A 72,089-nucleotide genomic window follows, 5' to 3' on the forward strand; every position below is an offset into this window, starting at 1 on the left:
TATGAAAGCAACCATGAGAACTGTCAGGTACATCAAGAGAGAACATGGATTAGGAGTGCTAATGTCATGCAAACCAGCAAAATAAATCAAGGCATACTGTGATACAGATTGGGCCTCATGCCCAAATACTAGGAGATCAGTAACAAGGTATTTAGTGAAGTATGGGGAATCCTTAATATCATGAAAGTCCAAGAAGCAAACTACAGTGTCCAAAAGCTCAATTGAAGCTGATTACAGGAGCATGGCTTTAGTGATGTCAGAAATAATATGGTTGATCAGATTATATGGAGAACTAGGGATAAAATTGAAGCTACCAGTTGAGTTACTATATGATAACAAGGCATCAATTCAGATTGCTGAGAATCCAGTCTATCATGAACGGACAAAATACATTGAAATAGACTACCATTTCATAAGAGAAAAAGTGCAAAAGGGAGATGTGGTGCCACAGTACATATAATCTGGGGAGCAACAAGCAGACATTTTGACCAAAGAACTTGGAAGGCATCAACATGAATATCTAGTCTCCAAGCTGGGATTGCTGAATGCGTTCGCATCCTCCAGCTTGAGGGGGGTATTAAGAGTAGTAAGAATGAAGTAGGGTAGTAGTAAAAAGTTAACTTAAAGTGATGGGTGTATTTGTAATATCTAGAAGTTAGTAACTACCTAGTGGTTAGTCGGTTAGATGGGTATATAACAATAGTGTAGGAGTTATTACATGTATTGAAATTCATTTTCTTTCAGTAAAGAAGAAGAAGCTCTTTAGCTCAAAACCTCCGTTACTGTTTCTCTGTGCTAAATTCGACACATGAATAAGTAAAGTCAGTTATAAATTGTTAAGTACTATCTTTAATTACAGCTTTAATATTTTTCTTCTCCCTCTTTTGTTATAATCCAAAAGTGAAAATGATAAAAATTATACACCTCATCTCTTTTTTAACGGATGTCCCTGAAGGGACTACTTGTTTATAACTTAATTAATCCTCTGTACACATGCAATCTTCTGTAATCTTACAGTAAACAAATAATTACTCTGACCAAAGTATTATATTGTCTTAAATCAGGACATTGAGTAGTTTCCGCATTTGGAGACAAACTCGTGACCAACCTAATCATTTTTCAGTTAAAGAACCGAAATGGAAAAATAGAGCTAGTTTTCCTTTTCCTTTTTTTTTTTATTGCCGACTTATTTCTAATCTCTTGGTATATGACAAAGAATAATTTGAGTTCATAAATAGTTGGTAATTTTGACCTAACCAATAAAACAGTAACTCTTATTTCATTATATCAAGTTCCACCAACATGTCATACAATACATCTTACAATAAAAATTCATACTAATTAAACATACACGTAATAATTAAAGCTTATTTTCTCAAACTATGAAGATTTTATTGTGAATTACACAAAATTGTGTAATTCCTTATAATAATAGCCTCGGTTGCTTGCTATTTTTGGGCACTTTCATCCCAGGTTTGCATCAATTTTGCCATCTGCGTAAGAATACCACGAAACAATCCTAAAGTTAAATTTCAATTTAAGCTGCAAGGTAAAATATGTGGAGACATGGTTACTCAGGGCAACAAATAAATGAAGACTGTACGGATAAGAATCTGAAAATTCCTAGGAAATTAATCTTTACTTGTGTAATGATAAGTCTCCAAAAATCAACACATCAATAGTGTATGAAAAAGAAGGGAAAATTACATAGTATAACCGCTCTAAAAAATATATATTTTTTTTTGTGCATATATATATATATATAATTTTTGTATATTAGCTAACAGATACAATTATTTTTGGAGGTTTTAGGCCTTCTTGGCCTTTTACAATGTTGAATTTAAGAAAATATCTTTTTTAGATCTATTATGTGTAAAAGTAAATTTCTCATGTCTAAAAAAAGAGGTCGGGTCATAAAACTACAAACAAGTTTGTAAAAGGTCAAAAAATCAATTGAACCTTTTTTGGGCGATAGGCCAAATATGTAACTTGTCCTGAAAAGAATAATACTGAAGTTGAAGATGAACTGTATAACCACAACACATTGGGGTATTTGGGTATTATAGCTTGATTGGGGCCAAAACGCGTGGTCCAATCAAAGCTACAGCCGTTGTGGACAGATATGTGCCCATAGCTATGAAGGCCCAAAAGTTAGATTGATCCAGCACATCTCTTCTTCTATTTTTTTCTCATTTTAATTTTAAAATGAAATATTTTGGGTCATTATTAATTTGCTAAAACTAAGCGTACCTCTAATTAACTGAAAAAGATATGGGACCTTCCTTCTAATTCAATATGTTATTTCAGATCTCCACTACCATCAATTCCATGAGGGAATTTTTCTTTTTACATAAACAAAATATATAGGAATATACAGGAGTAGGGAGTATCAATGTAGAGTAAAAAACAATTATTGACATATAAATTAAAAAGGATGAATAGCAGAAAATCTAATTACCTAAATAGAAAATCAAGAGCAATGAGTGAATGTTTGGTAGATTATACTTAACTATCAAATTTCAAGTGGGTTGTTATTGAGTACAATTTTTTCCTACCTTTCTAAACAAGGTCAAGGTGTTTGGTTCATCTCACCTTTGTTTAAGGGAGCTTCATCCAGAAAAATCAAAATTTCCAATAAAAAGCTGAGAAACGAAAAAGAAAAGAGAAGAAGAAGCAGAATTACATACCTGGTCCGCACCTAATCTGGCACTTCCGATCGCAACGCAGGTAGTCTCTCGCTGAAAAAAGATAACAAAACCATACTGTAAACAATGGAGTATTTTTCTTTTATTTTTGTGTTGGTTGGTGTAAAAATTTCATGATAAGCCAAAGCAGATATGTGTGGCCTAATAATTAGTAAAGTAGATAAATCATATTCCAATGAAAACAAAAAACTGGAGTAAAAAAATATTACTACTAAGTGATTTCATTCTATTTATGTAGAGTTTGGGGAACAGAATTACTCAATTCTTATATTGGTAGGAAAGTAAGTAAGTATTTAAAAAGGCAGAAGAAGGAGAAATGAGGGGCATACGTGGAAGACCAACACATGCAGTATTGCAAGAGTCATAGCAATTGACGCCTTGAGCAGCGACAATCTCAATGTTAACAGATAAGAGAATGAAGAGCACCATAGCCATAGCTACCACTCCTATTATTTTCTTCTTCTCCATCTTAATTACTTTTCTGCACTCCTTCTCTCTTAATTTCTCTATATCTATCCTTTTAGTTTTATGTAGACTGTCGGTAGATATCCATTTTCCTTTAATGACAACCTTATTATTTATATATATCCGCCCCGTTGCTTTTATTAGTGCTCTAGTGGATAACTCGAAGTGAGATATTAATAATTTTGGACCATTTATATTAACTTTGACGGGAATTGAGTACAAAACTCAACCCCAAATATTATTAGTCCAAACTTTGACTTAGATTGGATCTTCCGTTCCTTTTTCTTTTTCTTTTTAATGAGCAAACCTAATTTCTAAAATGCTTCGTACTGTCGTACCAGTCTTCCTATATAACAACACTTCACTATAAAAGTCAAGCTTTTTCGAAACCAATTTTCATGTTATGTTATAATATATGTTCTCTATAACAACACTTCGTTATAACATCCAAAAATATTCAGAACAAACGAGCCTATTATAAAGAACACTTATTATTTTTGTTCGTTACTAGCTCTTTTATATGTCGCTAAATAAGTCGCTATCTAATTGCAAAGCGTTTTTCTTTGTTAGTAAGATAAAAATTGAGTTAGCAATGACACGATTACTTTTAGATTTAAACTCATCGCTTTATAATTAAAAGAATTCCACCGAACTTTTTCGCAAGAACTATATGCGTTATGATGGGAAGTGAAACATTAAATGCGCAACAGGTCATTTTGTATGTTTTTTTTCCTTGTTTCAGTTCTTTACGTTTTCTTTTTCTATTTTATTTTTCGTTACTATTTATTTATGTATGAATCTCCCTTGCGAAAAAGCCGTGGCAAACTTTGCTTCAAAATCAAGTGATCTGTCTAACTTTCATAGTCAAACTTATTGAGCTGTATTTTGACCATGTCAAAGTTCTCCCTTTTTCGCCAATTCAAAGTCCTTTGACTTTAATAGGTCTGATCTTCACCAAAGTTGATTATTTGCTTTTTACAAGTATATATATGCAATTGGACAATTTTGAACCACAAACCTTGATTAAAAGAGATGGATAATAGTGTTTACCCTAAAAATTGAGTAACAATTAAACTTGTATTGTAATTTTAAGAATATGTGATTTAGACCAGCACCAATTGATAAACAACGAATTAAATAGATAACTTGGACAATAAAATAAATCAAACCAGTTTGCAAACGATGCCTTGACCTTGATTCGAGATAGTCTCGAGATTAGTTACTACGAACAATATAGAATAGAACAAGCAGTGATGAACAGTAAGTAAGACAAAGAAAGCAGCGTATATGTGTATTCTTATCAGTGAATAATGATGCCTTACAAATGATTGGAACTCCTCTTTATATAGTAGAGAAAATCTAATTATGGTACAGCTCTAATAACGGAAATAGACCCCACGATTGGCACTAATAACCGCTTAGATTTGATCCGTTTCGGGATTTTCGCTGTGATCTTCGACCGATTGCTGACATCTCGCAATTCTGTTATTACGCCTTACTCGAAGTCAGTCATGCTTGATCTCGACTGTTACTGGCCTCGATCTCAATGAACACTTCGATCTCCAGGCTCGACGTTCTATCTTCGAGCTCGAGCCCGATCTATTATGAGGTTACCCTCGAGGCACTCCCCTGCCGCCGAAATCGGGTATGCCAAATTTCGACCGTATACAGATAGTCTCCTCATTTTTTAGAGTGTAACGAGATAATTCGAGACTTCGATTTAATACCTCAATCAATTATGACGTCAACATCGTGACGTAAGCGATAGAAGCGACTGAAGCGTCGCGTCTGCACAATTCCCAAAATCATTAATTAACGCCAGTTGATGGTCGGCCACCAGTGCTTTCAAACCGTCAAAGTGACTATTATAAATAGACCACCTTCATAATCTTCTCAAACTTTACTTTCAAACTTCTTCTAATCTTCAAAAGTTCTTCTATCTTCTTCAAGTTCATCAATTTTGCCGGTTTCCGTTTACCAATCTCTTATTAAAACACAAATTCTGCCTTCTTCTTTAAACCTCACATAGCAATGGCAAAAATGTCAAATACCATTCCTCAAGAGTAAAAGGCTTCCTCATTGCGGCCGGCCGATGACAAAACACCGGTGGAGCCACGTATCGAAGAGTGCATCCCCGGGCCATGTGAACTTACTTCCGACTTTAAAGTCGAAAAACCCTCTTCGGCTCCTGGCCGATGCAAGCCCATGTCTAGATACATTTATTCGATATCGAAGGCGATCTCGAGCTGGTGAAAAATGACTGCCACTAGGAGAATAAAGAGGTGGTGATTCCTACCCCCGAAGAGGACATCACCACTCATGTGAAAGGGTTCTTAAGTGTGTATACTTACCCCTTCACACTGGGTTCCGTTGATCCTGTCATAATCGACTTCTGCCGCCAATACCGGGTAACCCTAGGACAGATCTACCCCTATTTTTGGTACATTGTCATTTTGCTCAGATTCTTCTCGAGCAAGATCGAGGGGATATCTTTCACACTCGATCATCTCATTAGGCTATACAACCCCCATCTTTATCGGGGTGGACTGATAAGGCTTCGGCGTCGGCCCATGAAGGTACTATTCTCGAGCATAGATGAGGACAAGGACCGATGATGGATGTGCCGATTTGTCCGAGTCGGGACCTCTGATTTAAACCCCGCCGAGAAGATGCCATTCCCCGAAGAATAGAGCATGAAGCGTAAGTAGATCTTCACCGATATCGTTTGGTCACTTGTTATGTTTCCTTTACCTCTTCTCATCTATATTCTTCTTTATGGTGCAGCTTCCCCCTGGTTTCCTGGTGCAGTCCCGGTCATTGTAGGTTGGGTTCGACAATTGGTTTCAACTTCTTCGTATGCTGAGCGGTCGTGGCGTGATTTGGCCAAGGGTCGATGGGAGGCCAAAAATCATGGTAAGTTTCCTTGTCCGAGTTTGATGCTTTCTTGTGAAATACTTCCCTTTAACTTGATTTTTTCTCACACAGGTCTTGGAGATAGCGTCGTTATGAGGCCGTCTTCCCTCGAGGGAGAGGAGGTCTCGAAGCCGACCAAAGATAAGAAAAGGAGAAGGGCCTTGCCACCAGATACCCCAAGGCCTAAGAAAAGCAGGGCTCGAAAGTTGAAGACTGACCTCGTCGTTCTGCCTGTCGATATAGTCCAAAAGCTACGAGATGAAGAGGAGGAGGGAGAAGATACCGACTGCCTGCTGGTGGCTCGAAAGATGGGAAGCATCGAAGCTTCGAAAGCTGCTGAGCCGGTGACGGTTTAGGGGGTTCAGCCGCAGACCGAGGTGATCTCGGGGGAAGGTCCGAGCAGAGTCCCCGATTCATCGGGTATTGATGATGCCCCCTGCTGTGATGAGCAACCGGCGGGTGTGCCTAAAGGGTCTAGTTCTGAGGCCCTTCAAAGAGAAGAGAATTCCACAAGTGACTTGCTCGGGGTAATTAATAACGATGATTCACCGACCGGCCCCATGTTCTCTGAGGGGCAATTTCGGGATGCCCGATCCATGGGGACCGCTCGATGTGGGGGCGGCCCCCGTAGGAGATGGCATATTTCGTGGCTACTTCGCTGGGGTCGATGATGTTTTCAACCTTGATGCATCACTCATTTTTTATGAGGCTTAGCGACTTCTGAACCAAGTGAGTTTTAGCCCATGCTTTCATGCTTGCGTTTGTTCTTATTTCTCTAAGTCTGATTTCCTTTATTTCTGTACAGGCTATAGTGCTCCATCAAGAAGAGTCTTCCAAGTACCGAGCTGAGCTGGCCCGATGCGGGGCCGATCTAAAAGGCTTACGGAGGAGATAAATGCTCTCAAACTCCTCTATGTGCACAAAGAAGAGGAGATCATGAGTATTCGAGCCGAGCTGATAAGAGCTCATCGAGATCAGACCGAACTCATTGAATATGTAATGTAAATTTTTGGGAGCATGTTATATATTAACTCGATATTGGTGACTAACACTTTGATCCTACAGGTTCAGCAGAGGGCCGAATTGGTTGAGCAGCTTTATGAGGAGGCCAAGATGAAAGAGGCAGAGACTTTGGGGTGGAAGCAGACGATGGACCGTCTCGCCTCGGAGAAAGATGCAGTTCGGGCCCAACTGTCTTTGATTGATCATCAACTCCAAAGTGTGAAGGTAGAGAACTTGTCCCAAGCCCAGAAGGTCGAAGAGCTCGAGACTTGGTTGGCTGCTGAACTTGCAAGGGCCACATCCGAGACAAAGGCGCTCGTGGCCTCCTACCGAGCCGACACTGAAGCCGCTAACACTCAAGCAAAGGAAATTTCTGACGCTGCTGATGTTAGATTGTTCTGTGTTGTCGAGCATGCTAGGCGCTAGTCTCGAAGAGAGACTCTTGAAGAGGTACATGCTCGAGGCTTCGACCTCTCGGCTGATATCGAGAATGCGAAGATTTTGGAGGACGAGGCCGGGGCTTTTCTTTCCAATGATGAAGACTCTGCGACTGGATCCGAGAGTGGAGGAGATAAAAATGATGCTCCCGAAGATGCGGATCTCGAGGCGGACTAAACACCTAGGATTTTTTCTTCTTTTGTTTTTTGTGTAAGACCCTGTGTGGTCTTTGTAAATACTTTGCATATATGAAAGATTCCTTTTCTTTCCAATTTTTGATTTATGATAAATTCTGTTTTGCCTTTGCCTTGTGAAGACTTTATTGCAATTGGTTGTTGTAGCCTCTATAATCAAGTGAGCGATAACTCGAACTCAGAGTAGAACAAACCCTTGGGTTTTTTAGTTAAGCAAGGGCGAGTCTCCGAGCTCAACAATATGTTTGAGGTTTTGATTTCGGACGGCTTGATCAGAGCCGTAATTGTACTGTTTTTATAGCCGAGTTCGAGTAAGTTTCGAACTCACAGTAACAGACCCCTTAAGGTTTTAGCCGAGTTCGAGTAAGTTTCGAACTCACAGTAACAGACCCCTTAAGGTTTTATATCAAATACTGATGAATCTTCGAGCTATGTTCAAGTCAATTTTATTTGAGCTCGGAATAGTGGAACCCTTATGTCTAAATTGAGTGAGAACAAAATCTCGAACTCTAAGTGTATTGGCCCATAGACACTTTAGATTGGGCCGATATGGCCTCTAAAAGATGGCTATTTTCCCCCTTTTTTGGCTTAGAAGACTTACTAAAAAATTTCTTTATGCCTTAACACGTATTCTTCACCCATTGGATTTTTTGAGGGTTCGATGTCGATGGAAACCCCTTTGCTTTTTGTGCCTTAGCACGTTTGTGTTAAGATAATTTGATACCTCTTAAGGTTTTTCGAGGCTTGATTTTATCGAAACCCTTTTGATTACTTGCCGAGGGTAGCCCTTTTTTAACCGATTTTTTAAAGAATTCGAAGACCTATTTTTATTGCGGGATTCAGACTTCTCCGAGCCACCTTAATTTGGTCGTAGCCTTTGGGTATGCCTCCTTAGATTATTTCCCAATAACACTTCGAACTTGTTTGAAGTGTTAGCCCCCGAGAATGATGGCCTTGGCCTATAGATCGAGGGGTGCCTCTTTAAGGTATTATGAATTCGAGTTTAGATTACTCGAATTTGTCGATCGTCTAAGGTAGTCCCCGAGTGTACGAGGTATATTTGCACTTGGCCCTTGAGCCATTTCTCACAAAATCATAAGTATGGAGCTTGTATAGTAGAAAATTTTCTCCGAGACACAAGATGTTTAATATAAAAAGAATGTTTCTTTGTATAATTTATACATGCGTACATGTTTCGCCATCGGGGCTTGACTAATCTATACTGACACAGTTCATTCGACCGTTTGGCCCATTATAAAGTTTCTCTATCGAGACCCTTTGACACGAAGTATTTTCCTCGAAAGTGTAACATCCAAGGGTGATGCCCACCACTATTCGAGGTTGATTGTAAAGAAGCCTTGGATACTGTTTAATTTTCCTCAGGCAGCACATAATTGTTGCATCGTTAAAAACCTCGCTGGAAAAACCCACTTGGGACAAAAACCGATCTAAGGGAAAAAGAGTGCAACGCGTGCTTTAAAACATGAGGTCTCGATATCTTCGATCGATCATCTGCTGTGAGTTAGTGTCGAATATATAAATGAAAAAAGGGAATAAAGTCATACCTTAGCAATAATACCGTTTGAGAAGCGATATGTTCCAATTATTTGGTAGTTGTTCGTCGTCCATTGTGCCGAGATTATAAGATCCCTTTTCGACGATGTCCAGGACTTGGTAGGGTCCTTCCCAGTTTTGGCCGAGCTTCTCTTAATTAGGATCTCAAGTATTGATGGTGACTTTCCTCAGGACTAAGTCCCCGACTCTGAAGTGGAGAGTTGGTTCTCCTATTGTAATATCTTTCGATTCGTTGCTTTTGTGCAACCATTTGAATGAGTGCAGCTTCTCATTTTTCATCTAATAATTTGAGGCTAGTATCATAACCTCGTGATTTGACTCTTCTGTTGTATGTCGAAACCTGGCGCTGTGTTCCCCGACTTCGACCGGAATCAAGGACTTTGATGTTGTTCGATATGCCCAGAGAACTTCGGGTAGAATTTCTCTCCATTCCCCCTTAGCGTCGTTCAACCTTTTCTTTAGGTTTAGAATGATAGTCTTGTTCGTCGATTCGGCCTGTCCGTTCCTACTAGGGTGATATAGTGTTGATAACATCCTTTTTAATTTGTGGTCTTCGAGGAATTTCGTCACTTTGCTGCCAATAAATTGTTTTCCATTGTCACACACTATTTCGGCGGGTATCCAAAATCGACATATGATATGATCCCAGATGAAGTCTATGACCTCTTTCTCTCTCACTTTCTCGAACGCCTGTGCTTTAACCCATTTAGAGAAATAGCCAGTCATAAATAAAATAAACTTAGCTTTACCTGGGGCCGATGGCAGAGGGCCGACGATATCCATTCCCCATTTCATGAACAACCATGGGGATAGGACTGAATGAAGTTGTTCTTCGGGCTGATAGATCATTGGTGCAAACCTTTGACATTCATCACATTTTCCATCAAACTCCTTAGTGTCTTTTTCCATGCTATCCCAGTAGTATCCTACTTTAATAATTTTGTGAATCAGTGATTCGGCGCTGGAGTGATTCCCACAGGTGCCTTCATGGACTTCTCGTAGAACATAATCGGTGTCCCCTGGTCCTAAGCACACTACCAATGGTCCATCGAATGTCCTTCTGTATAATGTTCCATCTTCAGCCAATGTGAATCGAGCAACTTTGGTTCGCAGGGCTCTCGACTCTTTAGGGTCCGATGAGAGCTTTCCGTTCTTCAAGTATTCAATATATTTATTCCTCCAATCCCAGGTTAAGCTTGTAGAGTTTATCTTGGCATGACCTTCCTCGATCACGGATCTCGAGAGTTAAATGACAGTCCCCGAGCTGGTCTCATCTTCCTCGACTGACGACCCTAGATTTGCAAGTGCATCGGCCTCACTGTTTTGTTCTCGAGGTATATGATATAAAGTCCATTCTTTGAAACGGTGCAAGGTTACCTACAACTTGTCCAAATACCTTTGCATTCTATCCTCTTGAACTTCGAAGGTTTTGTTTACTTGGTTCACTACTAGTAAAGAGTCACACTTGGCTTCAATGACATCTGCTCCCAAGCTTTTAGCTAGCTTGAGACCTGCAATCATGTCCTCGTACTCAGCCTCATTGTTAGTCAACTTAGAAGTTTTGATAGATTGCCTAATAGTGCTACCGGTTGGCGGCTTCAAAATGATGCCTAGCCTGGACCCCTTCACATTCGAAGCACCGTCTGTAAAAAGGGTCCATACCCCCGATGGTGTATCCGATTTTAACAAGAGTTCCTTTTTGACTTTGGGTACGAGGGCTGGCGTGAAGTCGGCCACGAAGTCCGCTAAAATTTGAAACTTGATGGCCGTCCGAGGTTGATATTCGATATCGTACCCCCTGAGTTTGACGACCCATTTGGCCAATCGTCCCGACAGTTCGGGCTTGTGCAAAATATTACGAAGTGGGTAAGTGGTTAATACGCATATGGGGTGACATTGAAAGTATGGTCTTAGCTTTCTAGAGGCGCTTGTCAGTGAAAGTACCAATTTCTCTAAGTGTGGATATCTAATTTCTGCTTCTCCTAAGGTTCGACTTACATAATAAATGGGAAACTGCATACCTTGCTCTTCTCGAACTAGGACACCATTTACCAGGATTTCTGATACTACCAAGTACAAGTAATGTTTCTCATCTACCTTTGGAGTGTGAAGAAATGGTGGGCTCGATAGGTATCGCTTTAATTCCTCTAATGCATGTTGACATCTCGGGGTCCAGGCGAAATCGTTCTTCTTTTTGAGTAGAGAGAAAAATCTGTGGCTTCGATCCGACGACCTCGAAATGAATCGGCCTAAGGCAGCTATCTGTCCAGTTAGCATCTGCACGGCTTTTACACTGTCCACAACGGTGATGTCTTCGATGGCCTTAATTTTATCGAGGTTGATCTCGATCCCCCGATTCGATACCATGAAGCTAAGGAACTTGCCCGAACTAACCCCGAAGGCACATTTCTCGGGGTTGAGCTTCATGTTGTATTTCCTTAAAATCTTGAATATTTCCTGTAAATGAGCCAAATGGTCCTCTATGTGCAGGGACTTAACTAGCATGTCATCAATATAAACTTCCATTGATTTACCTATTTGTTCTTCGAACATCTCATTTACTAGGCGTTGGTAAGTAGATCCTACAGTTTTTAGCCCGTAGGGCATTACATTATAACAATATGTTTCATACTTGGTGATAAATGAAGTTTTTTCTCGGTCCTCCGGGTTCATTTGGATTTGATTGTACCCGGAATAGGCATCGAGAAAAGTAAGGATCTCGTGGCCGGCCGTGGCATCGATCATGCGATCGATGTTAGGCAGTGGAAAAGAATCTTTGGGGCACGTCTTGTTTACCTTATAATTTACACACATTCTAAGTTTATTCCTCTTCTTAGGGACTACAACTACATTGGCTAACCATTCGGGATATTTTACTTCCTGAATGGACCATATTTTGAGAAGTTTGGTTACCTCGTCCTTTATGAATGTGTGCTTTACCTCGGACTGGGATCTTCTCTTTTGCTTCACCGGTTTGAACCCAGGGTCCAGGCTTAGTCGATGCGTCGTTATCTCCTGTGGGATCCCTGTCATGTCTAAATGGGACCAAGCAAAACAATCTATGTTATCAATAAGAAAATGAATAAGCTTTTTCCTGAGTTCGGGGGTTAACCCCGTTCCCAAGTATACCTTTCGCTCGGGCAGGTACTCGATCAATATAACATGTTCCAGCTCTTCGACCATTGATTTGGTGGCGTTAGAATCTTAGGGAACAATAAAAGTTCGAGGGGTCAGAAAATCCTCCTCCTCTTCTTCTATCTCCTACTTCCGTGATTCGGTTGAGGCTGGTGGCTGTAATTGCTATTTGACTTCCTGCTTACCTTTGATGCTCGACCTTTCCGAGGTTAATAGTGTCGATATCGGCGTTACCTCATCGACCACAAATATTTCCTTTGCAGCATGCTGCTCTTCGTATACTATTTTTACACCGACTGACATCGGGAATTTCATCATTTGGTGAAGAGTCGAATGGACTGCCCTCATATTGTGTATTTAAGGCCTTCCGAGTAGGGCATTGTACCTCATGTCGCCCTCAATTACGTGGAACTTAGTATCTTGAATGGTTCCACCCACGCTCACCGGTAGAATAATCTCCCCTTTAGTTATTTCACTAGCCATTTTGAATCAGTTTAAGACCCGAGCTGCTCCACAACCCTCGATCGGATGATATTCGCCGAGCTACCTGGATCCACTAGAACACGCTTAACTTGAACTTTATTTAATAAGATAAAAATTACCAGAGCGTCGTTGTGGGGCTGAGAAATGCCTTCTGCTTCTTCGTCGTTGAATGATAGAGTGCCTTCGGGCACATAATCTCGGGTTCGTTTTTCCCTAGTGATCGATACCTTAGTGCATTTGAACATGGGTCCATGTGAGATGTCGACCCCACCGACGATCATATGAATGACATGTTGGGGTTCCTCCTATTCATTTTTCCTATTGGCGTCCCTTTCTCTGAAATGATTCTTGGCTCGATCGCTGAGGAATTCTCGAAGATGGCCCTCATTGAATAGACATGCTACCTCCTCCCTTAATTGCCTGCAATCCTCAGTCTTGTGACCATGCGTGCCATGATACTTGCACATAAAATTTGGGTTTCTTTGGGGAAGGATCGATTTGTATGGGTCTGGGCCACCTAGTATCTTTGATCCTTCCGATTGCCAATACAATGCCCGATGCATCGATGCTAAAGTTATATTCCGATAACCGAGGTGCCTCTATGGGATCAGCATACTTGTCAAAACCACTCTTGCTCATAAGTCCCTGAGAATTCTGTCTTCGATCACTTTTTCGATCGTTCCGGGCGGAATTGCATCCTGAATTATTGTTCCTTTGATCTGTGGTATATGGTTGATACCGGTCTCTGTTCGATCTTGGATCCATGTCAACATCCCTTTGGTTTTTAACTGCCGACCTATTTGGATGTACTGAACCGGAAGGGGCTCTTAATTGGTCGTCCTCAACCCTGATCTTCGATTGATATCGATTGTGCACATCTGCCCAAGTTACAGCTGGGTACTCAATCAAATTTTGTTTCAACTGACGTAATACTATCTAACTCCGCTTACTCAACCCTTGGGTGAAAGCTTGAACGGCCCAATCATCTGTGACCGGTGGAAACTCCATGCGTTCCATTTTAAATCGGGGGACACGAACTCCCTCAGCATTTCATTATCCCTTTGTCTTACCTTGAATAGGTCTGATTTCCTCGTTGCGACCTTTATGGCTCCGGCGTGTGTCATTATGAAAGAATCTGCTAACATGGCAAATGAGTCAATGGAATTTGGTGGCAGGTTATGATACCAAATCATTGCTCCCTTCGAAAGGGTTTCTCTGAATTTTTTCAACAGCACAGATTCAATTTCATTATCTTCTAAATCGTTACCCTTGATGGAGCATGTATATGGAGTAATATGCTCGTTGGAATCGGTGGTCCCATTATATTTGGGTATGTCTGGCATACGAAACTTCTTTGGAATAGGCTTCGGAGCTGCACTTGGAGGAAACGTCTTTCGTACAAACTTCTTCGAATCCACCCCTTTCAAGATTGGCGGTGCCCCCGGTATCTGGTCAACTCGAGAGTTGTATGTGTCTATTTTTTTAATCGTTGGCTTCGATTCTCTTTTCCCCTAATTCAATTCTTTTGGTGAGCTCCTCGAACATTTTCATTACCGCAGGATCAGTCCTCGTTTTGTTACCATTCGACCTTTTCGGTACTGGCTCGGTACGACGAGTAATTTCTGGCTCGACCCTATTTGTAGCCCTATGTTGATTTTGTAACTTAGCAATAGTGACTTGTTGAGCCTGAAGCATCTCGAATATCACTTGGAGACTGACTCATTCTTCTACTCTGCCCTGTGTTCCTTGGTCACTAGTTCGGCCTTCTCTGCGTACGCTTCCATCGAAACCTGCGCCTAGGTTCGCATTTAGCACAACGTGCGAACTGACATCGACTGGGTTGGCAGCCGGTGCTTCCTCGAGATTAACTTGTGGCACCTCGACTCCTGGAGCAATCACATTTTCGTTTTCACCATGGAATTCGAGGCCATTGTCACCGTGTGTGGATGCGTTTTGTGAGTTTGACATGTTTTAACCTGAAAGCAAAGATACTTGACAAGAACAAGCGTAAAATAGTGTGTTTTACCAGAATCAATACTGAACAATCACTATTATCCTTAGCCCCACGGTGGGCGCCAAACTGTTTACCCTAAAATTTGAGTAACAATTAAACTTGTATTGTAATTTTAAGGATATGTGATTTAGACCAACACCAATTAATAAACAACGAATTAAATAGATAACTTGGACAATAAAATAAATTAAACCAGTTTGCAAACGATGCCTCGACCTTGATTCGAGATAGTCTCGAGGTTAGTTACTATGAACAATATAGGATAGAACAAGCAGTGATGAACAGTAAGTAAGACAAAGAAAGCATCGTATATGTGTATTCTTATCAGTGAATAATGACGCCTTACAAATGATTAGAACTCCTCTTTATATAGTAGAGGAAACCTAATTATGGTACAACTCTAATAACGAAAATAGACCGCACGATTGGCACTAATAACCGCTTTGATTTGATCCGTTCTGGAATTTCCGCCGTGATCTTCGACCGATTGCTGACATCTCGCCATTCTGTTATTACGCCTTACTCGAAGTCAGTCATGCTTGATCTCGATTGTTATTGGCCTCGATCTCAATGAACACTTCGATCTCCAGGCTCGACGTTCTATCTTCGAGCTCGAGCCCGATCTATTATGAGGTTACCCTCGAGGCATTCCCCTGTCGCCAAAATCGGGTATGCCCGATTTCGACCATATACAAATAGTATTTCCGATCAGTAAAGGTGGACACAATAATGTCTAAATATTGGTGGAACTTGGAAGCAACCGATGAAATGGAAAACTAAAGATATTTGTTAAGAAAATTAATTAACTACGATGCAAAAATAAGAAAAATCATTTTTTCCCTTTTGGTGAGAAATATGTTCTTCGAATAAGACATTTCTACACAATATCTATATCTATACTATATTAAAAGCACGAAGGCCCTTAGCGAAATATCGTTCGTCTTTTTTACTCTTTTAAAATAGAGTTCACACTGACAAAATAGTCATTTTATTATTTTTCTAATATTTAGCATTTTAAAATCAGCTAAAATATTGAATATTGAATCCTTCCTTGTTTAAAATACATAAAAATCCTAATATGTAGGACTTCAAAATTCTTTCCTTATTTGATTCGTAACATAACTATAATATGTTTACTTTTCTTAATATTTTGACTTTTAAATTAATTAACAACCACCATAAAGTGATAATGCGTGTTCAAGGCCAATAATTAGCTTCTTGGCTGTTGTATGACAGTGTTGCCACCTAATTCTAATCGGTCTATGTGTAAGGTACCGGGAAATTAGGTTAAAACAAAACAAAAATGATTCATATTACGGTTTGTAATAATACTAATAATAAAATATTATTATTAATTTAATTGTACTATTTTTTATTTATGAAAATTTGAACTATTTTAAATGAATATTTTCGATCTCAATGTACAGATTATATTTTCAAGATAAGTTACACACATTGAATAAACAATAGTGCATGACATTAAGCTTTGGTACAACATGTAAATAAGGTAATTTTAAGTCGATTTGTGATGTATCTATTACTATTTGCAAATAAAAATTAGGCCAAGTTTTTAAATATAATTTTAACAAACTTTAAAGAAGTAATTTATCTTTAGAAGGTATTAAATCGGGTAATCATTTTCAGAATATTCCCATTGATCATCATTTCAGATTTGAAATGTCTCACCCGTTGAAGATATAATTCGAATTTTATTAAGACTTATAAAAATTAAATTACTATCTTTAATTGTGAAATAAATAATTACGTCTTTGAGTTAACTAATTAGCAAAAAAATTAATTTAATTATTTTCAAATTCATCATATAAATAAAATTATTTGTCAAGTTGACAAAACTCTTAGGGTAAAAGGAATATTGCGCAAAATCGATTATAGTGTAGTATATTAAGAGTCAAATCGATTAATTTGAAGTAATTATGATAAAATAGTATAAGATAAAATATATTATAAATGAATTATCATTTTTTTATTTGCATTTAGTCCAATAAATGATAATATCTCACTATATTATTTGTTATATTAAGTTATTCGTAGTAAAATATTAACTTAACATTAATACTCATTTTTAAACTTTACATTGTCACTATCAATTTTTTTTTAGGTGTATGACCAATCTTTTCATTCCCAATTTCTAAAAGACCAAAATATTTAATTTTTTCATTTGTGTTGTTTGATAAATATTTAGAAAATCATACGAAAATCATTTCTATTTTTGTTTTCAGGTCATGAATTTTCACAAAATATTTCGACAAAAGTACCCTTAAATTACAATTAGGTATCTGAAAACTTTTGTGAGACATAATTTTTCATTTATTGAGCTAACTAATGGGAACAATGTTCATAATTTTTAGGAATTTTTCTCTAAATTTTATTTTATAATTTTGTATAATTCAAACATATAGTCTGATAATATTTACGTGATTCTTAAAAAAAAATATATAAATACACGCGCAAAGCGCGCACCTTGAGACTAGTACTATATTAAAAGCACGAAATCCCTTAGCGAAATGCAGTTCGCCTTTTTTATCCTTTAAAAATAAGTTTTTCATTAGATAAATATGTAATTTAAGTTACTTTTTTAATATTTAGGAATTTGAAATCAAATAAAATTTTAATTATTACCTAATATTTAGGAGTATAAATCAACTAAATAAGGACAAAAAATATTAAAAATAATAGAAGAGATAATAAAGAAGTAAAAGGTAAGATTCTTATCAAACAAGGAAACTCCATGACAAATATTGTGTAATTTTTTGTAAATATACATAATATGCACGCAAAATCTACACATAAATCTTAGATAACATAAATGTATTTTTCTTATTGAACTATACATTCCAAAATTATAATATATATATTCCTAAGATTTGCTACCTTGAATGCATTCTCACGTAGTATGTATCTTCAACGACTTGACAAAACAAAAAGGTTCTTATTTGTGTATTATTAATTGACTTTGTTTGCCTGGATTAATTCAAATTGAGTTTTATGAAATTTCAATTTATTCTTTATTTCTCTGCCAATAAGTTCTTTCTTCCATAAAAGCAGGAAGAATGAATTTAAAATTTGATAGTGTTTATTTATTTCTTACTAATTCTTATTTTATGTAGCTATCTATCTATCTATCTATATCTATATCTATCTATACTATATTAAAAGCACGAAAGCCCTTAGCGAAATGTCGTTCGCCTTTTTTACCCTTTAAAAATGGATTTCACATTGGACAAAATTATATTATATTTTAATTATTTTCCTAATATGTAGGACTTTAAAATCAACTAAATTTTTATTTTTTAAATCCTTCCCTATTTGAACTATGTAAAAACTCCTAACATTTAGGAATTTAAAGTTAATTAAGATTTTACTTCTATAAACTTTATCCTTATTTAAATTGTATGACTATCACGATTCTAAGTTTTTAAAACATTAGGAACAGTAATGGAAGCTTTTCTTCAAAAAATTTGTCTTAGAACTAAACACTTGAGAATTGTAAAATATATTTTTAAGAATATCTTGTATTATTATTTTTAATATTTAGATATTAGTTTTTAATCAACTTTAAGAGATGTTGTCCATCAAGTATAAAATTAATTTTGGAAAGAATCACTCCAGCAAATATGAAACCAATTGCGATAGCTTTATTAACATTAGTGTATTACTATATGTTATAATCTTTTATAAACTTTATTTTAGACGTATTAAATTATATTTTATAACTTTTTGTAGCGCGGGCAATTATTTTAGACATATAAAATTTAATATGGTCTAATTATCACTTTTTATAGGTATCACGTGCCACTTGTTACATTTTGCGAGCAAATAATTAAATAACTTAAAAAGACTTGAATATAATCGATGATCATGTCTAAGGAATATTTCAATTCTAAGCCACTAAGATTTATTAAAATCTAAAATTTTAAGGAGCCTAGCAGGTGAAGAAAAGAAAAGGAAATAAAATTCATTAAACATGTCTTAAATCATTAGAAGCATAAAAATAAAATAAATATAGTAGAGAAGGGAAAATCAAATTTTAAGAGGGAGATAAAAGTACTAATTAATAAGAGAGAAGAAAATTTTATCATAATTTATTCACTCGTTCGAACAACGTTAACAAAATCCAAAAAAGAATATAGTTTAGAACACTTTACTAAGGATAATCATACATACTATATGGTATATATAATACTTAGGTCAGATACAAAACATAATATATCATATTATCTTTATAAAAATATATATAGATACAAAAGTTATATAATTAACCTACATAAATTTTTAATCTTTGCAAGTTCAGAAGATACCCAATAACTCTGCATTCAACTATTTCATCAATGTAACATTTATTTTTCAATTTAAATAAATATTGTATTTATCTCGATGTCAATTGCTATTGCACATAATTTATTCTTATTCTCAATTTTATTCACTTTTTTTAATTGAAGCAAAAAACACGTGCAACGCACGTACACTAAATCTAGTACTATTAAACACAAGAAAATAGTTCCTTCAAAAATTTATTTTTTATCAAACCAAAAAGACCTGTATACCAAACTAATTTACGATTGGATTAGCTATTCCTACTCATATCTTATCTTCCACACTAAAATGTCTAATCACTTTTATTTTTATAAAAAAGTGAAAAAGATTCCCGCAAAGACTTCACGGCGTTGAACTTAGAAAAATGTCTACATGTTGAAATTGAAAGGAGCAGCATGCTGGGCCGTATATTTGGGCCGAATCAAGCTAACCTTTGGGCCTCCATACATGGGCCTGTAGCAGGTTGTGTCATTCACAGCCGGTCTAGCTAACTAGCTATTAGTAGAAATACTAGGAGTATATTTTCCTTAAAACAACAAATGTTTTCTTTGCCAATGTCCATTAATACTGTAACTGGAAACGGATTAGATTGCTCACTCTGTTAGTAATATCTATAATAGAAAGTAAAGATTGGGTTGAATGTTGATCACGAGTTTATCTCAAAAAAATGCTAAAACGTCTCTATATCTGGTCTATAAATTGACACACTTAATTCTGCAAAGTCCATTTGAAGTATGAAACAGTTCTTACTTATAGCTTTCTTCGTCTTTCTATATATTGATTGATCCTGCACTTCAAATCTCAACTTACAAAACTCAAACTGAAATTTGTGTCCGGCAAATGATTTTTGTCCGAATTTTGGGAGAAACCTATAACTAACAATTGTTTCATAATGAAACAATTATTATGAAACTATGCTTAGTTATAGGTTTTTTCTTCCAAAAACCACTGACCATTTCCTCTTTCTCAAGCCTCCAGAAGATCTCTTCTACATATTTGTCTTTTTAACTCATAGAGAAAGAGAGATTTATGTACAGCAAATTAAATGTTTTTGGTAAAAATTACAGTATGGGAGTTTCTACCTAAGGGATCATTAATTAGGACCAAATATGTACCTGCAATTGGTATAATACATCTACTTTTTCCCGGCCATATTAAATTGAAAATCAAAATTGAAGGAGAATGATGCTAGTTCTTGGAAGAGCAATTATAGTTGGGAAGGCATGCTTTTTCAAAACGAGGCCTATGATTGCAATTAAATTTTGTTCATTTCCTTTCTATACATTTTATATCACTTCTGGCCAAAAAGAAGAAAAAGACTTGAGAAATAATGATTGAACAAGATGATCAAAAATGGCTAGTTGTAGCATGTCATATAGTCAATGCAAAACTTTAACTAGTTTGTGCTAATATTGCACACTGCAGCTTCATTAACTGCCTCTATCGGCCATCATAAAGAATAAAATTGTCTTTTCTGGTTTCATCACTTTTTGATGATAATAATCCTTCATCTTTTAGTGATAAATGTACACACCTCCTAAAATTTCAGAACCAGCCTGAGAATCCCTCTTATTCTCATCTTCTTTTTCCTCCCTTTTGCTGCTTCCACCACGGCTACTGTCTTTAAGTGATGAAGATTTTATGTCAATCTCTTCTTTATCCGGCACCAACTGGCTGAGTTTCTTGATTTCTTTATCTTTCCCCCACAAGACAACATATAGTCCACAAATTATCACAATTGATCCAAGCACACTGCAGTGTACAACATTAAAGCTCAACTAGTTAGACTTTGTTATCGATATTATGTAAACACTCAAGAACTAAGCATTACGATGTACTCGCTCGCTCAATAAGTATTTCCTGGTCTTTTCATCTTCTTTTTTGGCTAGAAGTGACTGAAAAATCTGTAGGAAAGGGAAAAAACACGAGTTCTTGCGATGCTAGGTCTGCCTCATTATGAAAGCACATACCTTCCAAGATATAGTTTTTCTTCCAAGAACAAGTATCCAGAAATTGCCACCATCACAAGCATCAAAGGGTTAAAAACGGATACATATACTGGGCCTTTCATACGGACAACCCATGCGATGATGGTAAAAAGTACTCCAGAACAAAATATCCCCTGAAACACAACTTCAACAGTGTGAGAAAATCAATTCTGAACTTCAATTTCAATTTTAGTTACGAGTTCTTACAAAGAATAGAATTGATATATTCTAATTAGAACATACTGTATATGCTGAAGCAAGAAGTCGAACGTTCCACCCCAATTTCCATTCCTTCCAATCTCTTTCCACAACTACTGCAACAACAAAACATTGAACTGCCGCCATTACATTCAGTAGAGCGGTGAATGAGTAAGGACATGGATATCGCTGAGCTGCCTTAGCCTGTATATACAGAAAATTGGTTAAAAACATTGTTCTGACAGCTTCATCTTGAACTAATAGAGAATAACAGTCCATACCTTGAATTGATCAAAATTCAATATTTGATGTTTATTGCATTATTACATCCATCTTTTTTATTATAACACATTTGGAACCAAAGCTAACTTATCACAAAACTTTTGTACTAACGGTGGTGTTTCGGCCAATTTACTGCGTGTCTCGACTATTCCACCAACTACCTCCCACCAGCACAAACTTATCGTGAATGCTAAATGAACGTCTATAACTTCTAAACGTTACAAAATGCTTTTTAAAATTGGTTGTAGAGAAATCTAAGTTAAACTAGTCTTAACAAACTACGTATTACAAACGAAACGAGACCGAATAATATAAATGACAGTTCCAAACATCATTGTTCATCACTTACTCACCTGAACAATCAACAGCAGTGCATAGCAAGTACAACCAGCTAGGGCAAGAAGAGCCCCTACTAAAGGTTTACTTTCTCCCTTATGATGTGTGGAATGCAACAGGTTAATGTTTGTTTTCCCCATATTTATCTCTGGCCCTTTGTAGAGTGTTAGGAGCATCGCTCCACTGATGCAAACGAGTGTCCCCAATACCTTTGCTTTACCTGCTGGTGTTTTCAAGCCCAACTTCTCTAACCTGGACAATACGGAATATTTATACTACCTCATCTTGTTTTGAAATTTATGAAACTAAACTCGAGGATCGTAACAAAAATACCTCAATATGATGGCAACAACAAAGGTTATGGCAGGGATGAGATTGAACATTGCTGAGACAAAAGTTGCTGATGTGTAGACCAAACTTTGTAGGTACATGTTTTGTCCTAATGACCCCCTGCACTATAAGCTCCCTTCACTACAATTTCTTATCAAAATTGCCTAAATTTTGACATAAATAGTTTACAATACATAATTTTCAGTTTAAGCAAGGGATTTTTTGAAATGAAGCATTAAAAACAATAAGAAATCAAGAAATCTATGACTAAGCACTGTTTCATTCTTCAACTGGACTTTGAAGAAATAGGGGTGTCGACTTTTATAGTAAAGACAATAGTGTAAAAAGAGCAGGGAGAAGAAATCAGTAGTAAAGATAGAACAACTTGCCCAAGTAGACCACAAAGAAATCCTTGAAATATAACCATCTTTGTTAGCTTGGATCTTTTCCCCCTGAAATTAGAATTGAGAACCATTTGTAAGAAACTCAAAGCTCAATGAGACTTTTAATAGATATTTTCCCTTCATTCCAAGAAAGCAAGCATACATTTTACATATCTGCAAGAATCTATATTAGACATTAGACAAACTCTACCTAGATAAAATACAAAGATAAATCCCCAAAAATAGGATTTCCCAGTTTTCTTTTCCTTTATATTAAATTCTTATTGAAAAAAGATGAGGAAAAAAAAATTCAATTCACTGGAAAATTTAAGAATTAAAGATTGGACCTTACAATGAAGAATTAATGCAAGAGGGACCATGAACACAGAGGCGAAGAGACAACGATAAAAGATCAAAATGCTAAAATTCAATTTACTGACAAATTTAAGAGTTAAAGACTGGACCTTTCAATGAAGAATGCAAGAGGGACCATGAATACAGAGGCGAAGAGACAACGATAAAAGATCAAAATGCTAAAATTCATCCCATCGCTGGTGGCAAGTTTGAACACAATATTCATTCCTGCAAGTATTATCTGCCCCAAAATCATTAGCAGAAGAGGCCTCATCTCATGAACCACGTTGCATATATTTTCCATGCTAGCCATTATTTATCTTTTCTGCTCTTTTCCTCTTCCAATAAAAAGATGATAATGTTTAATTTCTTGAAGAGGAATAGACAAAACAAGAAAAAGGAGGGTTTAATTATATAATCCTCCTCTTCCTCTTACGTTCTTGTTTTGCATGCAGATAAGAGGCTAGAGAAGATGAAAATCAAAGATTCAAAGATTTTGAATAGGAAAAATGTTTAGAAGAGATTTTTGGCTTTTGGGGGGTGAGAGAAAATGGAGGTAAAAGTTGTTCTAGAAAATCACGAGACTTGGGGCAAAAGAAGCGAGAAAAAAGAATACACATGTATGGAGATAATCAATACGTATCTATGTGTACCAAAAGCTAGCTATTTTCCTTAACTGTCATAGTTATAGTGTTACTAGTTTTAACCTGATTGAATGAGCTAAGACACAGTTAGGAAAAGGTGGAAACCAGGTACGTAAACAAGTCGGGGCCAGTCCACAGGCACCTTTTTTATTTATTTAAAAGGAGTTAAATTAAAAATAATCGATGGTATATAATACTAATATGCATATAAGTGAGTCTAATTTATGTATACTACAGTGGCGGATCCACGATTTTAAAGTCGTGGGTGCTCTGATAAAAATTCTGAAAGAAGAGGAAAAAAAAGTTAAGTTATGGGTGGTCACTCAATATTTATTTTAATATTTTTATAATTACCTATACAAATTTACTAAATCTTGTCAAAGATAATGAGTGCTTGAGCACCCAAAAATAACATGTAGATCCGTCACTGATTATTAGTAGGTTTTAACTTATATGAATTGACAGTATAATCGCCGTAGCTAGTGTCTACATCACATCCCTTGGGGTTGCGGGGTTTCCTCGGACGCTGCGTGAACGCAGAATACCTTATACACCGGGCTGCCCTTTTTTCAATTTAACAAAAATGACTGTGTCCCTTAAAATTTAATTTTCAAATAAATTTTATTGATTATTCCTCAAATTTATTCATTATGAAAATGACTTTCAAATTAAAATTGATTCTAAGTGATTTTTACTAGATTGAATAAATATAAGTTAAATCAACCAGCATTGGTTATATAACGTGTGTTGAGATTTTAAGCCTGTGTAGCTTAACGAGGGTGAATGAGAAATGGAGAAAAAAATGAAATATTTGAGTTTTCCTACTTGGCAAAGGGACATTGTCCCATATTGGAGGAAGAAAAGGCTTTTGATGGGTATATATATAATTGCTCTTCTTCTAGCTCTTAAAGAGTTAAGAAGAAGGCAAGCCTCGCGCCGTCGTCGTCGTCCCATTTTGGTCAAAGATTGATTGATTAATCTTTTTGGATAAAATTCCTTTCAATTAATTAATTAATTAATTAAATAATTAACGAAAAATTCAATTCGGAATAACCTATGACCCGCGACCCGGTCCGGTCAGGCTCATTTTCTTTTCCGAATTATTTTAAATCTATTTTTTCGCAATATTTCAAACAACCCTGTTTCTACAGTCATGGCTGTTTCTGAAAGGTTGCAAACCTTTTCAGAAATAATGCCAGCAACTCTATAAATAGAGTTTGAATCCCAGAATCTTTCCTTACGAAATTTTCAGAGCTTCTTCTTCTTCTTCTTCTGCACAAAAAATTAGTGTGTTTTAAAGCCTTCGAGTGGCTCGCTGTTCACCGGCGTTTTGGTACCAACACTCCGATGAGTTAAATCGTTATATCCTGGGAGGATATATTCCAGCACATCGGGTACTTGAGGGGAATAATTTTCTTAAGGACACACTGTGTATTCAGTGGGCTCGATTTATTCCTATACCGTTTTTCCAGAATTTATTTCGTAAACAAGTATTACTAACTTTCTGTTTTGTTTATATATTTCAGAAAGTTTAATTGTTTATTACAGCAATACAAAACAATAACAATCTTAAGGAAATTATTTTATTCTGTATTTTTGTTTGTGGAGATTAAAACGTGTGTGATTTTCTACTCCTTCTGAATTTTACTATTCTGATTTGAAGATATAAAAACTTCATCAGAATATTGAAATTCAGAAAACGATTTGAAAAACATAAAAACTTCATCGTTTTCTGTGAAACAGTATATAAAAAACTTCGGTTTTATTTCTTATACATACTGTTTTTTTTGTTAATAACAATATTGTTTACTGTTCTAGTTTTGCCATTAATTGAATTCTTCTGTTGTTTACAGTGAGAAAATGGCAATTGATAACGAAAATTCTTCTGCGATTGTTGCGGCAACGACGATAGCCTCGTCAAGCCGGACTGTTATTCCACCGGCAGAGAAACCGTGGAAATTTTTCGGAGCCAACTTCAAAGGATGGCATCAAAGGGTGTTCTTCTGGCTTACCACACTTGGTATGCAGAAATTCACTAGTGAAGAACCTCCAGTGCCTGTTGCGGACATGCCGGACAACGAGAAATTCATGATTGTTAAGGCGTGGAAGCAAGCAGATTTTCTTTGCAAAGGCTATATCTTAAGCGCTTTAGAGGATGACTTGTACAATGTGTACAGTGCGATGAATACTTCGAAATAATTATGGGACGCACTTGAGAAGAAGTACAAGACTGAAGATGCATGCTTGAAGAAGTTCGTGGTTGCCAAGTTTCTAGACTATAAAATGATAGACAACAAAACTGTTGGAACCCAAGTTCAGGAGCTTCAACTTATTTTTCATGACCTTATTGTTGAAGGTATGGTCGTGAATGAAGCATTTCAAGTGGCTGCAATGATTGAAAAATTGCCTCCTTCGTGGAGAGATTTCAAGAACTATCTTAAGCACAAGCGCAAAAAAATGAAGTTGGAAGATCTTGTGATTCGTTTCAAGATTGAGGAAGACAACAAAACAGCCGAGAAGAAGTCTCGTGGAAATTCAACGATCATGGGAGCTAATATCGTTGAGGAGACTGCTCCAAAAAGTAAGAAGAGAAAGAGGTCTTCTGGACAGACTAAGGAGCAGAACAAAAAGAAATTCAAGGGCAGCTGCTACAATTGTGGAAAAATCGGTCACAAAGCCCCTGATTGTCGTCTCCCGAAAAAGTATAAGAAGAAGGGACAAGCTAACATAGTGTTGAAGAATGATGACATTGATGATTTGTGTGCAATGCTTTCGGAATGCAACCTAGTTGGAAATCCGAATGAGTGATGGATTGACTCTGGAGCCACTCGACATGTTTGTGCTGTCAAGGAAGCATTTGCGTCTTACTCTACTGCTGGTCCCAAAGAAGATCTTTCCATGAAAAATACTGCAACAGCCAAGATTGAAGGTTATGGAAAGATATTCCTGAAAATAACTTCCGGCAAGGTGTTAACGCTCAACAACGTTCTTCATGTTCCTAATATTAGGAAGAATTTAGTTTCTATTTCTTTGCTTGTTAAGAATGAATTTAAATGTGTATTTGTTTCTGATAAAGTTGTTGTAAGCAAGAATAAAATGTATGTTGGAAAGGGCTACCTCACAGAGGGCCTCTCCAAACTAAATGTAATGGTTGTTGACAGTATAAATAAAATTTCAGCTTCTTCTTATTTATTGGAGTCAAATAATTTATGGCATATTCGTTTAGGACATGTCAATTACAAAACCTTGCGGAAGTTAATTAATTTAGAAGTATTGCCTAAATTCGAGTGTAATAAATTAAAATGTCAAATATGTGTTGAGTCTAAGTTTGTAAAACATCCTTATAAGTCTATTGAAAGGAATTCAAATCCTTTAGACTTAATTCATACTGACATTTGTGATATGAAGTCGACACCATCTCGAGGTAGGAAAAAGTATTTTATTACTTTTATTGACGACTGCACTCGATATTGTTATGTTTATTTGCTTAATAGTAAGGATGAAGCAATTAAAGCATTTAAGCAATACAAGAATGAAGTGGAGAATCAATTGAATAAAAAGATCAAAATGATTAGAAGTGATAGGGGTGGAGAATATGAATTTCCGTTTCCAGAAATATGTTCGGAATATGGAATTATCCATCAAACTACTGCACCTTACACACCTTAATCCAATGGAATTGCGAAAAGGAAAAATCGGACATTAAAGGAAATGATGAATTCTTTATTAATAAGTTCCGGATTACCACAGAGTTTGTAGGGCGAAGCTATCCTTACAGCTAACCGAATACTTAATAGAGTACCCCACAACAAAACACAATCTATTCCATATGAAAAATAGAAAGGAAGAAAACCCAACTTGAAATATTTTAAAGTGTGGGGGTGTCTAGCAAAGATACAAGTTCCTTTACCTAAAAGGGTTAAAATCGGACCAAAAACTGTTGATTGCGTTTTCATTGGATATGCTACAAACAGTAAAGCATGTCGGTTTTTGGTTCATAAATCCGATAATCCCAAAATTTACGTTAATACGGTAATGGAATCAGATAATGCTGAATTCTTTGAAAGCATCTATCCGTATAAAACTGAATGTGAGTCATTAAGTAAAAGACCTAAACGACCTCGGAAAGAACCAAAGGAAAATACTCTAAGTATAGAAGATCCAAGGCGTAGCAAACATCAAAGAACATCTACTTCCTTTGGACCAGATTTTGTGACATTCTTGCTTGAAAATGAGCCTCAAACTTTTAAAGCAGCTATGTCATCTTCTGATTCAGCATTTTGGAAAGAGGCAGTCAATAGTGAGATTCAATCAATTTTGGATAACCATACATGGGAATTGGTAGATCTTCCTCCGAAAAATAAGCCTTTAGGTTCGAAATGGATCTTTAAATGGAAAGTGAAAGCTAATGGCACTATTGACAAATATAAGGCAAGACTTGTTGTCAAAGGTTATAGACAAAAGGAAGGCCTTGATTACTTTGACACTTACTCGCCAGTAACGAGGATAACATCTATTAGGGTGTTAGTGGCACTAACGGCCGTGTATGGTCTTGAAATCCATCAAATGGATGTTAAAATAACTTTTTTAAATGGAGAATTAGAGGAAGAGATTTACATGGAACAACCTGAGGGTTTTGCGGTTCCTAATAAAGAAAAGAAAGTGTGCAAACTTGTTAAGTCGCTTTATGGACTTAAACAAGCACCCAAACAGTGGCATGCCAAATTTGGCCAAACAATATTGGCAAGTGGGTTTAAAATCAACGAGTGCGACAAATGTGTTTACATTAAAAACACTCCAGGTCATGAAGTCATTGTTTATTTATATGTTGATGACATGTTGATAATGAGCAAAAACATGGCAGATATAAATGCTACTAAGCGCATGTTGGCTAGTAAATTCGATATGAAAGACTTAGGAGTTACTGATGTGATCTTAGGAATCAGAATTCACAAGACTCCACAAGGTCTAGCATTATCACAGTCTCACTACATTGAAAAGGTACTTGACAAGTTCAAGTATTTGGATTTCAAAATTGCCAAGACTCCAATTGACGTGAGTTATGCACTTCAAAAGAATGAAGGTGAAAGTGACTCACAACTGGACTATGCAAGAGTATTGGAAAGTTTGATGTATATCATGAATTGTACGCGACCAGATATAGCATGTGCTATTAGTAAACTGAGTCGGTTTATAAGTAATCCCAATCACATACATTGGATGGTAATGAAACGAGTTTTGGGGTATCTCAAACATACCCAAAATTATGCTTTGCATTATAACAAATATCCCTCCGTGATCGAGGGATATAGTGATGCAAATTAGATCACTGGATCATCTGAAGTTAAATCCACGAGTGGATATGTTTTCACAATTGGGGGTGGAACAGTACCTTGGAAATCATCTAAACAAACATGCATCGCCCGTTCTACAATGGAATCTGAATTCATAGCTTTAGATAAGGCCAGTGAAGAAGCTGAATAGCTCCGAAATTTTTTGGAAGATATTCCATTTTGGCCCAAACCTTTGGCACCTATTTGTATACATTGTGATAGTCAAGCGGCAATAGGCAGGGCAGGGAGCGTTATGTATAACGAAAAATCTCGTCATATACGATAGAGACACAATACCGTTAGACAACTACTCTCTAGTGGTATTATCACAATTGACTACGTAAAGTCAAGAGATAACGTGTCGGATCCACTTACAAAAGGCATATCTAGAGAGGCAGTTGAATGATCATCAAAGGAAATGGGGTTAAGGTCCAGGACAAGTCATCATGGCGGTAACTCTACCTAGCATATTGGAGATCCCACGAGCTAGGTTCAAAGAGATCAAACAAAGTTATGAATGACGGTTCAACATTGTCAAATAACTCAACCCATTCTCGTGATGAAGACAATGTTCAGAAATCGAGGTAAAGCATTAAGGCTTTTTGATGAGTCAACAAAGCTTAAAGGTTTTTTAATGATTTGCTAAGTCTGGCAGGATATGACCAGATAGTGTGTCTATATGATTACACGTTTAGAAATCACCTGTATGAGTGTGAAGTGTAAGCCGCTTCAAGGGGAATGAAAGTAAAGGCCCATTCTCTAAGCACTCATGAAACCAGGCCGTGTTCATGACTGAAACGAACACAACCGTGAGAACCATAGATGGTTAAGGATTGATTGTGTGACTTATGTTGTCTAGGTATACAACAAAGCTCGACGGTTCAAAGATATCAAATCTACCGATTGACTGAGTATATCCGATATAAGCTCACTACGGAAAGTTCAAAGGGAAACCTACTTATCCAGATGCAATTAATTCTTGCATGTAAAACACACACGCGTCAGTGCATTCCTTTATTTTTTATCCATTCCCCATTCATGTGGGGGATTGTTGGGATTTTAAGCTTGTTTAGCTTAACGAGGGTGAATGAGAAATGGAGGAAAAATAAAATATTTGAGTTTCCCTCCTTGGCAAAGGGACATTGTCCCATATTGGAGGAAGAAAAGACTTTTGATGGGTATATATATAATTGCTCTTCTTCTAGCTCTTAAAGAGTTAAGAAGAAGGCAAGCCTCGCGCCGTCGTCGCTCGCTCGGCTCGGCTTCGGCTTCGGATTTGGTCAAAGATCGATTGATTGATTAATCTTTTTGGACAAAATTCCTTTCAATTATTTAATTAATTTATTAAATAATTAACGAAAAATTCAATCCGGAATAACCCATGACCCGCGACCCGGTCCGATCAGGCCCATTTTCTTTCCCAGATTATTTTAAATCTATTTTTCCGCAATATTTCAAACAACCCTGTTCCAACAGCCATGGTTGTTTCTGAAAGGTTGCAAACCTTTTTAGAAATAATGCCAGCAACTCTATAAATAGAGTTTGAATCCCAGAATCTTTCCTTACGAAATTTTCTGAGCTTCTTCTTCTTCTTCTGCATAAAAATTCAGTGTGTTTTACAACCTTCGAGTGGCTCGCTGTTCACCGGCGTTTTGGTACCAACACTCCGATGAGTTAAATCGTTCTATCCTGGGAGGATATATTCCAGCACCTCAGGTACTTGAGGGGAATAATTTCCTTAAGGACACACTGTGTATTCAGTGAGCTCGATTTATTCCTATACTGTTTTTCCAGAATTTATTTCGTAAACAAGTATTACTAACTTTTTATTTTGTTTATATATTTCAGAAAGTTTAATTGTTTATTACAGCAATACAGAGCAATAACAACGTGATCCTGGACGAAACTTCTATTGTCTCGGAACCGGTATGTTATATATTTAAATTGTATGAACAAGTATAAAGCGCTTTTGAATTTGGGCAGCTTGAAGCATGAGGACAAAGAGCCACAATTTAGTATGTATCGAAATTGATTGATCTGGCCATTTCATATTTTCAGTATTATCACGTGTACAAGGAACTACTTAGTATATAATACCATATACCTATTCTATTTTCTTTCTTCCTTTTATTTATACTATTATTTCAGTATCATCATGGAGCAGGTTATAAATTTTTTTATGATCTTCGCATATTTGATTTTTTTCTAATTCGTACACTTTTTTATGCTTGTTAGGGAAAAGGATTTGTCTCTCTGCCTAATGGTATATTTAAAGATATTGTTTGTCTTCATTTATAAATGCCAACTTCTTGCAAGTCTATTTTCATTTTGTAAACCGGTGACGATAATTAACGGCAAATTGTCAAAAAAGAATCTTTATTATACAGGTTATTCAGAGAACATTAATGTACAACATTCTTATTGCTATATGAAAGACGGTATTTACTGTACAGTCTACACCACTCTTTAATTCTCGTTTTTTGTTATATATACACGCATTTTCCTATTCTCTGTAACCAAAAAAGAGGTCCAAACACGGAAATGAGAGCCCTTTTTTGTGATTGTGATTGATAACATTCCATAAATTAACATTACTACTTTCCTTAAAACTTTCTTTGGCTGAGATAGAAAAGCGGAATTACCTCAAATACAAATTTCATTTCCCATATATAGTATTCGTATTCGGAGCAAGAAAATATCCATCAATTGCAGTCATTATATTTGAGTTTGTGAGAGGAACATAAAGAGTTCCTTTCAACTCCAAAAAAGAGAAAAAAAAAACAAAAATATGGGAGCTTGTGCTAGTGCACCGAAGGACTTGAAGGCTGAGGCCAAGGCAGCCCCTCTACCGGAGCAACCAAAGGAGGAGGAAACCACCGCCGCCGCCGCCGGCAGCCCGGAGGTGACAACCGTTGACAAGGAGGTGAACGGAGAAGATGAAGAAAAGAAGGTGGAAGATGGTGATGTTGCTAAGCCAAAGGAGGATGAGAAGGTGGCCGGGGATATTAACAAATCCAATTCTCTTGGGTCGTTGCTTGATGAGGTATATCATTATTTTTCTTTTTTATGATAATGATTTTTGAATATAACCCTATTTTTAAGGTAATGGTTATGTATTTAGTATGATAGAAGTCATTTTCTTTTTAACAAAAAGATATGACGAAGTCAATTTTTTAATAATTATATATGTAATGTGTAGCTTTATATTACTTTCTTCAACTATCAGTTAGATATCATTATTAATTTTTAGTACTAATAAATTTCCTCAACACTCTGATAGCTGATTATTAATGTTTAAATATTTTTTTAAGAAATATTTTTCGTTCAACAATCAAACACAAAAAAATATTTTCAAATGAAAAATAATTTTTATTTAATATCGGAAACAACCTTTCTGCCTTCACAAGGTAAAGGCAGGATTGTACGTACATACTATCTTTCCCAGACTCCACTCGTGAGATTATACTGTGGGGTCGAAAAATAACTTCCATCTTACCAAATACTGATACATAAAAAAAACATAAAACTTTCTTGAACGTAACTGATCTCTGAATCCGAAAGGACTACAACACAAGAGGATGTATAGAATGTACAGTAGCTTATAATATTTCATAGTTTGGAGTATACGGTTTTGAAAATACTTTGAAAATGAATGGCACAGACCGAAGTAGAAAAGGAGTCAGTTAAAGATGAGAAAAGCTCGGAAACCACAGAGAAAAAACCAGAAGAAGCAAAGGTGGAGGAACTTCCAGCATCAGATGCCAACAAAGACACTGATGCTCAACAACCAGCTGCTGCAGAAGAGGTTGAAAAGAAATCAACATAGAGTTTAATCCAAGACATGGTCTCAAGAGAGCTTCAAATTAAATGATAAATGCATATGCTTTTTTGTTGGTTACTTGAGGGTCAAGGAAAAATTGTGTAGCAAAATATATTTGATTGGAACATATAGGGACTTGCATGGGTTCTAATGGTATATATATATATATATATATATATATATATATTGTTTTTGAAGTATCTATAGTTTACTTGGCTATTTCATGTTATTATATTTCTCTTGATCTTTCTTTTAAATTCTTTTGATATTGTTACAACCTCTCTGCTTTCTTAAGGTGGGTAAGATTGCGTACACACTATCTTCCCCACACCTCACATGTGAGATTTTACTGAGTTTGTTGTTGTTGTTATCAATATTCACACACCCTGCATGTTAGGATCGAGAATCCGGGTAGTGCGGAATTTAGCCAAACAACGGTATAATGATAATAACAAAGACAATGGAAGTTGATAACAACGACAATTAAAGTAGATAAAGAAGACACAAATTTAACGTGGTTCGGTCAAAGTGACCTACGTCCACAAGCGGAGAGGAGCAATTTACTATAACAATAAGAGTACAAAAGAGAGTACAAAATTAGAGTAAACACTCCAATTAATCCCAAATACCCTAAGAGAATAACCTCACAAGATTACTGCAAAGAACGGGTTCACACAAGTGCTTCCCAACACTAACTCTCATACAAAACACTCTTAATAAAGGAAGAAAGGAAGAAACAAGAATTGAAGACAAGTCTGTTGGTGTATCTAAAATGAACTAATGGCCTTCCCTTTTATAAGCAAAAAAGTCTTGGCCTCTTAGGTGTAAAAAAAAGAGATACAACTTGTGCAAATGATGTCCAACACACAATGCAATATTTTTGGGTCCCAAAGAATATTGTCAACAAAGTTTACACGTTGCAAAAATGCTTATACTCATGTGATATGGACTCCATTAGCCAAAATAATGGCCATATTACAAATCTCCACCTTGGCCTAATTTTGGATGATATAGTAAATTTTCTCCACCTTCTCCGCAAAATCCCCAATGGGCATATGTTAAAATTTAATGCCATCAAAATCAGATAAGTTATCTGATACCGAAACTGTAGTAGGGCCTATAATAATAGAGCCCAATAAAGTATACAACGAACCAGATCTGTGTGCTTTCATGATCACAAGAGCATCTTGAAAAACTTTTAAAACTCCAACTTCACTAGTGAATTTGCACCCAAGGGATTCTAAAGTGCCCAAAGATATGAGATTTTTCTTCAACTTAGGAACATATCTAACATCGGTGAGAGTTCTCACCACATCATCATGCATTCTGACCTGAATTGTACCTTTGCCAATAACGTTATAAATAACATTATTACCAGTTGAACAACTCCACCTCCAACTGAATCATATGTAGAAAACAAGTCCCTGCTAGGACACATATGATATGAACAACCGGAATCTAAAATTCACTCATTGTCTAATCTGAAACTAGTTTCAGTTGCTAAAAATATAGTTCCCTCAATCTCATCAGTTGCTACACTAGCTTCGACGGTGTGAGTATTTTTGTGCTCATTTTTTCTTTCTTTATGATTTTCTTTATTTTTCAGTTTATAGCATTCAGAGATAATGTGACCTTTTTTATGACAATAACGACACTTTAAATTATTGTATCTGGATATGAAGTTGGATTTTCCCCTAACAAATAAGCCAACTTCCACTTGAGTTCCACTAGCTTCCCCAGTAATGTCACTATCTATTTGTTCTTTTGATTTTAAGATAGATTTAATATCCTTATAAGAGATATTATCCTTTGCATAAAGCATAGTATCTCTTATATGCTTAAAAGATGGGGGTAGAGAACAAAGCAGTAACACGGCTTGATCCTCATCTTTAATTTCAGTATCTATATTACTCAAATCCATAAGAATGGAATCAAAGATGTCAAGATGAGAGAGAATAGAGGTACCTTCACCCATACGAATTGTATAAAACTTCACGTAAAATCTCATTTGAGAGATTTAAAATGATACATGCTTTTGCCATTTTGTCTAAGACGGCAAACTCCTCATCCGTCATTTTATCCGGCTTCTTCTCCTTTCCTTGCAACGCCAAGTCTAAGCCATCCTGAATTAGAATAACTTCCATCTTTAATTGCTATATTCCGAAATTTGTACTTCGGTCAAATTTCTCAACATAGGTCTTTGTTAGAGTCATTTTGGCTATTGAAACTAACCGGGTTAGATCCGGCTCTGATACCAATTTGTTAGGATCGGGAACTCGGGTAGTGCAAAATTTAGCCATACAACGGTATAATGACAATAACAAAGACAATGGAAGTTGATAACAACGACAATTAAAGTAGATAAAGAAGACACAAATTTAACGTGGTTCGGTCAAAGTGACCTACGTCCACAAGCGGAGAGGAGCAATTTACTATAACAATAAGAGTACAAAAGAGAGTACAAAATTAGAGTAAACACTCCAATTAATCCCAAATACCCTAAGAGAATAACCTCACAAGATTACTGCAAAGAACGGGTTCACACAAGTGCTTCCCAACACTAACTCTCATACAAAACACTCTTAATAAAGGAAGAAAGGAAGAAACAAGAATTGAAGACAAGTCTGTTGGTGTGTCTAAAATGAACTAATGGCCTTCCCTTTTATAAGCAAAAAAGTCTTGGCCTCTTAGGTGTAAAAAAAGAGATACAACTTGTGCAAATGATGTCCAACACACAATGCAATATTTTTGGATCCCAAAGAATATTGCCAACAAAGTTTACACTTTGCAAAAATGCTTATACTCATGTGATATGGACTCCATTAGCCAAAATAATGGCCATATTACACTGCATTTTCAATTTCTAGTGAGCAAATTTAAGAAAAGATTTGGTTACAATGATAAAGGTCATAGAGTTCTGGCCAGCTCTAGCTACATCATGACCAGTAATGTTTTAGGACAGAAATGCATAGTTCCAAGCAAGCATCACACAACATACAAGAATGAATAAGCACCATGTTGTAAGATTTTAAAAATTAACCACATCAGAAGAACAACCACTAGTTTAGATGCTAGCACCAGTCAAAGTTATAGGAACCGAAGGCAATTTTTTTCTTTTCTTTTGGCAAGTATACCAAAGGTAATATTGCAACATGGCTATAATTGAGATTAAGCTAGGTACAACATAGGTGCATCGTGATAATGGCTGTGCTAATTCAACCAGCCTTTTACAACTTCGCAGGGGGTAAGGAGTTGCCAATTAAAGCATTTATATAGGTAAAAGCAAGAAACAAAGTGAAAGTTATCAAACATGTTAGGATCGGTAAACCTAGTAGTGCGAAATTTAGCCAAACAATGTTATAATGACAATAACAAAGACAATGCAAGTTGATAATAACGACAATTAAAGAAGATAAAGAAGATACAAATTTAACGTGGTTCGGTCAAGGTGACCTACGTCCACAAGCGGATAGGAGCAATTTCATTATACCAACAAGAGTACAAAAGAGAGTACAAAATTAGAGTAAATACTCTAATTAGTCCCAAATAACCCAAGAGAATAACCTCACAAGATCACTCCAAAAAAAGGGTTCACACAAGTGTTTCCCAACACTCATTCTCTTACAAAATATTCTATAATGAAATAAAGGAGGAGAAAGAAAGACAAGAGTGAAAAGCTCTTGAATTAGTATGCAAATGAGGAGAAACTCCTCTATTTATAGCAAGATATCCTTGGCCTAATAGTGGATATTATGTCATGGTAAATATCACGATCCACAAATTTTGTTATAGTGAATATTATGTCATGATATTTGGCCCACACTTGAGAAGAAGCCAAATCAATGGCCATATTACAAAACACATTATAAATAAAGTAGTCCAAATAAGTGCCAACAAGGTTATGCTTCAGTCATAAGGCTGAACAAGAAGAGATTAGAAGTTCGTACTTCCTACATTGAAAAAAAGCAAACAAAAACAAGAGAAAATACATGTCCAAAGTTTAACAGAGGGTGCTTTAAGAACGAGTAGTACAGACCACATATACTGCAACACTGATACATGATTCAGTCAAAAGGGTGCATTCCACTGCGCTTGAGTTCAAGCACCAACTGCTGATTCTCAAGCTTGATAACCTCATTATCCAAGCATCATCTTTTGTAGCTCCTTGTTTTCTTTACTGCAGAATCTCGTGCTTGAACCTCTTCTTCTCCAATTCCAGAATTTGAGCCTGAATTTTGTTCTTTCAACAGTAGTAAGCGAGGGAGACTATGCTCGTCCTGTATTTCTCTCTCCTCATTGTTCATAGAAGCGTGAATCTCATTGTTATAAGGATGAAGCACATTTGGATCTAATGTAGTGGTACCATTCAGAGATGAATGGGCCATATTCAGTTCTCTTTCTTCTCCTCCTACTTTCCTCTTCGCAGGCATATCCTGCACCAAATTAGGATATGCTGTACTGGTACAATTCAGAGATGCACAAGTCATATTTGAAACTCTTTCTTCTCCACCTGTCTTCCTCTTCAAAGGCAAATCCTGCAACACGTTTTCGGTTTCACACTTGTCTCTACCCTTTACAGCCAACAGCACAGATTGCTGAACTTCCTGATCATGGGGAAGGAATAATCTATTCTGATTGTTGTATGAGCACATTTCTTGGTAGAACAACTGTTTGCTACCTAAAAGCTTCTTCATTTCCTCTTTCAAATCATCAGATAGGTCCATCATTTCTAGAAGTGCTGGGTTCTCCACGACATGACATGCAGTGCCTCTCCCAAGTACATCATTCAGTCTCTTGAACTTTTTGTTCATATCATTAAACTTATCCTCACATTGCTGAGGAGAGACTTGATGACCTCTTTCAGCCATAACACAGGAAATGGCCCTCCATTTACCCTTCTTGATGAAAACCCCATTGGACAACACTTCTTCTCCGATGTAAGAAACAGAAGTAATCAAAAGCTTAACCATCTCATCTGTCCATTTCATACGATGATATAATGGCTGCTTCTCCTCAGTATGTCCAGAGACTTCTGTTACATCATTCAAACCCTCATGATACGTTTCAGGCATCTCGATGCTATTGAGTTTGATAGCATCAAGCAACTGCATTTCTTGGTCAATGTCTTCCATGTTGCTTACACCAAAGGACATCACTTCTGGAGGATGCTGCACAAGAACCACAAGACCCTGGTTAGGGTGATCAGTTAGTTGGTGATTGACTTGCATTGACCTGAACAACTCTAGCTGCCCACTTTCTAATCCGGAGCCATAAAAAAAAAGCAATGTGATGAATTTATGTTTCACATTAGTATAGCAGCAACATAAAGAAAGTAAACAACTACACCTCAACCCCAAGTAAGTTGGGGCCGGCTATCTGAATCATCACTATCCATTAATAAAGTAAATCAAAATAAAATTTCAGATCATATACAATTTTGCTCATTCCTCAGATAATGGACAGACAAGTTCTCAGGATTAAGTTCATGCATACAAAAAGATGCAAAACAGTGGATTCTGGATTTTACTAAATCTGCAACTAGAAAAGAGGAGTACTGAGGCTAGTTGACATACAACCCACAGTACATAAGACTTTCCTACTATGCTTAACTTACAAAAAACATGGGTATTTCAATGGAAACAATCAACTACAAAAAAGACACTCATAGTTATGAAGAACTAACAAGAAAGGGAAAGAATTGATTCAAGCACATCATACCAATGCAGATACAAAGCAAAAAAAGATGAATTTACTATAAAATAAATAAAACCAATCTCAAATAGAGAGTAAATCTTTCAAACCTTTAGAATATAAGTTCTTGCTTATTTCTAAGGAAGAGCCACATGCATTAAGCGAGTACTCTAACAGCGCTTCATGAAACATTGTTTTGATCGCCCGGGGAAGAGGAGAACTTAATATAGAAACGAGGTTTGCAAAACAAGGGCCGTTGCTGCTGACAACTGGACGATGGAAGAAACAGGTGGTTTAAAGTGAATGCTTTCACACTTTGGCTCACTAAATCCATCAATGAGTCAGAGTTATGTATTACAAGTTCAAACAAGAAGCATAATCAGCATATTAATTTTGAAAAAATAAATGCCAGACACATTCTGGGAAATATTTTAGAGCTGATTAAGGACAAAATATAAGCCTTAATTTCCTCCGCCCCCTCAACCACTGATTCTCTCCCTAGTTTTTTCAAGAAAAAAATAACATAAATAACTTTGAAACTCAAACAACATTGTCTAGAGAATGGTTCCAGGCAAAGTACATTTAAATCAACTCACAGCCAAGTTGATAAAACTGCTCTCAACTTTACTTTACCACAAAGGCAGAATGCTAAATACAGAACGTAAAATATCAAACTTATTACAGATCTATACAAAAAGGCTTGGATAGAAATAATATATCATATTATATGCTTTGCGTTGAACAATCATCCTTTGATAAATTTTGTAGAGACGACGAGTAATGGCCTACTGGCTTTCATTGACTGTAGCCTAGCTGTTGCCTTTATTAGCTATTCCTCTTTCCTTTTGCTTCTCCCATATATTTATATTTCGTTGTGTATATACCCTTTACAAACATTTCTTTCATTTCTTAATTTTACCTTTCTCAACTTTTATTCCTCAAATTTATCTGAACATGATAAAGAACTAATAGATACAGATATAAATGATGAATAACTTTGCCAGAGATATAAGGTGTAGAGGGAAAGAAAAAGGTATTCTATCATCAAATATGTGTGTGTGTGGCGACTTGAAGCCCCAATCTCATGGTTGGAGGCGAGGTGTCGCTTCAATTTTTTTTCCTGTTTCTGTAGTTCACTATCATCATCCAAGTGATGACATCTCGACTAGGAGCTTTAGTCATTACATTAAAAATTATAATTTTATCAACAGGATGCAACATAGGGATTGATGTGCTTCGAGTGTAATAAAGTAAGCTTCCCTCAAGAACTTCACGATCCTTTTAATTATTTTACTTCTTTTCTTGTTCTGCTTCCCATTTATATCTTCTCTGTTTCATTTTCTTGGAGTGCCTCTAATGATTCATTGAATAGTGTATGCAGTAGTGAATGAACAGGCAATCTTCTGGTGCACTAAAAGAGGAACTTAACAGAGAAATTAATCAGCATTTAAGAAAAAAGAAATCAATCAGAGGGGAGGACAGAGTGAAAGAGGTACAGGCAGTGAGTTTAGGTCACAGTAGTGAAGACGATGGACAGTAATTCAAATATAGCAAACAAAAACTCAGGATTACATATAATAGTTTTCTGTTTTTTTTTTTTTTTTTTGGCAGACTAAGTTTTGCTTGTAACTTTTACAGCTTCTCCATTATGTGTTAACAAACCAATAACTTGATAAGTAACTGGAAATCAATTAGATAAACAAACAAGAACATGAATGGTTTGTTTTATGAATCCTATATCATGCATGAAAGCATTAAGCACTTAAATTTCATTCATACCGATGAAAAGTGCATGCTGTTGAAGCTCTACCCTCAAAAGGTCCAAAAAAAAGAGTTTATGCTTGCAGCTATTTGGTACACCATTTCTTAATACAGCAAATCTGATGTGCATCTGATGAGACCAGCATAGCCGAGTTAGTTCACTTCTAATGGAAAATAATTTACTAGGAGTCCATATCCGAAGCAAGGTAAGACAGTGAAGTAGGAAGCATATGGCATCCGAACGGCAAAAGGCCAGCTCACTCTCAGTTCACTTGAATGTGCATCCATATCTTGTTAACTTATTTCTAATGTCAGAACTTATTCTTCAAGATTCATTCACTCAATTTCCTGTCTCAACCTTCAGAGATCCAAATACTCGATCTGGTTGCATGTTTTCTGTTAGGATCGAGAACCCGGGTAGTGCGGAATATAGCCAAACAACGGTATAATGGCAATAACAAAGACAATGGACGTTAATAACAACGACAATTAAAGTAGATAAAGAAGACACAAATTTAACGTGGTTCGGTCAAAGTGACCTACGTCCACAAGCGGAGAGGAGCAATTTACTATAACAATAAGAGTACAAAAGAGAGTACAAAATTAGAGTAAACACTCTAATTAATCCCAAATACCCTAAGAGAATAACCTCACAAGATCACTCCAAAGAAAGGGTTCACACAAGTGCTTCCCAACACTAACTCTCATACAAAACACTCTTAATAAAGGAAGAAAGGAAGAAACAAGAATTGAAGACAAGTCTTGTTGGTGTGTCTACAAATGAGGAGAAACTCCTCTATTTATAGCAAGAAATCCTTAGCCTAATAATAGATATTATGTCATGGCAAATGTCATGATCCACAAATTTGTTATAATGGATATTATGTCATGGCAAATGTCATGAACCACAAATTTGTTATAATGGATATTATGTCATGGCAAATGTCATAAAAATTTGGCTATATTACAAATATCCACCTTGGCCTAATTTTGGCTGATATAGTAAATTTGCTCCACCTTCTCCGCAAAAGCCCCAATGGGCATATGTCAAAATTTAATGCCATCAAAATCAGACAAGTTGTCTGATACCGAAACTATAGTAGGGCCTATAACAGTGGAGCCCAATAAAGTATACAACGAACCAGATCTGTGTGCTTTCATGATCAAACGAGCACTTTGACAAATTTTCAGAACTCCACCTTCACCAGTGAATTTGCACCCAAGGGATTCTAAAGTGCCCAAAGATATGAGATTTTTCTTCAACTCAGGAACATATCTAACATCGGTGAGAGTTCTCACCACATCATCGTGCATTCTGACCCGAATTGTACCTTTGCCAATAACGTTACAAGTAACATTGTTACCCAATTGGACAACTCCACCTGCAACTGAATCATATGTAGAAAACAAGTCCCTTCTAGGACACATATGATATGAACAACCGGAATCTAAAATCCACTCATTGTCTAATCTGAAACTAGTTTCAGTTGCTAAAAATATAGTTCCCTCAATCTCATCAGTTGCTACACTAGCTTCGGCGGTGTCAGTATTTTTGTGCTCAGTTTTTCTTTCCTTATGTTTTTCTTTATTTTTCAGCTTATAGCATTCGGAGATAATGTGACCTTTCTTATGATAATAGCGACACTGTAAATTATTGTATCTGGATATGGAGTCGGATTTGCTCCTAACAAACAAGCCAACTTCCACTTGAGTTCCACTAGCTTCCCCAGTAATATTACTATCTATCTGTTCCTTTGATTTTAAGATAGATTTAATATCCTTATAAGAGATATTATCCTTTGCATAAAGCATAGTATCTCTTATATGCTTAAAAGATGGGGTAGAGAACAAAGCAGTAACACGGCTTGATCCTCATCTTTAATTTCAGCATCTATATTACTCAAATCCATAAGAATGGAATCAAATGTGTCAAGATGAGAGAGAATAGAGGTACCTTCACCCATACGAATTGTATAAAGCTTCTGCTTCAGGTAAAGTCTATTTTCTACCGTCCTCTTCATATATAAGGTTTTCAATTTTTCCCACATGCCTTTAGCTGTGGTTTCTACAGAAACTTCACGTAAAACCTCATTTGAGAGATTTAAAATGATATCTGCTTTTGCCTTTTTGTCTATGATGGCAAAATCCTCGTCCGTCATTTTAACCGGCTTCTTCTCCTTTCCTTGCAATGCCAAGTCTAAGCCATCCTGAATTAGGATAGCTTCCATCTTTAATTGCCACATTCCGAAGTTTGCACTTCGGTCAAATTTCTCAACATAGGTTTTTGTTAGAGTCATTTTGGCTATTGAAACTAACCCGGTTAGATCCGGCTCTGATACCAATTTGTTAGGATCGGGAACCCGGGTAGTGCGGAATATAGCCAAACAACGGTATAATGGCAATAACAAAGACTATGGAAGTTGATAACAACGACAATTAAAGTAGATAAAGAAGACACAAATTTAACGTGGTTCTGTCAAAGTGACCTACGTCCACAAGCGGAGAGGAGCAATTTACTATAACAATAAGAGTACAAAAGAGAGTACAAAATTAGAGTAAACACTCTAATTAATCCCAAATACCCTAAGCGAATAACCTCACAAGATCACTCCAAAGAAAGGGTTCACACAAGTGCTTCCCAACACCAACTCTCATACAAAACACTCTTAATAAAGGAAGAAAGGAAGAAACAAGAATTGAAGACAAGTCTTGTTGATGTGTCTACAAATGAGGAGAAACTCCTTTATTTATAGCAAGAAATCCTTAGCCTAATAATGGATATTATGTCATGGCAAATGTCATGATCCACAAATTTGTTATAATGGATATTATGTCATGGCAAATGTCATGAACCACAAATTTGTTATAATGGATATTATGTCATGGCAAATGTCATGAAAATTTGGCCATATTACATTTTCTCTAGTTTAAAACAAGGAATTTCATCTGGCTACTAGGGCCATATATTCACATGCTTCCCCTTGTTCCTTCCTCTTATAGGACAACCATGGCATATTAGAATCTTTATCTAGTGGATGACCATATCTGCTTCATTGCTTTTGACATTCCAGTCCAGCAACTTTCAAGGTCATAACCCTGGTCCTGGCTACAGAAACTTTTGAGGTTTCACCCTCTTCTCTGCCATCTTATCTGCTGCCGTGCTGTGCTGTGCCGTGCCATGTCCCATGCCACATAGTGGCAGCAAAACTCTAAGAATGACTATGGATTCTTCAAAATACATTTTCAAAAAAAAAAAAAAAAAAAGGCATTTTCAAAAGCAGCTCAAATTCGAACACATCCGTGTGACATAGCAACCAAGCCAACTCCTATTCATCTCTCCACTAGATTTCACTGGAACCACTAGATTTTTCATCCTCCACCATGAACGCTGGAATTTGCCAACAAAAACATCACCTTATGATTTAGCGCATCTTTGAAAAATCTTGGGGTGGAAGTGGAAAACACCCAAAAACATCTCAGGACGAGAAGCCCATGTGAGTCGACCACGGACTATCTTTGTTTGAGGCAAACACAAATCTACAAAAACTTGGCAGGTGGAGCCCAAATTTAAATCTATGTTCCCTCTTTCTTTCTTTCTTTTTTTGGGTTTTAAATAGGGAAAAATTGCCTACTGGGAACAGAGGATTGTAAAAGTGGCAGCAGTGGTTTTCTTCTAAGTATATTGGGAAACACAAATCATTGCCATAAATATAGAAGTACGTTCAACTTTAGCTAATAGCCTAATACTACATTACGTCAATTTAATTTGCATTAACAGTCAATACTTCCTAGTATTTATTACCTTAAAAAAACCAATTTTCAAATCCCAGAGGACTTGTACTTTTGAAAGGAACTAGAGCCTTAACGAATTATAAAGATTGTAATGTAGGAACTGATTTACTATGAACAATAATGTTCAATTTCCTCTTTGTTATGTCATGTTAAATTATAAAAATTGTTATATCATGAATTAATAGTAATACATGGGTTGCTATGTCTGAATTGTCTGTTTTAAGAGCACATGTCTATAAAGTTTGAGTAGAAACAGAGACCACCAAATACCAAAGATTTCAAAGCCAGCCATGAATTGACATTACTCAGTATAAGAATATACACAGGAAACCAAATCCAGAATAACATGAAGATAAAAAGAGGAGAGAAAAAAGATAACCTCTTAACACCAAAAACAATAGTAACACTAAGACTCAAATGACATTAAGAAAACCAGGGTACAGTTTAAAAGCTTACACCCTATTATACATTACTTAATCTTCATCTTTATGAACTCAAAACATTCAACTTTAACAAAGCCTGACCAGAACTCCAACCAAACTGTTGAAGCAGATAATGAGCAGATGAGCTCCTCCCTCTATCAACTTAGAAGCATTTCCGGTGAACAATGGAAGGACCAGATTCATCATATTCACCTTTTGTTATCCACATCTGTAGTTCAAGAAACAAAATCAGCAAGGATCCCAACAAACAAAATTTCGGAATACAGCTAAACCATATCAGAGTTTGAGGAGAATTCATTATTATGCATTACCTGTTGGAAGGTGCTGAGAGAAGCTAAGATAGATCCTCCAATCCAGACACTGTACTTGCGTTCAGGAGGCGCCACCACCTTGATCTTCATGCTGCTGGGAGCAAGAGCAGTAATCTCCTTGCTCATGCGATCTGCAATACCAGGAAACATTGTTGTTCCACCACTGAGGACGACGTTTCCATAAAGATCCTTTCTGATATCTACATCGCACTTCATGATGGAATTGTAAGTCGTTTCGTGGATTCCAGCAGCTTCCATTCCAACAAGTGATGGCTGGAATAAAACTTCTGGACATCTGAACCTCTCTGAGCCAATGGTAATCACCTGCCCATCTGGTAACTCATAGCTTTTTTCAACAGAAGAGCTACTCTTTGCAGTCTCCAATTCTTGCTCATAGTCAAGTGCAACATATGCTAGTTTCTCTTTAACATCGCGGACAATTTCCCGTTCAGCGCTAGTGGTGAATGAATAACCTCTTTCGGTCAAGATTTTCATCAAACAATCAGTAAGGTCACGACCAGCTAGATCCAATCGAAGAATTGCATGAGGAAGGGCGTAACCTTCATAGATTGGTACTGTATGTGAGACACCATCACCAGAATCCAGTACAATACCTGTTGAGATGGCCAAAAGCATAATTAGAAAGGAAAACTTGAAGATTCAAAGCATAGCATTATATGGCAACAATCACACTATGCTAAATCAGAACCATAAATAAAAATTAAAAGCTGAAATGAAGCAAAGATCACCAGACTTCTCTCCATGACCGAGTCACTTGAAATTTTAATTTAAACAATATCGTAATGGATATGCCGACTGTTAAATAATCAATCTACAAATCAAAAACTTGGTTATAAAATAAGGGTAAGAGTCAGGTTGCACCTGTTGTACGGCCACTGGCGTATAGGGACAACACAGCTTGAATAGCAACATACATGGCAGGCACATTGAAAGTCTCAAACATGATCTGTGTCATCTTTTCTCTATTGGCCTTGGGGTTCAAGGGTGCTTCAGTAAGTAGCACGGGATGCTCTTCAGGAGAAACACGCAACTCATTGTAAAATGTATGATGCCAAATCTTCTCCATATCGTCCCAGTTGCTTACTATTCCATGCTCAATGGGATACTTTAAGGTGAGAATACCTCTTTTTGACTGAGCTTCATCACCAACATATGCATCCTTTTGACCCATCCCGACCATAACACCAGTGTGTCGAGGTCGACCAACAATACTAGGAAAAACAGCCCTTGGAGCATCATCACCAGCAAATCCAGCCTGCAGGTAAATAGATCAAAAGAGACATCAATTAAGAGAAGTATTACGATTTATTCCCAACAATCAGAACCAGAATACAAAACTTGAAATACAAGGGTGCATATCTTAAGCGGTTCAAACCAATGAGGACCAAAAGACTTGTTTTTTTCCCTACTAAAATATAAGATAATATTTTGCTACATTTACAGTTAATGAGTTACATGCCTCCGGTAAAAACCAAAAGACTTATTGTATCACTTAAGAACTAACCTTAACCATTCCTGTTCCGTTATCACAGACAAGGGGTTGAATATCTTCTGAGTCAGCCATCTTTTAAAACCTGGCACAAGGTGGTATTAGTGAAGAACTGTAAGAAAAGATGAAAAGTACTATTCTAGTAATCGAGCTAGATGTAACGAAGTATGGGTAGAATAATTGAATTTTCTAGACAGGCCATGCATGTACTATGCAGAAAAAGAAGAAGATACACAAATAGAAGAACACATAGATAGATACTCATGGAATTATATTGACCAATCAATCCACAACTACGCCTCAATCTAAACAAAATTGAGACTCAATTTAGCTGATCTCCGGAATCTCATGATCAAGTCAGAACTACCCTGCTTGCTAAGGGGAGCAAGAATGAAATTCAAGAGATAGAAACTTTCATTCAAGATCGTTTAGCACCGTAAAGATAATCCAAATCCACATGAGATCTTACAGACAGACACGGAGTATTTACTTGTTACCACCAATTGATTTACAGATCCTGATCTTAGTCGCAAAATTGATAGTATCTTCTCTAAATTCAAACTTGTAAGCATGGTATTAACATCTATAAACAAAATACTCACAAAGCTCGAAAACGGATACACAGTCATTTTAAGCAAGAATTGGAAAAAGGATCATCTGATAAAGAACTTTTATTTTTTTGCATCAAACAGTAATAAAGAAATTAAAGAAGATCAGAGAGATCAATCAACAGAAAGAAAATTGTGAAGAATCTGAAAAATTGAAACGTACCAGTTGAAGATCACGTTGGAGCTTAGGAGAAGTAGAGAAGAGGAAGGGTTTAAGGAGTGTCGTTGAAAATGAAGAATGGGAATATACGTGGTTTTCTGTATTCAAAGGCAGCAGTTTGGTATATAAGCTATAGTGTGACGTTGTGGGGGTTTATGATAAATGAAATTGAAATTCAAATGAAATTAACAATTGTGGCATGTTTGGCTGCTCACTAAAAAAGCCAGGCAAAGGGATCTTATCATCTCTCATAGTAGTATCTTTTTCTTTCTTTTTTCTTTTGGAAGAAGGCGGGCCGGGTAATTCATTTTCTTGTAAATTAAATTATAAACCACATTGTTATATATTGTTGACCAGGAACTATGTTTAGCCTATCATTTTTCATTTTTTTGTTTGGAACTATTAGTAATTTTTAAAATTACCAGCAGTGTAATGTTTGTTGAGTGAAATTGTAGGACCACAATTATATTTTTAAGAAAAAATTAGAGAAAAAATTATATGAAGAATTGTAATAATGAGTCCTGTGTAACTTTTTTTGTGTGAGGGTTGCATGCTTAAAAGATTTAAATAAAAACTAGACATTAAAGAGTAAAGTGGATTTTCAGTTTGGAACAATTAGTGAAATACTATCTTAAGTAAACATATGTTGATGAACCTTTAGAAAGGATATTATGCTAAGAAAAACAATCTTTACAAGTTCCTTGTTCATTTATTTGGCGACTTGTTATCCATTTCCCAACCTTTTACATTATTTTCGGATTTAGCTTTTGTCTCTCCGTGTAATTTTTGAAATATTAACAATTATAACAAAAAAAGTAAGTAAGGATTTGGATTAGTTCTCACTTCTCACCTACGTTTATTGTTTTTAAAAAATACTTTTTGATTGATTTTCCATGACCATTTATTTTTCCAAGCGCCATTGAATAAAAATAAATATTATTCATTAGAGGGTAAATAAACAAGACATGAACAAAATGACGACGCCAAAGTTAATTTTTCAAAATTAAGGAGGTGGATGTTAACCAGTACAGGTCATCTTAGAAGATTCTCAACAAAGCAAAAGATTGCCAACTAAGCAACTTTAATTAAAAGGGTCAATTACAACTTAAAATTTGAATTAAAACAATATAAAAACAATAAGAAAGAATCAGATGTGAAAGTTTGAAAGCAAAACTTTTTCTTTGCTAAAAAAGAAATGCTAGATGGGGTCTGGTGAGTAATGGAATCCAGTCAAAAAATGTCGGCATCCAATCTGGAATATTTGAGGTGGTCTTCCTAATTTCCACGTCAATCTTATTTGGTTCAAACGTAGGACCGCCATCCTAGGCCGGTGGTTGGTCTACCTGGCCGCCGACCTTTTCTTTTGGTTTTGGCTGTTATCTTAAATTAGTCCAATCACCGATGCATGAGTAAAGTGGTAGAATTAATGGGATCTCTAGCTTTTCATTAATAATCGCACGATACACTGTTAGTATTAAAAAATATTAATTAAATTAAATTATGATCGGACTTATTTGAATATATTAGATCATATTATTTTAATAAATTTTAATTATCATCTTATTTGTCAATATAATATACCCAATAATAAAATCTCTATTAAATTAAAGGAACTTATATAGTCATTGAATAACTTTTTGTTCTATATTTTTTCTTATTCTATTATCTCATGTTTAGTATTTTTACATTGTTAATAGAATTTTTTATTAGTATATTACTTTGTTTACTATTTTTTATCTACTACTTTTTTTTTTTATAAGATAATAGAAGATATATATTTTATTACTCGTGAAATATTTTTTTATTTTAAATTTTATCCTATTATTCTCAATAATATTATCTGAATTTTAATGAATAAAATCTCTATTAAATTAAAGAGAGTTGTATAGTCATGAATAACTCTTTTGTTCTGTATTTTTATTTATTACATTATCCAATATTTAGTATTATTGTATTGCTAATAGAAACTTTTATTAGCATATTACTTTATTTAAATTTTTGTATGTCACTTTCTTTTTATAATATAATAGAAGATATTTTATATTTTATATTTTATTCTATTATTCTCAATAAAATTTTCTGAATAAATAAGATTTTTATTTTTTAAAAAAACAAAAACTATTAAAAAATAAAGAAATTTTGAATTGGATTTTTTTTTTTGTAATTTTAGTTTTTTATTTTAAAATAATTTAAAAACTCCAACTTGAAACTACTTTTCAATTTGAATGGACAATTTTTTTAAATTTTTGTTTTTATTATAAAATATTTTATTTTATTATTTTATAGATATTTAAATTCAAAAACATTAACCAATAACTAATTATCAACTAAATAACTAATTATTAACTACTTATGCCATGTGACTTTTTTGTAGACTGTCACTTGGCTTAAGGATGAACAAGTAAAGATACAGTAAATTCAAACCACGCGAGGAGGATGATCCTAGCCTTAGTGAAGTATTCACCTTCGATCCGGGCTCACAATGGACAATTTTGATGAACGGGAGAAACAGCTTACAATAACAGTGAAAATAGTAGTATATTGCTTTGGAATGCGTGTTACAATGTGCCTAATGAATTATCAGACCCCACAGTAGGGGAATCCTACTTTAAGTACAATTTCATAAAAGGTAAAAAATCTTCTGTTTAACTGGTTGTCAATTTTTCATCGATACGTGCCAAGATCGACGCTGTGATATCGGGCCGGTCGCGGATATTACGGCCTTCTGTTGGTCGTACTTGATTGCCCGACAATGTTCTCCGAAGTCTTTCAGGATTTGGATTGATCTCGAATCATAACCCCGATATTCTCGAGGGCAACCATCGTGTCCCCGGTTTCTTACTCAATGAAACCTTTGCTTCGATTCTGATCCTTCACAATCATATCTCGAGCTCGTTTTATTTTATTGGAGGCCGGAGTGTATCATGAGCTCGGTGTTTACCCGTATACAGATAGTCCCCTCATTTCTCGGAGATCAAGCTGACGAGAAACGACATGAGCACCCCGATTCCTTCTTCAATACGCCGTGACAGAAACGACAAAAAGCCCGGAACGTCTCGTCAGTCATGTCATGATGGCCTTAAATACAGGTCAGCCGTCGGTTGTCTGTTCTTGGACGCGAAGCGTCGCGAGGCCCCTATAAATACCTCCTCATTTGTTCATTGTTTACTTTACGTTCAAACCTCTACCCTCGTGCTTTTAGAAATACAGTACCCTCTTTTACACTCTAACATTTTTACCTCCGTTACTCAAGTACGTTGTATAATATTTACTCGTCTTCTACTCAAGCCAACACATCTGAGCTGTCAACTTTCACCATTTCTTTATCTTTTTCAAGTTTTTTTCATACAACAATGGCCCAAAATCCTCCAAATCGGTTCCCCAAAAGGTCGCTTCTACCTCCCAAACGACTGCCGGAACCAACGAAACCACTTCTGATGTGGTCGACCTCTGGAGATCCGCTGCTAACATGGTTACCGATGAACCGGCTCCTGAACCTCCCTTGAAGATGTTCATTCCTGGGGGTTGTTCGATCGCTGATGACTTCAAGGTCGAGAATCCCTCTTCGGTGCAGGGTCGGCGTGAGGAGGCATCGAGATATATTTGCTCGATCACCGAAGATGATCTCCCCTTAGTCCGAAAGGACTGCAACTGGGCCGAAAAGGACATAGTGGTCCCCAACTCTGAGGAGGCCATTACCACCCACGTTGAGGGATACCTAAGTGTCTACACTTATCCCTTTATGTTGGGCCCGGTGGATCCGGTCATTATAGACTTCTGTAAGAGGTACGAGGTATGTCTCGTCCAGATCCAACCATCGTTATGGAGGATCATAATCCTCCTTCGATTTTTTGTGAACAAGATCGACTCATGTCGGTTCACTGTAGATCATCTGCTCCGTCTGTACAGTCCTCGAATCTTCCGAGGGGGACTGATAAAGCTCGTGCACCGGGATAGTAAGGCCCTATTTTCAAGCATCGATGAAGACCGAGATCGAGGTTGGCAGGGATATTTTTTTTGAGTGAGGACCTCAGACTTGATTCCGGCCGAATCTAGGTCATTCCCCGACAAGTGGAATGCATCACGTAAGTACAACTTCTCTTTGAATTTTTATTTCATGCACATCTCCCTTTTTCCTCATTGGTGTTTGTGGTGGCGCAGCTGTCGCTCAAGTACCAAATGTCATTCCTCAGTTAAAGGAATGGATCGAAGGCATTGTCTCGCAAATGCCCTATTTCGAGTGCTCGTGGCGCAAACTTTCAAAGGCCGTTGGGAGGCCCGTTCTCATAGTAAGATCTTTTTCCCTAATAAGTTGTGCTAGGCTTCTTCTTTTAGCACCATGTTATTATTATTTTTTCTTTACTTCTCTTTTGTAGGTTTGCCTAAGACCGTCGAGCTTAGGCCCCGGTTGGGGACGAAGACTTACATGCTGATTCTTCTGCTTCGGGACAACCCGGAGCCACAACAGGGGAGAAGAAAAGGAAAAGGTCCCCAAGTTCCCCGAGCTCGGAGAAAAAGAAAACGAGAAGGAGGCTGGTTCGTAAGCCAAAGTAAACCTCTAGCTCCCGAGTGCTTGACTCGGAATCACTCCTCTGGCTTAGAGACGAGCCCGAGGAGGATTTTGTGGCCCATGAGCCGTCTATCCCTGAGGAATGAGTGGCAGCCGAGGGGGAAACGATGGAAGCTAATCCCCTTTCAGGTTTACGAGACTGATGTCGAAGTGAGGATCGAGAACTCTCAAGACGCTAGCTTTGCCCCGCCCGGCATTATAGATATTTTGGGATCGCCTTCGTTCACAGAATCAATGTTCGATGAAGCCCGAACGACGAAGGAGCAATCCCACGAGGGGGTCCATGGAGCGGACCATCCCCTCCGAGGCTTTTTTGATAGTGTAGACTCATCCACCCTGGAGGATTTCATCGAATTGGGTGACTTAGAGTTGCCACGGAAAAGTCCACCCTCAGAGGTCGGTAGGTCGAGCTTGAGACCGAGATTGATCAATCGGTTCCCTTCTTTGAGCACGAATCCTGGTCAAAAGTGGTCTGTCATTATCACCATTCCGGAGGATGCCCGGATTTTTTCGCCCCCGTAGGGATAGCTAGTTACCTCTGGTGCCTGGTAACCGAAGAAGACCAGGCAAAAATGAACGAGGTAGATACGCTATGCCTATTTAACGAAGCACAACAGGCGCTGAACCGGGTAAGGTGTTACCAAACGTTTTTAATTTTCAACTTTAGTTCTTGATAACTCTAATATCTCTTCTCATATTTGCAGGCCTCGGTGCTCCACCATAAAACCTTCCTCCAGTATCGGGATGAGCTGAGCCAACTCGAGGCCGAAGTCAAAGAGCTTGTTGAGAAGAGAGGCATGTATAAGCTTTGAACATGCCGATCTGGTGGAATAGGTAAAAATCTTTGAAGTTAGTGATGATGAACTAGACACGGCGTCTAAGGGTCATAATCCGCAGGTCCAATAGAAGGTTGATCGGGTCGACCAGCTTCGAGCTGAGATGGACAAGTTCAAGGCCATGGACGAAGAGTGGAAGGGCAAGATGGACCGATTGGCTTCGAAAAAAGAGACTGTCTGGGAGCAGTTGGCCTCGACGGAGGCCCAACTTCGATCGGTGAAGGAAAAAGCTGAAATCCGGTCCAAAAAATTGAAGACCTCCAAACTCAACTAGGTTCGGCCGTTGCTGCATGGGATATCCTTGCCAAGGAGCTTGAATCAGCCAAGTCAACGGCGAAAATAACCAGGGTCGATGCTAAAGAGATAGTGGCCCAATACAAAGCTGATGCTGAGGCAGCCTAGGAACGCCTGAAGGCCATTGTCGAATATGTGAGGTGGCAGTCCCGGAGGGAGGCTCTCGAGAAAGTTCATGCCCATGGATTCGATTTATCAACCGAGATAAAAAATGTTAAGAGGCTCGAGGCCGAGGCCAAGAAGTTGGCGTACCCCGAGGATGAGGAAGATTCTGAGGATTCGGGTGGATCCGAGGATGGGGAAGACCCCGATGGCCCTGGTGATGAGGCGGGCTCCGGTGAAGATCAGGCTTCTTAGGTGCCTTGTAGATTTTTCTTCGCTTTTGTACTTTTGTATTTTTTTTGTTGAGGTTGTTTGGCCTTTGTAAAGATTTGTGTATATATACAAGGCTCTTTTGTTTTCCTTCGACAATTTCCAAGTTTGTTCTTTTTTGCTTTTTTCTTTATGATTGCAAAGATGGCGAATGCCTTAGCACGTAATAATTAGGTCTTGTTCGGAGGTTCGAACAATGCTCGTTCTCGATATTATTTTGTTTAAGACTCGTGGGGGCTTGGTATGTCCGGAAGCTTTCCCCGAAGTGTTTACTTCGAATTGTTTAGGTTATAATTTTGCCAAGGGTAGCCTTTGAACCGTTTTAGAAATTTTGAAGGCCTTATGTTTTGGTTACGGATCTCGGACGTCTCCGAGCCATTCTAAGATGGCCGTAGCCTTTTAAGTTCGGGTGTTGCTCAATGGGCTTATTACCTCGAGTCATCCGGGTTTGCCCGGGATAATAGTCCTCGAATGGGGATGGCCATAGCCTTTGAAGTTTGGGCACTTCCTAATAGGTTTTGTACCCCTGGGCTTCGTATCCCGAGCTGTCGGGGCTTGCCCAAGACGACAGTCCCTGAGCGGGGGTGATCTCTTGGATTCGGATAGAGGTGGCCCTTGGGCCCGATGTCCTTAAGGAATAAAATACAGTAGTTTTTAAGAGATAAAATATGTATCTGCAAAGTAGAAACTTTCTTTTATTTTTGTGCAACATACTCCCTCAGTTTCAATTTATGTGGACCTCTTTCTTTTTTAGTCCGTGCCAAAAAGAATGACCTCTTTCCTTACTTGGAAACAATTTACCTTTATGCAATGATTTATAGCTACACAAAATATATGTGCTTCATTTTACACCACAAGTTCAAAAGTCTTCTCTCTTTGCTTAAACTCCGTGCCCAGTTAAATGGGTTCACATAAATTAAAACGGAGGGAGTACAAGATTGCAAATGTGTACAAACTTCATGTTATGGCTTAAGTGGTCTATGTGGGCACGATTAATTTGACCGTTTGGCCCTTACAACAAATCCTATCCACCAAGTCCAGACTTGTTTGAGCACGAAGTTTCCTTCCTTGCTAAAATCATTACCCGGGGGTGATGGCCCCCAATATTCGAGGCAGATCTTAGAGAGGGCTCGGATACTGTTAATGCGAACCTTGACTCCGGTTCATAGCTGGTCTTCAATTCTAAGTTAGCACGATCCATTGTTACCTCGTTAAAAACCTTGCCGGAAAACCCATCTGGGACAAAACCGGTTCAAGGGAAAAAGAGTGCAATGCGTGCTTTTAGGCCTAATAGTTGAATCATTCCTTGGTCGTTACCTGCAAGCGTTAGTCCAATTCGTAATATATTTAAAGAAGAGTAATGAATGGGGCCGTACCTTAGCAGTAATATTGTTTTTAAGTTGGTTATGTTCCAGGTACTCGGTAGCCGCTCACCGTTTTGAGTTTCTATAATCCTTTGCCAGTGATCTCGATAATTCGATATGGACCTTCCTAATTCGATCCCAACTTCCCTTCGTTCGAGTTCCGGGTGGACACTGTCACCTTTCTTAACACCAAGTCCCTGACATTAAAGTGTCGAAGGTTGGCTCTCCGATTGTAGTATCTTTCGATCCGTTGCTTTTGAGCGGCCAACCGGATGTACTTATGGCCTCATCGTTTGACTCTTCGGTCTCATATCGGAACCTGATACTCGATTCTCCTACTTCGACCGATATAAGAGCTTCGTCACCATTGACCAACGAGAACTGGGTGACCCCGGTACTGGATTTTGAGGTCGTACGATATGCCCATAGGACTTCGGGCAAGATTTCCTTCCATTTCCCTTTGGCATTGGTCAACCTTTTTTTTTTTTTGAGGTTTTGGAGTATGGTTTTGTTTGTGGACTCTGCTTGCCCATTTCCACTAGGGTAATAGGGCGTTGATAGGATCCTTTTGATCTTATGGTCCTCGAAAAACTTGCTCACTTTGCTGTCGATGAACGGCTTCCCATTATCGCACATGATCTCATCCGGCATTCCTAATTGCCATATTATGTGGTCCTATATGAAATAAATAACTTCTTTCTCCCTGGCTTTCTCAAATGCCTGGGCTTCCACCCACTTAGAAAAATAATCAGTCATAAATAAGATAAATTGAGCCTTACCGGGCACCTTGGGCAGGGGACCAATGATGTCCATTCCCCATTTTATGAACGCCCAAGGTGACAAGACAGAATGCAGTAGTTCCCCGGGCTGATGAATCATCAGAGCATGTCTCTGACATACGTCGCATTTTCGCACGAACTCCTTTGCGTATTTTTCCATGTCTATCCAGTAGTAGCCGGCTCTGATTATCTTCCGAACCAATGACACGACGCCCGAATGATTCCCGCAGGTGCCCTTATGGACTTCCCTCAAAACATACTTAGTGTTTTCCGGTCCTAGACATATGGCGAGTGGGCCATCAAATATTCTTTTAAATAGGGTACCGTCTTCAGACAAGCTGAACCGGGCCACCTTCATACACAGAGCTCTTGATTCTTTAGGATCCGAGGGAAGTTTTTTAGTCTTCAGGTAATCTATGTATTTGTTTCTCCAGTCCCAGGTTAAGCTTGTCGAGTTTATCTCGGCATGGCCTTCCTCCACTACCGATTTCATGAGTTGTACAACCGAACCTGAGTTGAATTCATCATCGTCGACCGACGATACCAAATTGGCAAGAGCATATGCCTCGCTGTTTTGATCCTGAGGTACATGTTGAAAATTCCATTCCCTGAACTGATGTAACGTCACCTATAGCTTATCCAACTATCTTCGCATTCATTCCTCTTTGACTTCGAACGTTCTATTGACTTGGTTCACCACGAGGAGGGAATCACACTTAGCTTTGATCACCTCAGCCCCCAGGCTTTTAGCCAGTTCAAGACCTGCAATCATGGCCTCATACTCGGCCTCGTTGTTAGTCAATTTTACAGTTCTAATAGATTGCCTAACTACATTGCCCATCAGTGGCTTCAAAACGATGCCAAGCCCGTACCCTTTTGCGTTCGAGGCACCGTTCGTAAAGAGGTCCAAATTCCATATTCTCATCATTACTCTTGCATGATTTACCATAACATAATTAGATATTGACTTTCAAATTGAATATATTTGGCTCAATGGCCTAAAATTCTCCTCATGATGGTTACATAGCTTTATAAATAACTATAAATACTGTGAACATACATACATGACAAAACTCAAAACTTTAAGTACATGACCCACAATGTACATGGAGCTTCTATGACAATAGATACCTAAGTACATAAAACGAACTAGACTCAAACACCCACTAGAACTGTAGCGGGCTCACCATAAGCTGAGTAGTGAAGGAGATCCCTATCAAAGATCCATATCATCCAATAAAAGTATACCTGCATCCATTAAAAGATGCAGCACCCCCGGCAAAAGGGACGTGAGTACATGTGGAATAGTACTCGTATGTAAAGCAGACAGAACAACATATAAAAATATGGTAACTCAAATAAGAGGCAAATAAAGTACATCAAGAAACGATAAAACGTCACATAGAATCACATTTCAAGTCTTATTATACTTACACCATTCTGAACTTCTTTTAGGATCAATTGAGCCATATGAATTATGTATGGGATACAAAATATAATGTAAATGTAACAACATCTACAAACAATGGCAATGAAAGTGGCAACTATGGTTCGTGTTTGCTATGCGTCTTACTAGACCGTCCAAAGCCCTCTCTTACTATGCACCTATGCATTTCATAGACCGTACATAGTGTTTATTCATACTGTACACCTATACATTTCATACACAATACACCTATGCATTTCATAGACCATCCATAGGATTCCATACACAATACACCTATGCGTTTCATAGACCGTCCGTAGGATTCCATACACAATACACCTATGCATTTTATAGACCGTCCATAGGATTCCATACTGTCACGACCCCAAATTCCCTCCGTAGGATGTCGTGATGGCACCTAGTCTCTAAGACTAGGTAAGCCTATTAATGCGGAATAATAATAAATATCTGAAATAAATAAACTACAATTCAAACAATTTCAACTCCCAAAACCCGGTAGAAATAAGTCACAAGCTTCTAAGAATTTATTCTCTATGTCTCTATACATTAGAGTCTAAAGCAAATAAGGAAGATAACATAGTAAGATAGAAGGGAACTCTGGAGTCTGCGGACGCTGGCAGATATACCTCGAAGTCTCCTCGTACAGCTAGTTTACTGATGCGTGGTCTGATAAGATGTACCTGGATCTGCACAAAAATATGTGCAGAAGCGTAGTTTGAGTACACCACAGCGGTACCCAGTAAGTGTCAAGCCTAACCTCGGTAGAGTAGTGACGAGGTCAGGTCAGGCTCTACTGGAGAATAAATAATGGCATAGTAAAATGTTTAAATAATATTATAAGATAAAATGACAATGGAAATAAATCAAGTAGTATGTCACATTTAATTATATCAAATAATGGCAAATAAATACCTCGTGGAAACAAAACATAATTATTTCCAACTTGAAGAAAATCACAGCAATAATCAAAGGCAACTGCGGCCATAAATCAATATCAACAAGGGCACTCCCGAGGTACCGCCTCGTAGTCCCAAATCATAAATAAATTTACAATATCTCATTTCCTTATCTTACCGCGGGAGCCTTCACAATTTATTTTAAAGAAAATATTTTTCTCGAAATAGCATCCCGCGTTTTAGCCATCCCTATCACACCGCATGACTTCTAGTAGTTCCCCTACTAGCCACGCGTATCAAGCCACCCTTATCTCACCGCATGCGTTTCAACACCCAGACCTTATACCACCGCATGCGTATCAATATCACAATATATCACAATTTGCACCTCAGATGCTCAAATAATTTAACTTACCAAAATAATTCAACAACAATATTTTTCCACAATAAAGAGCTCACGGCTCTTGTCAAAATAATTCAACAATAATATTTTTTCACAATAAAGAGTTCACGGCTCATGTCTTAATAATTCAACAATAATATTCTTCCACAATAAAGAGCTCACGACTCCATCACAATGAGTATAAAAATATTCAGGAGTAAATAATTTAGGAAAATAATATTTCAAAATCTTTAATACGTTGCTTCTAGGGGTGGTAACTGGGCCGGGCCCGGTCCTAAGTGGGCTTCGCGGGGCCGGTCCTAAGTGGGCCGGTCCTATGCGGTCCGGTCCTAAACGGTCCTGAGCTTCGCGGGCTTATTGCTGGAACCGGCTCGGGACCGGGACCACGAACTAACGGGCCCGAGTTTAGTGGGCCGGTCCCGGGCCCAAACGGGCCTAAACGGACCCAATAGAAACTTTCTATTTTTAATTTTTTTTTTATAGAAGTTAGAGAAAAAAATAGTAATAAAGATATATAAGCTATATTCGATTTATATACTATATATACATCTTAAAATATATATATACTATATTATATATACATAGTATACATCTTAAAATATACTATATATACATCTTAAGATATACTATATATATATATAGTATAGTATAGTAGATCTTAAGATATATATACATCTTAAGATATATAAGCTATATATATATATAGTAAGATGTATATATAGTATATCTTAAGATGTATACTATCGAATATGACTTATAAACTATGTATATATATTATAGTGTATATATATATTTTAAGATATATATATATATATAAGATATATATATATATATATAGTTATATACACACTATACTATATATACATAGTATATTCGATATACTATAGTATATATACATATATATATATATAAGCTTATATATATATACTATACTATACTATATATACATCTTAAGATATATATAGTTATATACACACTATACTATATATACATAGTATATTCGATATACTATAGTATATATACATATATATATATATAAGCTTATATATATATATACTATACTATACTATATATACATCTTAAGATATATAAGCTATATTCGATTTATATACTATATATACATCTTAAGATATATATATATATATATATATATATATATATATACACACACTATACTATATATACATAGTATATAAGTCATATTCTATAGTATACATCTTAAGATATACTATATATACATCTTAAGATATATATATATATATATATATATATACATCTTATATATACACACACTATACTATATATACATAGTATATAAGTCATATTCGATAATATACATCTTAAGATATATATAATATATATAGTAAGATGTATATATATTATAGTATAGTATAGTATATACTATATATACAACTTAAGATATATAAGCTATATTCGATATATTCGATATACATATATATATAAGCTTATATATATATATATATATATATATATACTATACTATACTATGTATACATCTTAAGATATATAAGCTATATTCGATTTATATACTATATATACATCTTAAGATATATATATATACACACACACACACACACACACTATACTATATATACATAGTATATAAATCATATTTGATAGTATATCTTAAGATGTATATATAGTATAGTATATGTAGTATATCTTAAGATGTATATATAGTATAGTATATATAGTATATCTTAAGATGTATATATAGTATATCGAATATAGTTTATATATCTTATGAGATGTATATATAGTATAGACTATAGTATAGTATATATATAAGCTTATATGTATACTAAACTATACTATAATATATATACATCTTACTATATATAAGCTATATTCGATTTATATACTATATATACATCTTAAGATATACTATATATACATGTATATCTACTATATATATCTAATATATCTAGTATACTATGTATATATAGTATATCTTAAGATGTATATGTAGTATAGTTTATATAGTATAGTATATATATTAAATGTATATATAGTATATATATATATATATAAGCTATATATACATCTTATATACTATATATAAGATGTATATATAGTATAGTATATATATTAAATGTATATATAGTATATATATATATTAAGATGTATATGTAGTATAGTATATATAGTATATCTTAATATGTATATATAGTATAGTATATATAGTATATCTTAAGATGTATATATAGTATATCGAATATAGTTTATATATCTTATGAGATGTATATATAGTATAGACTATAGTATAGTATAAATATAAGCTTATATGTATACTATACTATACTATAATATATATACATCTTACTATATATAAGCTATATTCGATTTATATACTATATATACATCTTAAGATATACTATATATACATGTATATCTACTATATATATCTAGTATACTATGTATATATAGTATATCTTAAGATTTATATATAGTATAATATATATAGTATATCTTAAGATGTATATATATCTTAAGATGTATATATAGTATAGTATATATAGTATATCTTAAGATGTATATATAGTATATCGAATATAGTTTATATATCTTATGAGATGTATATATAGTATAGACTATAGTATAGTATAAATATAAGCTTATATGTATACTATACTATACTATAATATATATACATCTTACTATATATAAGCTATATTCGATTTATATACTATATATACATCTTAAGATATACTATATATACATGTATATCTACTATATATATCTAGTATACTATGTATATATAGTATATCTTAAGATGTATATGTAGTATAGTATATATAGTATATCTTAAGATGTATATATAGTATAGTATATATAGTATATCTTAAGATGTATATATAGTATAGTATATATAGTATATCTTAAGATGTATATATAGTATATCGAATATAGTTTATATATCTTATGAGATGTATATATAGTATAGACTATAGTATAGTATATATATAAGCTTATATGTATACTAAACTATACTATAATATATATACATCTTACTATATATAAGCTATATTCGATTTATATACTATATATACATCTTAAGATATACTATATATACATGTATATCTACTATATATATATCTAGTATATCTAGTATACTATGTATATATAGTATATCTTAAGATGTATATATAGTATATCTTAAGATGTATATATAGTATAAGATGTATATATAGTATAGTATATATAGTATATCTTAAGATGTATATATAGTATAGTATATATAGTATATCTTAAGATGTATATATAGTATATCGAATATAGTTTATATATCTTATGAGATGTATATATAGTATAGACTATAGTATAGTATATATATAAGCTTATATGTATACTAAACTATACTATAATATATATACATCTTACTATATATAAGCTATATTCGATTTATATACTATATATACATCTTAAGATATACTATATATACATGTATATCTACTATATATATCCTCAGCCAAAGCTATCATACGAAAATATCTAGCTTTATCTTGAGGGTGTAGCAATATGTGTCTAGTCAAACTTCCCGTCCCCCCGACTTCCAACATATTGAAAAACTAACTCTTTGCCACAAGTTTTACACTTAGCCCTATTTTTTTCTCTTAGTTGAGTAAAAAATTGCCAAACAAGAGATGTTTCTGCCCGTTTTGGAGGTTGTCTAGAAAAAGTAGGGGCACTAATAGGAGGGTCAGATGGGGGATCATCTAGATTATTATTAGTTGGGTTAACTTCAGGAGCAGGACTAGTGGGTGTATCATCATCCGGTTGCGTTTCATCAAAATCTATTTCTTCATCATCATTTTCATCAATAGTTGGATTACCATAAAGAGCATTCATATATTCATGGTTTAATTGTTCACCGGGTGCTATATTATGGAAAAATTGACTCTCGGTAATTGTAATAAATTATTATCGCTATCAAGAATAGGAGGTGTAGGACGGGTAACATGTTTGGGTCGTGAAGCCGGGGGGAGTGGAGGAGGAACATATTGGCCACTAGATTCACCACTCTTCGATTTTTCCTTATTTTTACTAAACATATTTTTTAAGGAATAAGCCATCTTAATTAATCAAGCAAAGTAAATAAAATAAACAAAATTATAATATTAAAACTTAAGAGTTGGAACGAGTTTACCGAATTGACGAACAACTTGTTAGAAATTGATTATCGTTGAAGACTTCAATTCACCAACTTCACAATTGTTTCACAAATTGTAACAAAAAAGTAAGCAATAGTAGAAGTAAATTAGAGAGAGATTGTGATAGATTGATGATTTTGTAAGAAAAAATAAAATAATGATGGGGTATTTATAGTTGAAAATAGGGAAAAAGTGTAATTATAAAAAGTTTGGGATTAAAACAAAGTTGAGGGGTTAAATGGCTATTTCATAAATAGCCAACGGCTATTTTTGACAGCCCAACGGCTATTTTTTACAGTCCAACATTTTTTTTTTTTTAAAAAAAAAAAAATTTAAAAAAAAAATTTAGCCGTTGGGCCCGCTAGGCCCGCTAAGGGGACCGGGCCGGTCCCGGGCCCTGGCGGGCCAAACGGTCCCGGGCCTGGTGGGCCCAATCATAGGACCGACCCACGAGACCGGACCAGACCCGCTAAAATCGAACCAAACGGTCCTGGCCCGTTTAGCCGTTTGGCCCGCGGTCCTGGGTCGGTCCCGGGCCTGGACCGGCCCACTTGCCAGGCCTAGTTGCTTCAATATCAAGTTTAAAAATGTCAAATACTTCATATTAATAATATTTAATTTAAAGAAAATCAACCTTCAAATAATGCACAGAATAAAAGAAACCAAGTTTCAACTAAACATGTAAAATAATTAGTAAGAAAAGATCAAACAAATTTGAAGTATATATCTCAGATCAATGATGAAAAATATAACAAGATAAAATAATTTAATAAATGCGCAACAGTGATATACACAATTTAAAAATATAATCTTTCACAATTTAGCCCGTGTACACACTCGTCACCTCGTGTACACGACTTTCAACACATTTCAATAATCACATTAATATCAATTCTAGGGGAAATTTTTCCCACACAAGGTTAGACAAGTCACTTACCTCGACTTGCTCCAATTTAACCAAGTATTATACTTTTTTCTCGATTTTCCTACTCCGATCGACTCGTATCTAGTCATAATTAATTCGATACAGTCAACAAAAATTATAGTAATCAATTTCATAAGAAAATATTACATTTTCATTAAAATCCGAAATTAGCTCAAAATTTATCTGTGGGGCCCACATCTCGGAATCCGGCGAAACTTATAAAATCCGATAACCCATTTAATTACGAGTCCACACATACCAATTTTACCAAAATCCGATAACAACTCGACCTCCAAATCTTAAATTTTCGTTTTTGGAAGATTTTGCAAAAATCTTGATTTTTCTTCCATAAATTCACGGATTCATGATGTAAATGAGTATCGAATCATGAAATACAATCAATATAGGATAATGAACACTTACCCCAATATTTTCCCGTGAAAATCGCCCAAAAATCGCCCAAGAACCGTGCTCCTAAAATCCAAAACGAAATGAATGAAAGTTTCTGCCAATCCGTCACTAAAAGTCCATTTTCCGTCACTAAAAGTCCATTTTTTCGTCACTAAAAGTCCACCAGAAACTACTCTACCAACCTTCCTTCAATTGATCATAACTTTATGTACTAATGTCTAAATGATAAATGGTTTAACTTTCTGGAAACTAGAATCAACCGACTACAACTTTCATGTTTTGCAACTTTTCTGATTCCTTATGAATTGCGAGATATAAGCTTCCAAAATCGCCTCCATGCATCAAAATTTCTGGCGAAATTTCTGCAAATTTCCAGCAACCTTCTTTGTCCGAAATCCATTCCGTTTACCTTCCGAATTCCACCCGAGACCTTCGGGACCTTAACTAATTATTTCAACATGTCCCAAAATACAATACGAACTTAGTTGAGGCTTCAAACCACATCGACCAACATCAAAACGACTAATCGCACCTCAAATCAAAATCTATAAACTTTGAACTTTTAATTTCTACAAACAACACCGGAACCTATCAAATCCAGTCCAATTGACCTCAAATTTTGCACGCAAGTCATAAATGACATAACGGAGTTATGAAAATTTTCAGAATCGGATTTTGACCCCGATATCAAAAAGTTAACCCCTCGGTCAAACTTCCCAAAAATTCAACTTTCGGCATTTCAAGCCTAATTCCACTACGGACTTCCAAATAAAATTTCGATCACGCTCCTAAGTCCAAAATCACCATACGGAGCTGTTGGAATCATCAAAATTCTATTACGGGGTCGTTTGCACATAATTTGACATCCGGTCACTATTTGAACTTAAACTTTAAATTTTTTATCAAAATTTCATATCTCGGGCTAGGGACCTCGGAATTTGATTCCGGGCATACGCCCAAGTCCCAATTCACGATACGCACCTACCGGAACTATCAAAATACTGATCCGAGTCCGTTTGCTCAAAATATTGACAAAAGTCAACTCATTTGTGTTTTAAACATCTATTTCACATTTTAATCCATTTCTCACCTGAAAACTTTCCGAAAAATTTTTACGGACTGCTCACGCAAGTCGAGTAATGGTAAATAGTGCTTAGATTACATAATTAATCATTAAATTTAAAGATGACATTTTGGGTCATCACATTCTCCACCTCTAAAACAAACATTCGTCCTCGAACGGAGTTAGAAAAAGTACGTGAGCTGGTGAATAAGTGTGGATAACAGCTGCGTAAATTATGCTCGACCTCCCAAGTCGCCTCCCCGACCGGATGACCCCTCCAGTGAACCTTTACGGAAGCAATGTTCTTTGACCTCAGCTTTCGAACCTGCCTATCTAAAATAGCCACCGGTTCCTCAACATAAGATAGATCCTTGTCCAACTGAACCGAACTGAAGTCTAACACATGAGACAGATCGCCGTGATATTTCCGAAACATAGAAACATGGAATACCGGATGAACCGCAGAGAGACTAGGTGGTAGTGCAAGTCTGTAAGCCACCTCTCCAACTCTCTCAAGAATCGCAAAAGGCCCAATATACCTAGGGCTCAACTTGCCCTTCTTCCCGAACCTCATCACACTCTTCATAGGCGAAACCCGGAGCAATACCTGCTCACCAACTATGCATGCAACATCACGAACCTTCCGATCCGCGTAACTTTTCTGTCTAGATTGGGATGTACGAAGTCGATCCTGAATCAACTTAACCTTTTCCAGGGCATCCTGAACCAAGTCTGTACCCAAAAGTCTAGTCTCGCCTGGTTTGAACCAACCCACTGGAAACCGGCACCGCCTACCATACAGGCCTCATACGGAGCCATCTGAATGCTTGACTGGTAACTGTTGTTGTAAGCAAACTCCGCAAGTGGTAATAACTGATCCCAAGCACCCCTAAAATCTATCACACACGCACAAAGCATATCCTCTAGTATCTGAATAGTGCGTTCGGACTGCCCGTCTATCTGAGGGTGAAATGTTGTACTCAACTCTACTCGAGTACCCAACTCACGTTGTACTGCCCTCCAGAACCGTGATGTAAACTGCGTACCCCGGTCAGAGATGATAGATACCGGTATGCCGTGAAATCTGACAATCTCGCGAATATAGATTCGAGCCAACTGCTCGGAAGAGTAGGTAGTCATCATAGGATTGCAATGAGCTGACTTGGTCAATCTATCCACAATCACCCAAGCTGCATTGAACTTCCTCTGAGTCCGTGGGAGCCCAACAACGAAATCCATAGTGATCCTCTCCCATTTCCATTCTGGAATCACTAACTTCTGAAGCAATCCACTAGGTCGTTGATGCTCATATTTCACTTGTTGACAATTTAGACACCGAGCTACATACTCCACTATGTCTTTCTTCATCTTCCTCCACCAATAATGTTGCCTCAAGTCCTGCTACATCTTCGCAGCACCTGGATATATGGAGTACCGCGAACTGTGAGCCTCATGGAGAATCAATTCACGAAAACCATCTACATTAGGCACACATAGCCTGCCCTACATCCGTAATACATCATCATCTCCAATTGCGACTTCTTTGGCATCACCGTGCTGAACTGTATCCTTAAGGATAAGCAAATAGGGGTCATCATACTGACGCTCCCTGATACGATCATAAAGAGAAGACTGAGAAACCACACAAGCCAAAACTCGACTCGGTTCGGAAACATCCAATCTGACAAACTGGTTGGCCAAGGCCTAAATATCCAAGGCCAAAGGCCTCTCTGCTACCGGTAAATATGCTAAGCTGCCCAAACTCTCCGCCTTACGACTCAAGGCATCGGCCTTCCCAAGATGATAGAGAATGGTTATATCATAATCCTTAAGAAACTCCAACCATCTCCGCTGCCGCAAATTAAGATCCTTCTGTTTAAACAGATGTTGTAGACTTCGGTGATCGATGTAGACCTCACAATGGACACCGTACAAATAATGCCGCCAAATTCTTCAAGGCACGAACAATAGCTGCTAACTCAAGGCCGTGGACCAATTTTTTTTTCATGTACCTTTAACTGTCTGGACGCGTAGGCAATCACCCTACCGTTTTGCATCAGCATCGCGCCAAGACCAATACGCGACGCGTCACAATACATAGTATAAGACCTTGAACATGTAAGTAATACCAACGCTTGTGTCGGAGTCAAAGTGATCTTGAGCTTCTGAAAGCTTAACTCACACTCGTCTGACCCTGTAAATGGGGCACCCTCTTGGATCAATTTGGTCTTAATAGTTGTTCATAATCAATTACAGAATCGTCATTTAACCTCATGTTAACAAAAATCTCATTGCAAACCTTCACAATACTGATAACTAGATGCGAGGCATGAAGACTTCATAATTATTTACCCGAATTAACGAGTCACATTTAACGCCACCTAGGCGGGCACCTACCTCGTAGGTTAAAATTTAATAATTACAACACGAATTTGACAACTATGCACAGAGAATTTCATATAAGAATTTTCAAATAAGCCTAACAAGCATGACTCCCTATTAGTACTATAGTACAAATTTAATTTCACAAGGGAGAAGTTAAACAAAAGAATTTTCCTCACAAGGATCTCGTCCTTATATAACTTCCACCGCAGCTCATAGCCCGGTTTAAACATATCAATTTATATAAAAATGTGAGGATCTCGTCCTCAGTTCTGAATCACAAGTAATATGCACATCGTGCCAATTGAAAATTTTTATTTTCTCCTTTTAAATAATTTCGGTTACACCAAATCACAACACATAATAAACCCCACCCCGGTAGGGCATATAACTCACAATTTGCAATTAATTATTCGGAATTTACATAAAAAATTATCGAAATGAGTAACAGAAAGCCACATTTAGCCTCGTAGCTCTTATTAGTGACCAACACGAAATGATAGGCGTCGTTATCTCCATAAATTCTCCCAACAGGGGTAAACACATAAGTAGATTATAGAATTATGAAGCTCACTCATAAGTGGAGCACAATAGGAGGACTCGTTTCGATATTGAGAACCGAATCAAGTTAAGGAAATTATTCCTTTATATTAAATCGAAGTCGTACCTGTAACGATACCATCTGATGTAGCAACCTCTGCCATACCGTAAAACAAATATATCAATGACTGGGTCTCCACCTCTAGGACGCCTTCTATCCGTTTGTCCTCCACCCCTAACTGGTCGTGTGGGTGGTGTAGTAACTGCAATAGGGCACGTAGCCTGAGTGCTTTGATGAAACAAGTCTCTCCCAAGTTTGGGACAATTTTCTCATGATGTGCCTAGTATCACCGTATTCATAACAACCCCTTTGCTAGTTAGGCTGTTCATATTGAATCTGTGCGAGATAACTGGAATAACCATTGTAGGAACTCATGTCGGTGGTGCATTAAAAGAACTTACTGGAGCACCCCGAGTAATCCGATGTGCGGACTGGGCTGGCCGACTGCCCGAGCCCCCGCCATAATGATTTATACTTGCAGAGTAGAATCCACTGAATCCCCCAGAACCTCGAGACGTTTTGGTCTCCTTAGTTTCCTTTTTCCTCACCCCGAACACATTCTAATATCTTGGTAATTTGTATAACTAGCAGAAATGAAGTATCAGCTTGTAGCTCCCGAGTCGTACAAAATTTTACGATCATAATTGAGTCCTTTAATGAGTCTATGGACTCGCACTCTGCTGTAGGAAGCAAAGTAGGAGTATGACGGGCTAACTTATTGAACTTGATGGAATATTCTGACACCGTCAATGGTGACCTGACGCAACTGTTCAAACCTTATGTGCCACGCATTACGGAGATTCCGGGAAACAAACTCCTTCAAAAGCGTTTTTGAGAACTGAGCCAAGTGGGCGGTGTTGCATTGGCTGGTCTGCCCTCTTCATAGGCTTGCCACGAACACTGGTGGAGAATTATCTCTCCCAAGGCAAATTTCTTCTTTTGTTATGCTGACTCAACACTGTTGAGCTGACCAATTTCTTATTAAACTTTTCGATTCTTCTTTGGGGTAACCCTTATCCCTATTTATACACAACGATCACAAAAGTAGAGCTCCATACAGACAAATCTTATCACGAACCACATAGTCCAGGCTCTCGTCAACAAGTGTACTTCCTCCGAAGCACCCCAAAATCCGTAACAGTGGCGTCCACGCTGAGTAGACCTTCTACAAATTTAGAGTTGTTTCTATAACTCCTTCGGTATTGAAGTATAGGATTATTAAGGAGGCGAACATATCTCAGGTCCCAACTTTATCCTCTACAAAATCTCAGGTCTTAAACATGTGTAAATTTTAGGGAACCTTTCACTACCACATATATACATTTCAGGCCAAAACTGATAAAACACATGACCCCGCAATCCATCCATTGGTAGTGGACTCCCCCCACTCGGCGCGAAGTCATAGGTCACAACGTCCGATGATCCACAATAATAACCTTCACAACTTGTATAAATCAACCAGATGCCAATGTCTGTTGCACCCCCGCATGATTCACTAGGTGATCTCTCGATACGCCTGCATCTTCAGTCGGAACCACACATTGAGGCAATGTTTGAGCATCTCTGGCTCCTTCATAGTCCATCTACGGCCTCACGAACCGTCGACGCACAACTGATATTGACTGCGCAATATCATATACGAGTGGATACAAAGGAATATAAGATATATGTTCCAAGCTAAATCAATGTCGCACGATAAGGAGTCAAATAAGTGAATATTTCCTAACAGCTCCATAGCCTCTCAAAGATAAGTACAGACGTCTCCGTACTGATCCGCAAGACTCTACTAAACCTACTTGTGACTCATAACACCTATGAACCTAGTGCTCTGATACCAACTTGTCACGACCCCAAATTCCCTCCGTAGGATGTCGTGATGGCACCTAGTCTCTAAGACTAGGTAAGCCTATTAATGCGGAATAATAATAAATATCTGAAATAAATAAACTACAATTCAAACAATTTCAACTCCCAAAACCCGGTAGAAATAAGTCACAAGCTTCTAAGAATTTATTCTCTATGTCTCTATACATTAGAGTCTAAAGCAAATAAGGAAGATAACATAGTAAGATAGAAGGGAACTCTGGAGTCTGCGGACGCTGGCAGATATACCTCGAAGTCTCCTCGTACAGCTAGTTTACTGATGCGTGGTCTGATAAGATGTACCTGGATCTGCACAAAAATATGTGCAGAAGCGTAGTTTGAGTACACCACAGCGGTACCCAGTAAGTGTCAAGCCTAACCTCGGTAGAGTAGTGACGAGGTCAGGTCAGGCTCTACTGGAGAATAAATAATGGCATGGTAAAATGTTTAAATAATATTATAAGATAAAATGACAATGGAAATGAATCAAGTAGTATGTCACATTTAATTACATCAAATAATGGCAAATAAATACCTCGTGGAAACAAAACAGAATTATTTCCAACTTGAATAAAATCACAGCAATAATCAAAGGCAACTGCGGCCATAAATCAATATCAACAAGGGCACTCCCGAGGTACCGGCTCGTAGTCCCAAATCATAAATAAATTTATAATATCTCATTTCCTTATCTTACCGCGGGAGCCTTCACAATTTATTTTAAAGAAAATATTTTTCTCGAAATAGCATCCCGCGTTTTAGCCATCCCTATCACACCGCATGACTTCTAATAGTTCCCCTACTAGCCACGCGTATCAAGCCACCCTTATCTCACCGCATGTATTTCAACACCCAGACCTTATACCACCGCATGCGTATCAATATCACAATATATCACAATTTGCACCTCAGATGCTCAAATAATTTAACTTACCAAAATAATTCAACCACAATATTTTTCCACAATAAAGAGCTCACGGCTCATGTCAAAATAATTCAACAATAATATTTTTTCACAATAAAGAGTTCACGGCTCATGTCTTAATAATTCAACAATAATATTCTTCCACAATAAAGAGCTCACGGCTCCATCACAATGAGTATAAAAATATTCAGGAGTAAATAATTTAGGAAAATAATATTTCAAAATCTTTAATACGTTGCTTCAATATCAAGTTTAAAAATGTCAAATACTTCATATTAATAATATTTAATTTAAAGAAAATCAACCTTCAAATAATGCACAGAATAAAAGAAACCAAGTTTCAACTAAACAGGTAAAATAATTAGTAAGAAAAGATCAAACAAATTTGAAGTATATATCTCAGATCAATGATGAAGAATATAATAAGATAAAATAATTTAATAAATGCGCAACAGTGATCTACACAATTTAAAAATATAATCTTTTACAATTTAGCCCGTGTACACACTCGTCACCTCGTGTACACGACTTTTAACACATTTTAATAATCACATTAATATCAATTCTAGGAGAAATTTCTCCCACACAAGGTTAGACAAGTCACTTCCCTCGACTTGCTCCAATTTAACCAAGTATTATGCTTTTTTCTCGATTTTCCGACTCCGATCGACTCGTATCTAGTCATAATTAATTCGATACAGTCAACAAAAATTATAGTAATCAATTTCATAAGAAAATATTACATTTTCATTAAAATCCGAAATTAGCTCAAAATTTGTCCGTGGGGCTCACATCTCGGAATCCGGCGAAACTTATAAAATTCGACAACCCATTTAATTACGAGTCCACCCATACCAATTTTATCAAAATTCGATAACAGCTCGATCTCCAAATCTTAAATTTTTGTTTTTAGAAGATTTTACAAAAATCTTAATTTTTCTTCCATAAATTCACGGATTCATGGCATAAATGAGTATCGAATCATGAAATATAATCAATATAGGATAAGAAACACTTACCCCAATGTTTTCCCGTGAAAATCGCCCAAATATCGCCCAAGAACCGTGCTCCAAACATCCAAAACGAAATGAATGAAATGACCGTTTTTGGTCCTTAAGTTTCTGCCAATCCGTCACTAAAAGTCCATTTTCCATCACTAAAAGTCCATTTTTTTGTCACTAAAAGTCCACCAAAAATTGCTCTACCAGCCTTTATTCAATTGATCATAACGTTATGTACAAATGTCCAAATGATAAATGGTTTAACTTTCTGGAAACTAGAATCAACCGACTACAACTTTCATGTTTTGCAACTTTTCAGATTCCTTATGAATTGCGAGATATAAGATTCCAAAGTCGGCTCCATGTATCAAAATTTCTGGCGAAATTTCTGTAAATTTCCAGCAACCTTCTTTGTCCGAAATCCATTCCGTTTACCTTTCGAATTCCACCCGAGACCTTCGGGACCTTAACCAACTATTCCAACATGTCCCAAAATACAATACGAACTTAGTCGAGGCTTCAAACTACATCGAACAATATCAAAACGACTAATCGCACCTCAAATCAAAATCTATGAACTTT

General features: G+C 36.6%; 3 protein-coding genes across 3 annotated transcripts; 1 reads left to right on the forward strand and 2 right to left on the reverse strand.

The window, feature by feature from the left end:
- Positions 1-20,603: 20,603 nt before the first annotated feature.
- LOC107827137 (WAT1-related protein At1g68170-like) lies at positions 20,604-23,672 on the reverse strand. The gene is made up of 7 exons (XM_016654211.2): positions 23,241-23,672; positions 22,783-22,845; positions 22,397-22,513; positions 22,081-22,315; positions 21,491-21,649; positions 21,230-21,381; positions 20,604-21,011 (listed from the first exon to the last, which is right to left on the reverse strand). The coding sequence occupies exons 1-7, from the start codon at positions 23,441-23,443 to the stop codon at positions 20,774-20,776; spliced, it is 1,167 nt and encodes a 388-aa protein (XP_016509697.1). The 5' UTR covers positions 23,444-23,672; the 3' UTR covers positions 20,604-20,773.
- An 8,085-nt stretch (positions 23,673-31,757) lies between these two features.
- LOC107814070 (uncharacterized) lies at positions 31,758-33,171 on the forward strand. The gene is made up of 2 exons (XM_016639397.2): positions 31,758-32,150; positions 32,769-33,171. Exons 1-2 carry the CDS (start codon positions 31,896-31,898, stop codon positions 32,931-32,933), a joined length of 420 nt encoding a protein of 139 aa, XP_016494883.1. The 5' UTR covers positions 31,758-31,895; the 3' UTR covers positions 32,934-33,171.
- An 11,267-nt stretch (positions 33,172-44,438) lies between these two features.
- LOC107759349 (actin-101) lies at positions 44,439-47,344 on the reverse strand. Its single transcript, XM_016577261.2, has 5 exons — positions 47,207-47,344; positions 46,451-46,520; positions 45,808-46,201; positions 44,926-45,539; positions 44,439-44,822 (listed from the first exon to the last, which is right to left on the reverse strand). The coding sequence occupies exons 2-5, from the start codon at positions 46,508-46,510 to the stop codon at positions 44,757-44,759; spliced, it is 1,134 nt and encodes a 377-aa protein (XP_016432747.1). The 5' UTR covers positions 46,511-46,520; positions 47,207-47,344; the 3' UTR covers positions 44,439-44,756.
- Positions 47,345-72,089: the final 24,745 nt, after the last annotated feature.

The sequence above is a fragment of the Nicotiana tabacum genome, chromosome 19 (assembly GCF_000715075.1).
Source record: "Nicotiana tabacum cultivar K326 chromosome 19, ASM71507v2, whole genome shotgun sequence".
In the NCBI taxonomy this organism is placed as follows: Eukaryota; Viridiplantae; Streptophyta; class Magnoliopsida; order Solanales; family Solanaceae; genus Nicotiana; species Nicotiana tabacum.

Bases quoted from the DNA above. Each gene is read 5' to 3' on its own strand.
- LOC107827137 (XM_016654211.2), bottom strand. From the start codon at position 23,443: ATGGCTAGCATGGAAAATATATGCAACGTGGTTCATGAGATGAGGCCT. The intron at 22,514-22,782 runs GCAAGTTGTTCT...CTTATAGTGCAG, and splicing joins TTTCTTTGTGGTCTACTTGG to GGGGTCATTAGGACAAAACA. The intron at 22,316-22,396 runs GTATTTTTGTTA...CGTATTGTCCAG, and splicing joins GTTGTTGCCATCATATTGAG to GTTAGAGAAGTTGGGCTTGA.
- LOC107814070 (XM_016639397.2), top strand. From the start codon at position 31,896: ATGGGAGCTTGTGCTAGTGCACCGAAGGACTTGAAGGCTGAGGCCAAG. The intron at 32,151-32,768 runs GTATATCATTAT...TGAATGGCACAG, and splicing joins TTGGGTCGTTGCTTGATGAG to ACCGAAGTAGAAAAGGAGTC.
- LOC107759349 (XM_016577261.2), bottom strand. From the start codon at position 46,510: ATGGCTGACTCAGAAGATATTCAACCCCTTGTCTGTGATAACGGAACA. The intron at 46,202-46,450 runs GTTAGTTCTTAA...ATTTACCTGCAG, and splicing joins ACGGAACAGGAATGGTTAAG to GCTGGATTTGCTGGTGATGA. The intron at 44,823-44,925 runs GTAATGCATAAT...CTTGAACTACAG, and splicing joins CTCTCAGCACCTTCCAACAG to ATGTGGATAACAAAAGGTGA.